Below are 66,186 nucleotides of genomic sequence, written 5' to 3'. Positions count from 1 at the left end.
AAGAAAAAAAATGATATATGGCCAAGAAATCGGTTGAAAGGGATCTGAAAATAAAGCTACCCGAAACCTGAAATTTTTTTCTCAGAATTACATTCCAGCAACGAAATTTTTTTTTTGTCATATTTAAGATTTGTGTTAAATATTCTAAACAAAATTCGAAAAATTTCATAAAGAATTATTAATAAAAATTTTTTTTTTAAACTAAATATCTTAACTAAACTCAGTGACTCGACTGCCCATAGAGGGCCAAGGCCTATTGCACCCATCTCAGTTTTCTTGACCTTGGACTCTAGGGTGCAGGAGCAGATGTTCCAGTTCGGTGGTTAACCAAACGCATTCCCCCCTATGTTTAGTCCCCAAGCATGCTTAGTACTCATTTTATCGACCCACTGAAGGGAGGAAAAGTTGTGTCAACCTTGCACGGCCAGAGGGTCGAACCCAGGACCCGTGGCACGAGAGCGCTACTTCTGAGCCACCGGGCGTCTAAATATCCCTCACGGTTCCCAGCAGATCACCGAAGTCGAGCATCACTGTCTGCGGTCAGTATGCGGGGGGGGGGGGTGACCTCTTGGATCAGTCTGCGTAGCGACCGAGGGTGTGCGGTATTGGTCCTCGTTAAACTGTTCTACCGTAAAGTGCTCGACTTCGCGTGCAGGTCGTCGGGTTACCGAAGCGGGGGTGCCATCCCCTCTGCAGAGGATCAAAATTGTGATGGCATGTCTTCGGATCATCCTCAAGGATATTTCCCAGACAGTCGCCAAAAGCCCATTGTGCAGCTCTAGTGCGACGTAAATGAACTACAACTACAACTAAATATGCCTATCCGCAAATTGATATCATGTTTAGTAAATTATAAGTATGAAGTTTAGGTATGGCAACCTTTTTTTAACCATTTAAGAAAAAAGAGTGAAAAAATTATAAGATTTATTTTAAATTAAAGAAGGATATTAAGGAAAGATATATAAGCAGCTATTTCGAATGCTATATGTTTGGTTGATAAGGCAGAAGCTTTTTGAGGTTAAGTGCTTTTCAATGCCATCTCTGTAACAATAATTAGAATTGAACTTTCTGATTTTTTTTTAATTTAAAATGTCACGTCCTTTATAACAACTGATAACATTAATTGCAAACTTGATAATAAACACGTTATTTACAGGTTTTTTGTAAAAAAAATTCAAAATTATACACTTACTGTACATAATATTAAATTTTATTCTTTTCCTTGATTAACGAAGAAATAATTGGGTAACAGGCATGACAAATTTTTTCTTGTCTGGAGAAAAAATATTAAAGGAAAGAACTGTATTAAAAGGATTTAAATGCTGTAGAAAAAGTACGTGGGCATTTTAGAAACCAAATATTTTCTTTTTTATCAATATCTTAATGACACCTGATTTTGAAACGACATTTAAACTAATTTAGTCTAGACTTTTAAGCAATAATGTGCCCACAGTGCGCAATAAATTTTAATAAAAAGTTTTATTGTTATTTATATTACTGTTACTTTTATTCGAAAAATTTAAAGAATATATAACATATATCATAATCCATACAAATAAATAAAAATAATGCATTAAATGTAAAATAAAAGAATAAAATTTTTACTGTTCTACCTTTTTTTATTTTAAGTGTCAGGCTTAAAATTTATTTAATAATCTAATAAAATATTTTCAAACAAATTTAATTCAAATATTTGAAATTGTATCGTCATCAGTAATAAAAATGCGTAATTTGTTTCAAATGAAAAATTACTGGTTAGAAATAAAATATTCTGGGTATAAATTTTCTGTAACAATTTATACTTTCCTAAAAATTTGCAAATAAATTTCAAATTCAAAACTTCCGTAAATAGTTTGAAAACTCTGAAATAAAAAACAAGTTAAATACTAAAGAGTGTTTGGCAGAAAGTTATGTTGAAAAAAGAAATTATAGCAATAAGTGTTTTGTAATCTACATTAAATAACTCCTCACTACAATTATATAACAGTAACAGTGATTAAGTTTTGCTTTACTGAAATACGTTCGAATGGAAACAATTTTTATTTTTAAAATCTTTGAATGGTTTTATGAGATATAACTGACATGAAAATTTTTTTGACAGTTTTTTTTTTTATATTATTACTTATTAACAACTTATGAACAATCTTACTTTTATTTGCTTAAAAACAACATTAAGGGGAAATGTAATTTTTGGAAAAATTTTATTTTTGAAAGTTATTGGAGGAGGGAAAACTAATACTGATGATCAATTTATTTGTTCTCATTTTTTTTAAGAAATGAAATTACAATCTTTTACAAAGAAGTTTTCAAAGAAAAAAAATTATTATTATTACTATCATTAAAATGTATATTTTCTTATACCCGTAAAAATTTCTGTTTCATTTGGTTTTACTACTTTTAACACTAAGAGCAAGAATTACCACAAAAAAGCAAATATTACCTCAATATAACCTTATTCACACTGTTAAAATTTGAATGAACCTAGTAATATGAAAAAGAAAGTCAACAAAATGTTTTTCACGATACACAAATTGAATTTCTCATTTATTAATAATCTTAAAAATTTAAATTAAGGTTTAAAAATATGTGTTTTTATTCATTAAGTAATCAATTATTTTTAAAAATATAGGGCATTAGTGGTCGTCTGTAATCGCAAAAAAATGAATAAGTTTATTTAGTTTACAAGGAGAGAAAAACTGGAGAAGCTTTATTTTTGTGAAGTGAATTCTTCATAAATTCTTAAATTTTCTCACTGAAATGCGTTAATTAAGATTCCCCTTTCTAAAAACATTCTTTAAAAAAATCTCTCTCCTGATCACTCCAAACGTCGTACAAACTTTTATTCATTTTCTGTTACTGTGGGAAATTTGTACATAAAGAAATAGCAGTGTAGAAACAGTAAAAAAAGAAAGAGTTCTTGGAAATGAATTTCTAAGAAAGTAGAATAATATTGTTTGCGAGTCACAGTTTATGACCAAAAAAAGTTAAATATATTTCTGAATTTTAGAAATATTTCTGAATTCTTGATGGAATAAAAAAAAGTAAAAAACAAATCTGTTTCTTATTTAACAATAAATTTTTCACGTTCATTCACTACTATAAAAGTTCGATATAACGAATACTGCTTATTACAAATATCCTCGATTACAAACAGTTTCCAATTCACAGTCAAAAGGCAAATATTATAGATACAAAAATTATGCGTATATAGCGAGATTTAAATTACTAACCTACTGCTATTGCGACATTTTTTTGAGAGAAATGCATTTTTCTGTTGCTTGAGTGAGCAATATTATACGATAAAAGGCACAAAGTAGAACATCTTTTTTTTGTAAAACTAATCTCTTTTTCCTATGTTTCCTCCTTATAATCCTAACCCTTTATGTTTCTAAAGTTGTTGTGAACAAGTACTGGTCAAACGCTTCCTCCTTACGAAAAAAAAAAAATCTTTAGCTTGTTTTCATGAAATATATTACTTACTTAAAAAGGATGCTCTTTTCGTTGATCATATCTCAACATGGGGTAAAATATTCTGGCAAGATCACCATACTTGCATGGTAAAGACATTTCGAGTGAAAGATACCACAATTCTTAGAATTGAACTAAAATACACCGTATTTAAATCATTCATTTGACAATATTACCGTTCGCTGTTGCTATGGTTTACCGGAAATTCTGCTTTTCAAAATTGCAGTTTTTATTACTATACATTTAGTAACAAATACAAATCTCAAAAGTGAATGCAACCAAACAAATGATTTTCAAGCAATGCTCAAAAGTATCACAATAAAACTACCAAAATGATCTTCAAAACTATCAATCATTTTACCATTTATTTGGTATTTTTAATCTATTGATGTATTTGCCTCTTACCAAATGGAAGGGTATAATCAGTTTACACTTCTATGGTTTATTTAAAATGGTAGTTTATTTAAGTAGTTGATAAGAGCTAGATGACTGTTAATTATTTTTTATTCTAATATAGTTTCTAAATTATAACAAGGAGAAAAGGAGGAAGAATGATATTTTCAAATGTTTAATTAAGAAAAGGAGGAAGAATGATAGTTTCAGAAGTTTACTTAAGGTGTTTTAACGATACTAAACTCAGATATATTATACTATGGTGACTGTTTTAACCATGTTTAATGAGGAAGTGGGACTTATTTATTTCTGTAAATAGGTTTCTTTGTAAGCAGCTCAAAATATCTTTCCAGTTTGAAAAACAGACAGCACAATTTTACGAAAGACAGCAATATTCATTAAAGAAATCAATATTTATTTTTAACAATGACATCAAAAAGCTATTGCGCACTATGACAATCGAGTGTTTTTTATTGCTATTTTATCATTAAATATGTCTATTTGCTTATAAGGACAAGCTCGCTATAACGTCAATTCCAGTTGCCATTACGAATTGTCATTGTAAAGGAATTTTGAGTGTATTTTTTATGAGTTTTAAAATGCAAAATTTGAAATTAATAAGTTGAAGAGTGTAGTGAAAAAATAGCTCGTTGTAGCCTAAGTAAGGAAACTGGCCAAAGCATAACAGCTGACCAACACCCTGTTAGTCAGAGAAAAACATATCTAATAGGGTGTCTAATAGCGCCTTTAACAGCTACACAATTCTCGTATCGGCGTTTCATATTGTGTACCAGGGTCTTTATCAATCCTTTTGGCAACCGCACCCACTCTTCGTGCTGCAATTGAGCTTCCAAAGGCGTCGCTTTCCAGACTAAATCACGACTCATCACAGGAAAGAACTCATCCCAGTCATCCTCCGTCTTTGGACAGGTGTTCTCGGCACCATGCTAGACGGTCCTTTTTGTGGTTCACAATCAAAGGGATGCAGGCTACAGGCAACACCTCCTAGAAGTAGAAAGGCCTCAGCACGGATCAATTTAGTAGTCCGATGTGACGAAGTTAACTGCGCAGTAGACGAAAAATAAGAAAGACGATGTTAGGGGTACTAAGCTGCGCAGTGGTTGAAAATACAAAATATGACACTACGTTTGAACTACTAAGGGATATTTATGGTAACCCGTGCTGAGGCCTGTTCTTTCCAGGAGGTGTTGCTACAGAGCGCCTGGCATACAGGCTACCTACATTAATTCTCTAGGCGACTATTTTTCGTGAAATGATTGTTATTGTTGCATAATACAAGTTGTGAGGCAGTTTTGTCACTGTCGTGGACCTATCCCTTTCACCTAGATGTCTCAAATAACGATCTTCAGTCGATGTCTTGCTCTTTTGCGGCCTTGACCAGGTCGACAGACCACTTTTCCTGTTTCTTGTGTACATCGGACACCACATTTCTCTAAACCTTGAGGTGTCTACAACAGATAGCCTGTTATTGGCTTGCTTCGAGTCTTACAACTATCCGCCATCTTGTAGCATCGTCTAGACGATGACGACTAGCGATACTAACGATGGACAAACAAAGAAATTTAAAAAACAAGTATTGGGCTATACTACTGTTCAACTCCGTAGCCTTGTAATTTTGAACCAATCCAGAAGACAGAGAAACTCTTGAATCAATACCCTCAGAGGTATGATTTGTTATGGGAACGTGGAGGACTTCGTGACTAGACAGATTAAACGTGCGACAGTCGATATTGACTACACGGGGAGTCTTCAGCCGGCGGGGATTGAACCCACGACCCCTACCAACCCTATCCCGGCCCTCGGTTTTCCATAGCAATCAGAGATTTTGATATTTTCAGTTACGTTTTCCTCAGTGGATTCATTAGATTTCGATAGCATTTTTATTTTACGTTCGCTTAGTTATTAATTTCCAGTAACTCATGCGCACACTATTTTGATATCATTTTTGGTTAGGATTCCAAAATGGGGTGTTAATTGAGGGATTTCGCAACAAAGTGCCTTGTATACATTGCGCATACTAAATTTTTAACGATTTTTCTCTTTTGTTTTCGTACTTCACATAAAAAGATGGAAGATTTTTCCTCACATTTTTATATACTCCATTTTCTAAGTTTCTGAAATCGAATATTAAAGTTCGAATTTTAAAGTTTTAGTTTGTAATCGCCGTTGAAAAGCTGGTCTATATCAGATTTCCTACTACCGATATTTCACTCGGCAACCTAGAAAGTTTTATCCCAACCCAAAAGACCAGAAAATTCAGGGGTTCACTGAAGAAAGCTAGTTTCCGTCGTGGCAGACATTTTGAGTTTAACTTACCGTCCTTTGTGTTAAGAAAAAGAAGCAAAAGTTGAACAAAAATAAAAGGGAAAATTTACAAAGAGAAAATATCAACTTTTTAAGTTTCATTCTCAACTAACTTAATTTCGAGATTTCAAACCATTTATTGATCTAATTAGTTATTACTCAGAATACGAAATTATATTTGTTCTTTTCACTTATTGGTCTTTCTTTTCCAGTAACATTGCGTCATAATGATTTTTGGTTTAAGAACGATTTTTTTTTTTAAATAAATAATTTTTTTAAAAATAAATTTACCACCTAAAATTAATTTGATTTGACGTTTTTTTTCCTAGTAAGAAGGTGGAGGTAGTGGTGGAGAAGGTGGAGGTTTACCTACTGTAAATTATTAACCCTAAACTTGAACTTCTATGATTATGAATAACCGCATTTTAATTAAAAATACGGTTATTATTAATACTAACCGGTCAAAATTAATAACGAAAGCTTCTTTTGGTCATAGTGAGAAATAAAAAGGGGAGATTTCCGTATCACGATCTGTGACAGAATAATCGCCAAGTCTTGGCAACTTTCGGGCAGCGGCAGGCAAGGAACTAAAAGAAACATCACAAAAAGGGACCAACTCGAAGGGTATAACTCGTAGCCACCACCCGGGCAAACATCGAAATATTTTTTTTTTAAAATTTTTCCATTTTAAACTAAATTTGGCACTTTGGAGATTGTAGTTGGCGTAGCAGATCCGATACAGAAATAACCCCAATAAAAACGCGGAAGAATGACAGTGACCAAAATTTATAGGTTATTATAAATAATAACCGGTTGTTATAAATTCGCTTAAATTATTCACTTTCACTGGTTTATTATTAATAATAACTAACTATTCACATTGACTGTAACACATTTGCAATTTACTGTTGTTGTTGTTACTTTACGTCGCACTAGAGCTGCACAATGGGCTATAGACGACGGTCTGGGAAACATCCCGGAGGATGATCCGAAGACATGCCATCACAATTTCGATCCTCTGCGGAAGGGATGGCACCCCGCTTCGGTAGCCCGACGACCTGCGCGCGAAGTCGAGCACTTTACGGTAGCACAGTTTAACAAGGACTAATACCGCACACCCTCGGTCCCTACTCAGACTGATCCAAGTGGTCACCCACCTGCACACTGACCGTAGCGAGTGATGCTTGACTTCGGTGATCTGCTGGGAACCGTGTCTTAACGATCAGTCCACTGCGGGACTGCAATTTACTGAAAAATAAAGGCAATCATTTTTTAAATCTATTTTATTAATGCATCGATTTTTTTCTACATTCCCGTATTTTTTCCTGAAAGTATATAATATTTTTTGAAACTATATTTTTAAAAAAAGTAGTCATTTTTACAACATAAGATTTTTTTTTTAATGGCGGGCACTTGGAACTATTGTCCATTGGCCACAGAAAGTGCCAAAACTGCTAATTCTCTTTTCGTTACCACGTAGCCACGGCGGTGGAGCAGCGTCGCCCACGCCACACTACCACAACCCGTATATACGGCGGGTCTCATTCACACACAAAGGAGAAAGGCCATAGAACACAGATAGAGAGAAAGAAACATCCATGCCCAGAGCGGGATTCGAACCCGCAGCCACTGGCTCCGCACTCAGGCACGCTAGCCGCTCGGCCACCTGGCCGGCACAACACAAGATTTAATTTTTATAATTTTGAGAAATTTAGCACTTTACTAATATCCATGAATATTTTAATGAAATATGAAATAAATAAATGTAGAAAACTATATATAAACGATAAAATTTAAGAAAGTATTTTGAGTGCAAGGGACTGTTCATAATCCACAAGTAAAAGCCAAAGATTTAAGTCTATTTTTTTAAGGACAAATTTTGTTAACACTGAAGATTTTTAAAGATATAACCATCTTGGAAGATATTTTCTCAGCAATTCTACATGATTCACACTGGTGTTAAAAAAGTAAAATTTTTTAATTAGAATAATTAAAAAAGCATAAATTTCAAAACCATTCTTTAAAAATCAAGCAATTCAGTTAAGAGAAAATTTAAGAAAACTTTCTTTTCTTTGGAAAAAATTTAACATAACATGCTGAAAAGTATAAATAAGTAGGACACATATTCAAAATACTTAAATCTTTATTTCTATTATAATACTGTAAAAAGAGGCAGATCTTTAAAACAAACGCTGCATACAAGTAAAGTTATATGATTGCATTCTTAGACTGTCATGAAACAAAGATACAGTGTAGATATCGCACTAATATATTATTCACTAAAGCTATTATTTTTAAAGACAATGTAGAACATTTTAAAAAACATTTAATGGTTTTATAGTTTACAAAACCAATTTCTAAGCTAGTGACAACCATGTTCATTACTACAATTATGATAAATGTTTTGGAAGACAATTGTTTTAGAAAGTTTAAAAAAAAACAAAAAATAAATTAATTAATATTTGCTCAAAATCTGTCAATTACTTGTTTTGAATTTGAATTGAAAGAAAATTAACATTTATTATTAACACAAATTTAAATAGGATAAACTAAATTTTCAAAATATATAATGTTTAGTGGCATATGCATAACTGAAAAAAAATGTCAAATAAAATGTCGAAATATAAAAATTAATAAGTCAATTCAAAAAAATTAAAATGTATATTCACTAAAAAAATAATAAAAATATGAATGTTACATACCGAAGTACTCAAAATAGACCTTTAAAAGTTGTACATAAAATTACCCATTTAAAAAAAAAGCATATTTTTAAAAGGAATTTATGTAATAAGACAAAGTGGCGTAGTTGCTACTAGGTTTTGCAATTTTTTGTTGATCTAAAAATTGTGGTATTACTCCAATAAAAGAATAATTCATTATTTATTAAACTGTTTTTGGACTTGCATTAAGAAATGAAATTGATAATACTGCAAAAATTATTATTCACAAATTATGAAAGAGTTGGTTATCTTTATACAACAACATCAAATAATGATATATTTAATTAACCCCTTCTCTGTTTACATTGCATCTTAAACGTTCAACATTATGTGCCCATATGGTTGGCGTCACATGCAATACGATGAAGAAAAATTTGCATCATTGAAATTGAATCTGTCTTTACTTGCACATCTTTAAATCCTGTGATTATTTTTGTATTTCTAAATATTGCGAAGAGATGGTGCAAGTATTCCCATTTTCTTGACAATTTTCGCAGTGAGATTTCTCACTATGAATTGAAATCAGAATCATTTTGTGCTTTCTGTAATTTTTTTTTTTTAATGATAAATGTGAGCTTTTACGCTTTAATGCCCAAGAATGATTGTAAAGCTGTTTTAACAATAAGGTTGGCAAATTATTTTCCAAAATATTTTTTACCAAATTTTAATGATTATTTAATGCAGATACTTATCCTAAACACCTTAAAGCAATAGTTATTAAATATGTTATCATAGTGTATTTTTATAAGATAAAACTTGCGTGCATTACAGGGAAAACTGGAAATCAGTGGGCAGGACATCACATAAGTCACCACCAATAGGTCAAGCAAACAACTGTTGCTGACAAAAATATATTTTACATTTTCAATTTTAGGATAGAACATATATTAATTTTCAGCAATTAAAAAAATCCAACAGAGAAGGGGTTAATGATGTGGTCATCTTAGGAGTTTCATCAAATCAAGATATCTTATATATCCGAGCAAGAAAGCAATAAACGTAACATATATAAGTTATTTTCAAAGACATTAATCTTATTATTATTCAACATCTTATAATGAAGTTATATAGCATATACAAATGCATCTTGAAAGACAACATTGAACAAATATACAGTCACAAAACTTTCAAAACAGAGAAATGCAAAATATGTATATTCAGCTAAATTCTTTTTCATCACATAACATAAATAAATACAATAAGATCATCCCAAGTATCAATTACATTAGAGATTTAAAATCAAAATCTTTAAATTTTAAAGTAATATTATATTGTTAATATTACAGAAAATTCATATTTGCACACATTAAGTAAGGAATAAGTAAAATCCAAAGCACCATTAGAAAACTAATGTAATAAAAATAAATTCAACAATGTTACACCAATTAACAACTAAAAAGTTTTTTTTTATTAAAATATTTTACTTAAATTTAGTCTTAAAAACTCATTTGTGTACCTTTTAATTACTTTATTTTTCACATCTCAGCAATATTTTTCATTAACATTACATAGAGTCAGAGCAAGAAATTGGAATAAAAAACGTGAACTAATAGATAAAATAGGTAAAAATGAATTAAAAAACTGTTACATATTTAAGTTTAAAACACAAAAATTTGAAATTTGTATGAATTTTTTAAACCACAACATTTTGAACTAAATTTGCTTGGTCCGATTAGAGAATAACTCTGCAACAAATGCAATATGCTTCCTGGACTGTTTGATTACACACAATATAGTTTATAACAATAAAAATCATGGAGGCAAGTTAAAAATGATCTAAGAAATTGAAATATCCTTCATACGAACACATGCAATAAAAAAAATTATAACATTATCTTAAACATAAATTCTTAAGACCCAAAAAAATGATTATGCTAAAGCCCATTATAAAAAATTCTGCACAGGAATATAGATAATTGGTAGAGCCTTGTAAGACTTTTTTAAAAATTTACTATGTTTCTAAGTAATTCAATCAGGAAAAATAATATTCAAGATTTGAGAAAAATGTGTTTTATAAAATATGTATATAGATAAAATAAACTTAATGTAATTTTAAGTGGCATATATTATGAGTAACAAATCAAGATACAGTCAAACCTCGTTAACATGAACTAATTTCTTGTTTCCTGTTAAATTGTATACAGATATAAAACTAGAACAGATATAACAGATATATAAAACAGATATAATACTTTCCACACATCTTAAGTTACAATTTTAAGCTGTTTTTTGCTTTAATAGATAAGAGAAAGTGCCTTGTACGATTTTTATTAAAACTGTTCTGAACCGATAATGTAAAAAATTTTTAACGTGCAGTTTTTGCCACTTTCATTGAAGGTCAACAAGGTTTGACAGTATAAGTTGTAAGGTATTATTTTTATATAATAAGAATTCGAACAACCGCAGATGTTTACCAAATAAAGACCAACAAAAAAAAAAATTGCTATTTTTTTTTAAAAAATCACAAATTGAGATTTATCATAACTTAAAACAATTTAAATCAAATAGAACTCTATATTGTAATAAAAAACTTCCTTCTTTTGTTTAATCTCAAATATTTTCAATAGAAAAAAATTCATCTAATGGTTGGAATGCTTGCATCAATAACAAAAACAGACAGAAGTATTTTCGCAAGAGTTAATGACTATTAATATCACACAGAATATATTTTGAAAAAAAAAAATCTGATATTATTAGTAAAGTAGATAGCAAATATTTTAAAGGACATAGTCTTGAAGCAAACAAGTGCAAAATAACAGGTTCAGAAATTTTTAATAACCGACTATAATAACATCTATTTACAAGACTGTGTAAAGTTTATTTGTGGATTACACATCTATAAAAACATGTAGCTGCATATTATGATACTGTGCATATATAGCAATACAAATAAACTTGATGAAGTTCTTGTTCATGGAAGCATATGCAAGTGTCTAAGAGTGAAACAAAATATAGTGAAATATATGTAAGAATTCAAAGAAATAACAAGAATGGTAAGTTATTTTGAATAGATATTAACTTCAATATTTTTGGTACATAATATCTCTGATAAAGTAATGCAATTAAGATTTATATCAGTGAGCGTCATTCAGATAAAGTAGCACAACAATTCAATAAACTTTCATATTTTGTTTTAACAACATGACTAGCAACTGCAAGACATCCTCCTTGAACAAATCTAACAAAATTATCACCAACAAGAGGACCAACAGCAAATATTCCAGGATAGAAGACACTTTCGTGATTATATAAATTTATATCAACAGGATTCTTTTTACAATCAACAGATTTGTCTGGATTTATACCAAGCTTTAATGCTTTATGCGGTAAATATGACAAATCAGGCTGCCTACCAATGAGAACAAGAACGTGTGAAACATTTACTACTGATATTTCCTTACCATGTTTGCATGAATTAATCATTACTCTGCCATTGGGTTTAATACATTCAATTTTTGAACTAGAATATGCTTTGTAACCTTCATAATGGTCAGAATCTTGCATCATTTGATATACTTTGTAATATTCAGGGTACAAGTCTTGTGGAATTTTATTGAAAATGAGATCTGGATCACAGACTGAACGTCGAAATACATGAATAGTTGGAATGCCATAAAAACGAGCTGTGATTACAGCATCTGCAGCACTGAGCCCTGCTCCCACAATGAGTAACTTACTAACTTTATTAGGTGATTTTTGGTTCCTTATTAATGTTTCTAAATTTGATGATGAATGTGATACAAATGGTAAATTTTCCCCTTCAACATTTAACATATTAGGTTTATCGGAATTCCCAGTAGCTAAAACAACATGTGGAGTTATGTACTTAAAATTTTTACATGTAGATGAAGAATCAGAGACAAAGGTGTAGCCATAAACTCTCCACAGCTTATCAAATCCTAATGCTTGAGCAATGTCTTGTTCCACAGGCAAAACTGAAGTAACAACAGATCTATTCAGAAAATATGGGCTTAGCCCTTGTGATTGGACATATGAATGGTAATAATTGGCAACAGTTCTTACATTAGCTCTTTTCTGCTTTAAACCAGATTGTAACCTAAAGAGAACAAAACATATAGTAGATAATATTTTAATAACCCAAAACTAAACACAATATAGAAATATATAACATCAGAGCATATTTTCAGTTTTTTATACAAAGTTAAAATAAAAATATTTAGAAGCTTTCTGGATGTGAATCTGGATATGATAGGAAAAAATTCAAACAGTTAAGCTTAAATACTTCAATCTTATATATTACAAAAAATATTAATTTAATAAACATTCAAATATTCATTTGATCCCTGAGGCAGAATTTTTTCGAGCTACCTGTGACAAAACTCTCTAGCACTAATATCTTTCTGCAAGATAGTTTTAATAATAACAAACATATTTGTTACTAATTTAAAATAAAACAAACAAAAAAACTTTTTTTAATAGAACATGTAATAATTCTTTATTCTCATATTATGGGGGATATTCTTGCATTTTGTTGGGAGGGAGGGGGGGAGGACAAATTATTTCCTTTGTCTCATTTTGTAAATAATTATCACAATTAAAAAATACTTAAATCATGAAATCTGTAGTAGTAATTGCCGAAAAAAAAAACATCTCACGATTAAGGATGACAAGATCACATGAATAGGGCTCCTAAAATGAGTGTTTAGTTTCGAGATTAGGTTGTTGTAATAAATAATAACGTATTAAAAATATCGGATTTAACGATTATGGAGAAATCACTATCAAACTGAGATTGTCAAAAAGTGATTATCTACATGCATGATTCAATATTATTTATGAGATTCTGTAGAAGAGAAAAATAAAATTTTTTTAATTTTTCAAAAAAAAATTTCTGCACGAACTCTGTAACGTTCTGCGACAATGTCATTTTTTCGACCATTTTTTAAAGCATGCAAATTTTTTGCCTTATCCGTAACTAAAAATATTGTTAAATTATTTCATTATTAACGAATTACAGTGGAAAGTCGCGTATCCGGAATCGGCGGGACTTTCTGAAGTCCGTATATTTGATTTTTGCGTATAATTGACTTCCAAGGTAAACAAAGCTTAAAATGATCTGAATCTGAGAAGCAGAAAATAAATAAACATTATTTTTCGGGCAATAATGTTTTAGTATTAGAATGATATCTAATCAATCATAAACAAAATATTAGAAAAAAAATAATTATTGCTATTTTAAAAATAAATATAGAAAACGAAAAAAATTCCCAGTTATGAAAATATTAATTGCTCTCTCCACCATTTTGAACTAGAACGATTCAAGCAAGAAGGGGAAATTCCCGTCATTCAATAAGGTGGGTAGGTGGAGAAGAAAAATTCATTTCCTCCTTACTTGTCATTCAAGTTGAGGGCGGGGTAGAGACAAATTCTTATTTTCTCTCCCATCATTGGCTATCAATCAAGCTTAAAGGCGTGGCATGCTAATTGGGTTCTCTTTATTTTTTCTTGTGTGTCTAAAGGGGATTCCCCCTCCAGTTTAACGTTCAAAAAGGTTCCAGGAAATGCCTCTTTTACTAGCCAGCTGCATAGAAAGAAGGGGGAGGGAGGGGACTCAGTTGTGCTCTTTTGAAAACACCCCCCCCCCCGTTTCCTGCATTCCAGAGGAGGAGCGTCATGGTCTTAGTAGATCTTCTGTTGATTTATGGGTTCAATGCATAGATCTCTAGAAGCTGAGAAGGGGAAAAACCTGTCAAAAGACTTCGTTTTTTTTTTTTTTTTTTTTAAGGAGAGGGAAAGATGAAGAAATGTTTGTTTATTTTGATTGTTAAAAAGTGTCCGGGAAATCGACCCTTCCGGAAAAGGGACGTCCGGATATGGGACGTTACACTGTAATAGTTCTTCTGTCATCTTCTTTTATCTTAGCAAAGAAAGGAGATAAAATGATGCTGCTTATGTGAAATATTTTAGACAACAGCATCTTTTGAACTTTTCCTCTGAACAACACAGGTTAAAAGTCCCCACAAGTTGAAAAGACAAATTAAAAACTCAAAATTCCCTTTCCCCATGGAAAATTCTTTTCTTTTTTTAATCAATTTGACCCTTGCACCAGGGTTTGCAGGTTAAAATCAAATGTTTTTTTTTCCCTAAAAAAAAACAAAGTCTCGTTTTTCTTAAAAAGTAATCTCTTTAAAAGCTTACTTTTTTATTATTTATAAAAATAGTTTAGTTTGAACAGTACCAAATGAATAAATACTATATTTTCTCATAAAAATTTTTCACTTTTAAGTTTAAATAGTTACTGCATTCCTTTAAATAAACATCAATATGTTATTTTTAAAAGTTTAGATATCATAACTTTCATGCAAAAATATCCATAAATTGATGTGATCATAATGTTCTAAAAATGCTTAAAATGAAATATAGCATCAAATTCATTTTCTGAACACATTTAAAATTAGTTAAATAATGTAATTATTGAACAAGTTAAAATAAAATGTTAGAGGAACTTATTTTTTTTTTTCCATCATGTTCAACACATTTTATGCTTGTTATAATGAAAAGCATATATTAAAATGAAGTGCTTGTTTAAGTTTTAAAGACTAAATTTTAGTTACTGTTATCAAAGTACTATTTTCAATTTGTATTGAATTATGATTTTACTCATTTTTGTAACATTTTCAAAAGACATTTTATGCATTAAAAAATACAAAAAATTCTAACAAAAAATATTCAGAATTAACTTACAATATTTTTGTTGTATTTTATTTTATTTAAAACTTATGTAGGTATATTGGAAATTTCAGGTACATTTTCATTTTTAGTGAAAGGGATTACTGCACAGAAAGTTTCAATAAAACTTGTTGATTTACAGTGGAAAATTTGTAAAGTTAACAAAACAAAATATGGCCATACTTATAATAAAATAAAATAAAGCAACCTCTCTTTACTAGGCGAAGACACTACTATATTTTCATGACAAATTTTCAATATTTTTTAATGGTCAGAGACTGAGGGGTCATTCGGTGTCCAAACAATCCCAGTCCTAATGCCAAGAATTTTAAATTACCAGTGAATGAATATTTCCAAATCAGTATTTACACTGCAATGCAGAAAACTCACATATTTGTTCCTTTTCTCACATTATAAAATTGTTAACATGAGAAATTCAAGCACTCTCTAAATAAATTTCAAAATGAGCAAATATCCCGTATTTTTGGAAAAATTTTCAAATTCCACTATTTTTCATTCTTTTTAATGTTTATTTCACTTATTTAGCTTCCCTTGTCACTCGCCTTGTTCAGACATGATTTGAGCGGAAGAACAGCCCTTCTAAACCAAGAAACCCCTTTCAAAACACATGAGATTGAGATCCCAATACGTTTAAATTCATTATTTTTACATGAATGTAAGATGGAAAAATATCTAAGAAAACACCTTCCACATAGAGAAAAACAAATAAAAATTAAACAAATGCCGATAGAGATGAACAAAACAAATATAGACATAATTCAGCCAAATGGAGAAAAAAAATTAAGATCGAAATTTAGAGAAATGGGTGAAAATGGAAAATCAAATAGCATTATTTACATGCTCTGCAAACTTTGCCTTAAAGTGAAATAAGAAGAATCCTTTTAGAAGCGGTAAGTAAGCCGAATCAGAGTAGGTGGAACCCAAAAAATCGCCAGCAGCTGATTATATATCAGGTGGAATCGACCATAACAGTCACATTTTTTATGTTTTTAAAAAATTCCAAATATATTTATCATTTCTAGAATATATTTACAATTTGTATTTAATAAGTTTAATTCACCGTACATTAAAATTTTGTAACTCGAAGTAATTAAGTTCTTTCTCTCATGAATTTTCATTATCTGTATTAAATGAACTGAGATATGACAGATGCTTATAAAAATTTGCCTAAAACGGTCATTACTACAACTGCATTTCAAAAACTACATTTATTTATGAGGAAACTCCTTACATCAGCAAAATAAAAAAAATAACCATGAAATCCATAAAATAGTCTATAATCTCTATTCACCTTTCTTTTGCGTTGAGGTAAAAAAAAAAGGGTTTGGTTGACTTCATTCTTTTCAGTTGGTACTTTCTAAAATGCAGTTGAAGATCAAATGATCGCCGCTGTGTTTTTATTTAGCTTCATGGTATATATAACATTTTATCCAAATTATTAATTAATTTCCAAACATGTCTCTCTTCTTCTTTTCCTCTGTTATTGTATTTCAAAGATTTTTGTGCATTTTGCTTTTCAACTGAATCATTAGTTAAGAAATATTTTATTTCAGCAGTTTGGATGAATTTTGCACTGAATTTGAAGAGAATAACCCCCTACTCTCATTTGTACTTAAACGATTTCAATAGGAAAAATTTTCCATTTTAACCAAATTTTTTACATTGCATTTTATTTTCTTCGTACATTTGCTGTTTGGATATATTTTGCATTTCAATTGAAGAAAGCTTGCATTAGAACTGTTTCCTTCATTAGTATTTTTTTCACATTTCATGATTAGGACGTATTTTCCATTTTAACTGAATTATTCTATTAAAATGTGTGTTTTTCACCATCTTAGAATTGGATATATTTCAACTGAAGTAATTGCTTAAAAATACTTTTTTTCCTTTCCTTACCTCTAGCAATGTAGATAAATTTCGCATTTTAACTGAAATAAATTATTTTATTTTTGTATTTTGTGATTTTAATACATTTTGCACACTGATTAAATTAATCGTTTAGAGCAACGTTTTTTCCCCCCTGCGACTTGAATGTATTTTGCAAATAATTAGTTAAGACCTACTTTTTCCTTTTTCGCGTTCAGATCTTGCAGTTTCGCAATTTAGTAATATATTTTGCACGTTAACTAGATTAATAATTTACAACTTGTTTTTTTTTCCCACTTTCTTTTAAAAACCTCAGTAATTTGGATATATTTTCTCACTGAAGGTCCTGATATAATAAGGTTTAATAGTATAAGTGAAAACTACTATTCAGAAGCAAGAATAGTCATTAAAAAATGTATACTGATTACACATTTCCAAAAAGGAATATCTGAGTGGGTAAGTTTAGGTGCAATTAATGTAGCATGCTTTCACTTTAACTTATCTTTATTAGTTCATAGTATGCTGAAATTTCTATTTTATATTAGAAAAATAAGTATTTCCTTGAGATAATGAGGCAAAAATATTTAATGCATCAAAAAAAAAAAAAAAAAAAAACTATTGAAAATTTTTGTAATCGCATAATTAAAGAAATAATTTTCTTTGCGCCTATTTGTGTTCTCTTATAATTTTTCAATCTCAATTTTAAGAAATCTCATTCTGTTTTTGGAAAAGGGTGAGAAATTCTCCCCCACATTTTTTTTCTGTGATGAAAATCCTGCTAATGGACACTTAGAAGAGTAGGATGAGATTTAGAGTTGGCAAATTAGCAGCAAATAACAGACAAAAACAAAGCCAGCATTGTGTTAACATTAAGCTTTAAATAATCTGACTACAGTTTAATCACTAAAATGACCGTGAGAATTTAATATAACCTTGTAACAAAACATTTCTGGGGTTAGAGAAATAAAGCAGCTTAACCCACTGGCGGTTATGGAAATGGGCAAAATTGGGAGAATGTTTCTCCCCTACACACAGTTCCCCTATCTATTAACATGGGAAAACCGGTTTTGCTATGCAGAGAAGACTGCAGGTTAAAATGCGACTTTTTACGTGCAGAACCGTCAGTGGGTTAAAGTTAAAAATAGTTTTTTGATATTCAAATAGTCCCAACACTGAATTAATGACTTATACACTTGTATTGAATTAAAAAGTTAACCATTAAATTGATTGCTAAGAACATAAGTATTTATATTTGCTTTTCATAAATTGCGATAAAAATTAAATAATTGATTTAACTTAATTATATTAGAATTAAGAACGATAAAAAAATTAAATTTAGGAAATCAAAAAAATTTTACAAGTTAGGAAATATATAATGCCTACAATGGTATCACAATGCTCCGTTATGTTAAAAAGCAAATTGCAGACCTTGTAGTTGGTAAAAACAAGGACATTATTTGTAAAATATACATACATTAGACTATTTTTAAAAAGGGTAAAGAACTAAAGAAATGTACAATTTTCTCTGGCAAACGAATATACAACTGAGCATTTAAATTTGAAATGATAAACTTTATTTTAAACAAATTTTCCCACAAACTTTCAATGTATGGTAAAATGTGGTTCAAATAGCCATAATTACTTCCCATTTACAATTGAGCTTGTAACTTATAAAAATTATTAGAAGTTTTATAGTGTTAACACATAAAGCAGTAGATAGTCAAGCGGATGAACATAAGTCATTTTGTTTTAACCAGAAGTTTATATGCATAAATTGAAAAAAAAAAAAAAACATCTTTTTTAATATTTAAGCCTTTTATTAGGTATTATGTCAATGCAAAATTAGAATATTTTAATAGTAAGGAATATTAATATCTCACAAAGACACCGGAGACTACCTAATTTAACTATTTTATAACAATTTACGACTATGTTCTTGGGTTTAATTTTAATATCTTATGAGAAATGAATAAAATATTGCAATTCTTAAAATAATTTTGTAACATCATATAAATAATAACAATATCATTAACATACATATAAGTAATCAAATAGTAATTTTACGCAGGAAGCAAGAGAAATTCTATCTACATACTTGATTCGATTTCTGTCCCAGTCTTGTATATTGAGACTGGGAAGTTCCATCCAAGAACTGTGACTAAGAGTTAAAGCAGATTTATCCATTTTCTAAAAAATAAAAATTTTTATAAACAGCAACCAATTTGTAACGAATATACAAAAATTTTTTTTAAAAATATTTTAATTAAACTCTCATTAAAAACTCAAACAGTTTAACAAAAAATAAAATTGCTACTGCAAAAAAAAAATTACTGTTACCATGTGCTGTAACTTCTACAACATAATTTTAAGAAATTGCTCATTTGAGGTTAGGTCTGCCTTTAATACTACATGTGCAGTAGCACAAAAAAAATATAAAATATTTAAACAGTTTAGATAGCTATGAAACACACGTTTAAAAATCCTCGACAAAAACAGCAAAATAGACTTTTTAAATTGTATTTAAGAGGTCCATTTAGATAAACATTAACAGATACAAGTGTAGAATAATGACTTTTTATTACTAACAAAAATATTTAGAAAGTAAAGATTATAGTGAAAATTTAAAAATAAGCTACTTCAGATTCTTCTTTACTTCTAATACTTATTCAAAATGTGACAGAATCAAAATGAAGTACAATGAAACCTGTCAAGTTGACCACCCTTGTATGTTGACTACAAGTCGACATAAATTACCAAGAACCATATTTATTCCTCAAAAAAAAAAAAAAGAAAGAAAGAAAAAAACAAATGCCAAACTTTCTGATTTTAACCAAGGTTTTTCTAAAATGTTGACCATTGAAATAAAAGTTTTATAGGAATTGTTGGATGGGCTTCCAAAATAATAAGTTAGTAGGAACATATTTTATTGTTAAACATAATGAAGATCATAACAGGAATATAGGTAAACAATACAAGGAGTTATTGCTGTAATGAGGGCTGGAACATGAATACATATAAAAGAGAAAAGCATACATCAGAAGAGCAGCCACGCTTGAGCATGCGCAATTGGGGGGAAGGGGGATTTTTTTTTCTTTAAATATCAATCACAATTTGCCTTGTGATACCAATAGATAGCATATAAATTTTTATGAGATTATATTAAATTCTTTCAGTTTCTACGAACATGAGAGTTTTACATTTACACTAAGACATTTGAAATTTTTAAATAATAAATTAAAAATTTATTTATTTATTTAAATTTTTTTTTTCTTGATCTAGTAAAATTTTAATGCTAAATTGAATGTCATAAGTTATTTAAAATCAGATGTTTCTTTTAAGTTATTCACTAAATAACGATACCATAAAAATCATTTGATTTTCATTCCTATTTATTTCATTTTGAAAACATTCTGTGATCAAAGATTCTGTGTTTTGGGCAAGAAAATTCGTTCGAAAAGTGTCTCCTTTCTTTTACTTAAAATTAAATATTTTTTTAACTTAAAACTAAATAATGAGTTTGAGCAAAGTTAAAGTAGCTAGAACTTTAACATTTTGGCCTCTTTTTGACTCACTATTAGAATTCTGCAATTCTATACTACCAACTTATGATTAAGTGTTCAATATGACCTAGAATAGTATTTATATATTCAATATGACCTCAAGGTCTTGGCCACTAGCTTCCAAGCTTTTAGTTAAAAAGATTCATATTTCTCCTCTTTAACTTTCTTCCTAACTAAATTATTATGCCTAGCAAGTGTTTCATTAACACTTTGGTTTGTTTTTCAAACATCAGAAATAAACAAATTATTTTAGTTTTCTATTTTTTGTTTGTTAAGTTTCCAGGTCTTTCCCATACGTAAAAATCTTGTCCTGCCAAAAACAGGTTGTGTTATTGGGCTAGACTTTATGTTCAACGGTGGAGGAGTTAGGCTTTCGTTTCCAGAGCTCTAGGTTAATATCACATCTTCCTTAGTTGAAAGAGGTTCATTTTTTGCATAAGGAGGAGTTAAACTAGTGACTGGATTGACGTTAGTTTGTTGTTGCTTCATGAAGTCAAAGTTTGAAATAGGCTTGTAATTATAAAACTCCTCTATGAATCTGATGTCACAGTTCACAATTAATTTTGTTTCTTTTTATTCTACAGCATATAAGCTTTTGTTACTGTTAAATAACAAACAAAAATATATTTACTTGATCGGGGATCAAACTTTGCTTTTTGTTGTTTGTTTGAAATATTAGCTTACTATTCGAAAATTTTGAAATTGGATACACTAGGCCCGAGTCAGAAATTAAAACAGTTTATAAGGAATTAAGTTTTTAATAACACCTCCTGTAGGAGATTTATTTCTTATGTAAAAAGCACAGTTCACACCTCTAGCTCAAAGACTAGGGAAAAGTTCAAATTGTAAAAGGAGAAATTTGGCCATTTCAAACAATGTACTGCCTTTTGACAATTCGAATCTGTTTTGGGCTTCAAATAGCTGATTTTTCTCACCAGATAACATGCTCTTGAGGGTGTTTAAAATACTGCACCACAATATTCTAATCCGTTACCCACACAGTGTTTTGATTTTCATTCTGATTTGTTTTCCTACTTGAGCTTTAGAAATTATCAAGCTTCTTTGACTTTATCTTTCATTTGAAGGAAATTGATCACTGTACAGGGTGATTTGTCGACGTCATTACATACGATGATTTGATAGACCACAGACGTCAGAATGAACATGATTTGGTTGTTGCTTACTTTTGAATTTGGATTCTTTGGAAAATGATGCTGCAGTCTGTTTTAATTGAATATGAATTTTGAAGTTCTTTATGGAATCTTTACAGTTGAAATTTAATCATTTCAGTGTTTAATTTCATTAGATCACTTTCATTTAAATGTCAAAATTTTTCTGAATATACATTGCGATGCCAAAATCTTAACCTCGCCCAGTCCTAGTGCTAGTAAATGATTAAAAATAGAGCTTAAAATAATGAAAAGTCGAATAGAATTAAATTGTTAAGGTTTCAAGTTTTTGACCTAGAAATCTTTATAAATCAGCATTAGTTTTGATGGAAAACTAACAGGTTTCACCGCATGAGATAAAAGTTATACAATTTTAACAAGATACTCAAAGCTTGAAGGGTACCTCAGCAGTCGGTGAAAGAACAAGTCTAGTATGATTTAAAACAAAATACAAAAACTAAATAACTTACTTGCCAGGAACCTCCAGGGTCATCTCTGCCAATTACTACATGGTTAACAGCCTTTAGGGGATCAAATTTCCATGAGATAACAGATGGAGTGTCAATACCAAGATCTGCTTGTGGATGCACTAATGTGTCATATAATACGGATACTGGATTTAATGATCTTCCATCTAAGCCTTCGGCAAGATAATCCAAATCCTAAATTAAAAAAGGTGCATAAAATTTAGTTTTCTCAGACACATAGGTGGCATTTTAAAAATATTTATTTACAATCACACATCTTGAGCAAAACCAGTTTAGATAATTTAAAAACCTCTATTTAACTTTCACTTGCTTGTATGCATTGCAAGTTCAAAAGTTATGTACAATAATGAGAAATAAAAACATAAATAAAAGGTTACTTTGCTCCAATAAAAACATAATACAAAGCAATATTATCTTAAAAATCAAATCTACCATGATTTTTTGTGATAGATATACATCTCTATTCCTATTAACATGATTTAAGATCGTGCACCGTGTTTCGTATTTTCATGATTTTATATCAAATATCAGGCTTAGTATTCACGTGATTTAAAAGCCACTATTATGATTCGAGTTCAAGTGACTTAAAAATTATACATCGGAATTCGTATTCTCACGAATTTAAAATGAAACAGAGAGATTCATACTCGTGTGACTTAAAAATCATTTATTGAGATTTGTATTCATGTGATTTTAAAATCTAATGTTGATATTCGTACTCACGCGATTTCAAAACCAATAATCGAGATTCGTCTTAACTCACTGAATAATAAAATCAACCACTGCAATTCAAATTAACATTATTTTAAAATTAAATATCGAGACTCATATTCACATGATTTAAAAATGGCGCATTAATATTTTTAGTCCAATGTTTATGAGATTTTATGGATAAAAGCATCCTACATACACATTTCTCTTGTGCAATTTCTGTTTTTTTTTTTCAATAATTTAAAAAGTGTTTTTGCACAAAAAATTTTTGGATTCCTATTTCAGCTTTTTTGGTTTTTTAACAAACTTATCCCTGTGGTATGGATCAATATGGAGTTCTATAATAATGAAACATTTAAAAAAAAATCCTAGATTTTCAAACAATTTTCCCCCTTATGTAGGTGGCGACGACAGAGTTAACACTAGTTAGAAGAGTTAATCAATGTGCAGAAAGTTTTTAAATTGAGATTTTGCGTTTGTAGATAGTTTTTCATTTTATCTAAGTCTGATCTAGGCATAATTTTTAACCACTTTATTTACAATGATCAAGTTATAAATCTCGTGTTCCAATCACTTTTGCTTTGTTTTTCTTTCTTTTTTTTTACCATTTTATTATTAATACAATATTACTATGACAAGCAAAGTTTGAATCTGAGTTATCACTTTCTGAAGTGCTTGAAAAGAACATAATTTCCTGGCTTCATTAACTAAATCGGAACTTTTGTGATCCTCCTTCAATTCAGAGACACTTTTGTGACAATTACCATTTTCTTGATTGGCAGGCACCCTAGTGCATTTATTTAAAGCTGTTGGAATTAACTTCAGGCATCTGAATGTGTGCATTTAATCATAGCAAACATTTTACGCAACTGGTAACATAAAAACTTTGATAATTCTGTCGTTTAAGTAATATACCTATAATCCAGAAATTTCGGAAACCCGAACCTTCCCATCCCGAGAAGTCCAGATTTCCGAGGCTATATTGTATATTACAATTTGTTACTTATGTGGCAGATACATTATAATTAGTTAAAAAACTTTTTAAATTGCAAGAAACATAAGCTGAATTACCAGAAAAATCTAACTTCAATGAGTGGATAAAAAAAATTTATATGTCAAAATATTTTAATAAAACAGTTGTAAAATACTAAGGAGAAAAACTAACACTTATCAAATTGTTAAAAGTTATTTTAAACAAAATCCATCATGGAAAAAAAAGTTTCCAAAATGTATGCACAGTTGTATTGCAAAAATATGCAAAGAAAACCTTAGGTAGTGCAATAAAGGAAAAATGACAAAAAAATTTTACCAGTCTGGATTTTTATGTATTTTATTGAATAAGTTATAACACTCAGGACAATTTTTAACTTAAAATTTATAATCTGAACATCAGGAGAGATTGTGAGCCCAACTCAAAAATCCTGAAAATTTCTTGAGTAAAATAATTAATGATTCATTTCAAGAAATTAATGTCCTTATAAATTTAAATTATTGATATTTTCAAAACATGAAATACAAAATAAATTTATGCAGCATAATTTAAATGAATAATTATGCATAAGTTTACTTTTATCTCTAATCACATTTATTATTCTACCAGAAAAAATATTTACAAGGGAAAGAGATGCCAAGTATAAATTCTAGTTCTAATATTTTTAAATAAAATATACAAGAATTTTTATACATAAATGTGATCAATGATGAAAATAATGATATAATGAAAACATTTCTTTTCTCTTTTAACTCATGAAATCAAAAATTCTACTTCAAATAACAGATTTATTTTCGGACAATTTTGTAGCATAAAGATGTCTTTTCAGGAGGGGGTAATTTATTCATTTATGTTTCTATTCTGACTTGATTTGTTGAAATTGAAAATTAAATTATCTGCATGTAACTAATTAAAGAGAGTGCAAAAGAATGTATTCCAAGCATCTTGCTTTTGAAGCAAATTTCAAACAATAACTGTTAAGCTACAAGAGCAAAATGTACAGCAAACATTTTCTGCCAAGCAATGTTCCTACTTTATAGAAAATTTAGTTAATCCCAACATATCACTCCAAACACAGTAAGTAAATTAATATCATAAAAGCAATAAACAGATATGTAAATAAAACACCAAAATAAACATATTTTCCAATACAATGACTATTTTTTACTCTTTATAACTTTATTATAATAAGCATACGTACTAAAGAAATTTGAAAGCACCAAATTATTAAAATTTAATTAAGGTACTAAAATAAAAGAATTTTAAGGAAAAATTACCATTTTAGAATTGAAGTATATCACTACCTTACTACATATGCACATGGCAATAAAGCATTTAGCTGTATTAGTAATGAATATTATACCTGTTCAAGTATAGACTTTTCCTTATTTTCTTGCAATCTGTGGTTCAGAAAATCTATTGGATGTGTTGAACCATTGTAATATGGCCAGTTACCAGCAAGCATGTATGACAATGTTATTCCTGATGGTCCATTACCTACAAGATGAACATAATCAATAATTATATATTTTTAAGCACAAAAATTATGTTTAATGAGATTTTTATAACAATCAATGGAAAATCTGCAATCATTTGTAAAAGTTTGAAAAAATTTAATAAAAGTTTTGCATGTTTTCTGGTAAAAAAAATCTTTCATATATCTTGTTCAGATTGCTGATGCCATTTTTCAAAAGTAATCACTACGCCACTAGCTCACATTGCAACATAATCAATATCATTTTAATTTATTCCAAATTTTATTTATTAGTTGTTCTAATTTTCTACTCTGAAAAACTGATTTTTTTAAAAATTTAATTTATATTGTTTAGTAATAATTATAGATATGCTATAAATAACATTATTACTCTAAAGTTTGGTTACTGCTGAGACATAGGAAAGCAATAATTATGTATTAGCACCGAGAAATATCTTAAGTTTCAAATAAAGTAGATATTAACTTGGCATTTTATTTATAAAATATCCTTGTTTCTGAAACTAAACTTAAATTTTCCTCTTCATGCATAAAGCACAGAAGTCAACATTCCTAGGCTTTATTCAAAACAAAACAAGTCTAAAACTAAAAATGATAGTCTGGTGCACCCAAATGATGTATTAAGATTCTGGGCATTGTTTTAACATTAATTTATCAAGGCAGAGTAGATAGACTGAAATATACATAAGTGCAATTCTTTAACCTTAAATAAATATCAGTATATTGGATTCGGAGCAAATCGCACTTCACTTAAAATAAACCCTCAAATGAAAATTTTGCGCATGCACATCACTTCAAAGTTAATATAAAAATATTGCTTTTCCACTTTCCCGCTAAATTCCATCATACTTATTTGTACAAACAAGTACAATCAGAACCCCTCAATGACAATTGTTGCTGATGCTGTCGAGAAAAAACAATTTCAAAACTGGTACAGATGCTTAATAAATCAGAGCCTAATTTAATATATTTATAATAATTTATTAACTTAAAATACACATTTTGAATAGGTGTGCCTTTAATTTGAAACAAAGTTTTAATTTGTAACTATATAACTATCTTGATGAAAAAAATTGACTGACTCAGAAACTTATAAATTTTATTAAATTTTTTTATTTGGTTAAGATTGTTTAATCTAGCTGAAATCCTTAAAATAATAATATTCAATTTTTTATATTTTAATGAGCCTACACAATGCAGTGGTATAGTAAGATGCTTTCATATACAAAATTATGGCATTTTTTAAATATTGACTGTTTACACCATTTTCCTTTTTTCATAATCAGATTATGGGGCACTATCAGGCAATAGACAAAATTTAATAGTTATGAATAGATTTTACATACAACGGTTGTAAAAACAACATAATATTCATTAAAAGATTTTTCTTTGAATTTCAAAAAAAAATTATTACACATATATTACCTATTCAGATATATATAATTTTATGTACAAGTAAATGAACAGATGAAAATAAGCAAAGTAATTAAGTTACATAATTTACAAAGAGTATAAAACAGAAAATAGTAATTATATTTAAATACAAATCCTTTTAAAATAAGAATAAAAATTAAAAAACTACTAGCCTTTAATATTGAACCAAAAACTTTCTGAAAAACTGCATAATGGTGTAACGTTGCTGATAAATAAAACAAAATATTTATGTAACATGAAAACACTGTTTATTACAGTTATACAATAACACTATTCCAAACATAAATTAAGAATTTAAAGAAAGAAAAAAGCAAAAATTACATGCCTAGTTTCGTCAAAAATTTTAATTTCTTTAAAAAATTTTATAAGATTTCAGAAATTTTCTACAAAACAGGATTTTATCTCTATGTTACACTGGTCTATTAAAAACTAGATTCTTTGTTGTTTATCATTGTAAAGGCAGAAATCACAACAGAGGTTTAAGAGACTTAAAAATCACTTGGATCTAGAGCACAAAAAATGCTAATTTATTTAATGTTTATAAGAGAAACTAGGGTCATGCAGACTTGTCGGAATTTCAAAATATTGTCATAATAATTTAAAGTTTAACATTGTTTTAAAGTTGTTTATACTAAAAATTTTGGAAATTTATATATAATTATTTATTAAACTTAGCAAGAATAATTGTCTACAGAATCCAAGAAAATATTGCAAAAGAGCATAAAAAATATTATTCATAATATAAATAATACTACTGCTTCCTGAAAAAAAAAAAAAAAGACAAATAATACAATAGAGCCGTGGTGGCTCAGGGGATAAAATGCTCTCCACCCAATGAGGTGAACTGGGTTCGAATTACAGAGATGGCTTATGATACAAACTCCACACCCAGCTAATGCTGATGTGAAATATCCTAAGTGGTAGACAGATTAGACTCTCTTAGCCGTCAGGCTAATATTGGAAGATTTTTGTGGCTATTCCACTCCCTATAACGTGAATAGCAATTTGTTCCATCAAAAAGTCCTCCACAAAGACAATGCAAATTTCGCCCAATACTTGATCAAGGAATCTTCTTAATTTATTGTTCTTTTGGTAGGAATAACTACCAAAAGAACAATAAAAGAATCCCTTCAATTTGTGATGAATTGGCACACAAAAGTACACATTTTAATGTGTAATTCAAGTGTCGTAATAATACATATTAAAAATATTGGGATTTTCAAAACCATGTGGAATTGGAAAGCAATAACTGTCAAGAACAAGATTGAAAAATAGTTTTGATTTATGATGAAATCAGCATAAACAAAAATCAAAAGTGGATTATTTAAATGTGATTCAAAACTTATGAGTCAGAATAATATGGCATTAAAAAAAAAGATTTTAAAAACTAAGTGAAAATCCGACAATAACTGCTGAAAACATAAAAAGAAAGTCTCTTACATTAATGATGTGATGGGCACAAATAAAGTTCATAAAAAAATAAAATGACAACGATATCTTTAAATTTGTATATTAGAATAACGCCATATTAAAAAAAAGATTTTTAAGACTGAGGAAATCCGTGGCAATAATTACCTAAAAAGTGATAGACAGCTACAGATTTGCCACAGACTTAAAATTGATGACTCAAATGCACAGATAAAATTTTCCAGCTTTCTTTTATATTTCCAAAAAAGAAAAACAAAAATTTCATTATATTCAGAGGTACTCTGGTGGACGGCACTTAAGCACCTGGCTGTGCACCCCTAGTGCTGACACAGCTTTCACGTCATTTTCAGACTACGGATTATTAACAAGAGGTATGCTCACAAGTTTAAAATAATATGCAATCGAAAAAGATGTTTGGGTGAGCGAAAATTTGGTTCAGGCATGCATTTTAAAGTCAAACATGCCCAATATGCCATGTAAAAATTTTATGATTATTTAAGCCCTCATACATTAAAATTAAAACACCATAATTTGAACACTCAGCATCAATAGAATTCTACTTAAAAAGTATAATATGTAGCTTCTAAATATAAAAACTTCCACTCACCAATGATAACCACATCTTTAAATATTTCTTCTTCCATAGGTAGATTATTACGCTGATAAATACAGCTAAATATCTTACTAAAAAGCCAGTCTAAGTTACCTGCAAAACAATAAAGTTGATTCAACAAAATAGCTATAAATAATTACAATTTAATTAACAATAACACAATATATGAAAATATAAATCAGTTAAAGTCAAGTGGAAGCAATAATGTAATATTTCTGTATTGGTACCTACACCAAAATTATCGCCATGTTATGGGCTTCAAGGCAATGGGTCTGAGGAACTAAAAAAAAAACATCATATAATGGGTCCACCTCGGAACGTAGCCACTCCCCAGGTAAACCTCAAGGTTACATATTATTTTTAGAATTTCAAAACCTTTTGGCACTTAGACAATCTTAATTAGCCAATATATCCATATAATCTCTAACAAATGAAAGGATATTAATAGAAAATAGTTTACAATCAAACTCATCTAAAAGTTGGGGAGAAATACAATCTGCTTCTTAAACAAGTGTCAATCGAAAATTTTAAAAATAAAATCTATATTCAAAACTTAACAAATTGCTAAAAACGGCTTATTTATAAAAATTTTTCATTTACACCGGTCAATAGTTTTTTTTTTCTTCAACTGATTCTAAACAAGTGAAGATTTCTGCAATCTGCGGCAGAATAATCTGCAGGTTTCGCCTACTTCCCAGCAGCTGCCAACAAACAACTTAAAATAAATAAAAAAAACATCACAGAAGGATACCAACTCGCAAAGTATAACTTGTAGCCACTCCAGGTAAGCCTTTACTAATTTTTTTCTTTCAAATTTGCAAGTTTAAGATCTAGTTGGCAATACTAGTTGATGCCGCAGATCATGATACGAAAATATTCCCCGCAACAATTATCTAACATAATACACAAAATACATCACTAACTCCTAATGATTTCAGAAGTTTGCAATTTCTTGTTAAATTCCAACTGATTCTTCCTCATCACTGTCAAATTCTACATTTTATAAATATTTGGTGACTAAAAGGCTCAGAGACACATACGTCATAAACAACAGATTTAGAACAAGAGTTTGCATAACAATATTTTCCTGTTAGTTATTGAAATTGTGTGATTCATGATAAGACATATCAGAAACTTCATACATTCGTTTCTCTATATTGTTTATCGATATACGATTTCAGAACAAACTGAACTAAAAGTATTTTAAACCCCTTTTTAAAGAATGTAAAGTTTTATTCCACAGTAGAATACACTTTTAAAAACTTTAATAAAATAGCATTTATGATGTTAAATAAAAATTAAGACGTTAAAATAAGAGTCGAAAAGAAGAGTACAAATTTCAACATTATTACATAACAAACCTCAAAATTAAATGGTTAATCCCAAGGAGTCAGTTTTTATAAGTCTTCCCTCTTCATACTTAAGGAATATAGCTAAAATGTATATTTAAAAGGCTAAAATACACATGACAGATCTAATTATAAACACGAAATATGAATGTGTAAGATCATTAAAACACTGATGCAACTTACAGTAGGCGTATTAAACACTTTGATCGGATTAACCGGCAGCAGAATATACTGCATTTTGTTATAAGATGTTAAATAAAACAGTCTGGGTCTACGATTGATATGACCCTTATTATTAAAGCAATCTCGGAGACAAAAGATTAAAGAATTCATCTCAAAATTAAAATACGTAAAACTTAAATATCATACAGTAGCCTCAATCTTACATAACCAAATCATCGAATAGCAACTGTTAAGCCGGCGATGCCAATTTTGGAAGTGAAATTTTGAGCTCTTAATGAAAACAAAACTGAAACTATTATCACGGACTTCCTTGTTTGCCGTTATTACTTCTTTTATCTATTTCTTTGGAATGAGATACCGATATAACGTCACTTAAAACGTTATGCAGCAGCAATGAATAATTAAATTAATTTTTTATGTATCAACAGAAACAATGTTATTTTTTTTTATTAGAAATCATATTTTCCAAAGATGATGCAACATATTGCGTACCTTAAATATGGTAATTTTTTTTTTAATGAAATTAAAAATTCTACTTTTTGGTATCTTAATGAAAATATTTTTATTTTATAACCGTCGTTGAACTGCCGAGCCATGTTTTGGGTTAACGACTGTTAATGTTCAACTCCATAGCCTTGTAATTTTGAGTCCAATCCAGAAGACAGGGAACTCCGGGATCTAGAATTGGGAGAAATTCACCTGGATGGCTTTTTGATCGAACTACCCCGCATTTGCGTTACATGGAGAGAAAAACCAAGAAAACCTCCCCCGGTTAGCCTGATGGTAAAGGGACTCCCATGAGCCCACTGAGGATATTTTACGTCAGCACTGTGACGGTGTGAGCCGGATGCGGAATTCGTATCGACCAGCCATGGCTGTGACTCGAACCCGGTTCACCTCATTGAAAGTCGGACGCTTTATCCCTGAGCTACCACTTCTCTTAATATGAAAATATTAATTTTGTCTACCTTCAATTAGAAAAACGTTTAATACTTAAATTCATGTCCAGTGGCGTACGTAGACTTAGGTGCGCCCCCCTGAAAAATTTATTAGTGTGCTCTATCTTAGACTTACCACAATTTGCACTATCTGAAAATCGCGAGTTATTATAATATCATATTTAAAAGATCGGAAATTTAAGAAACATAAGGAATTTCTACAATAACCTTTGAAAACACAGTTGTAAAAGTCACTTGTATTAACTATGAAATGGACTTAAGGAGCTTTGAAAGTAATTACTAAAATTTTAAATTATTACATTACAGTTTTGCCGTATTAAAAATATTGAGGCTTTAAGACTTTGGAAATTCGTAACGATGACTACAGAAAGAAAAAAAAAAAGAAAGAAAAAAAAAACTAGTTTTAACGTGTCAAAAACTAAAATGTGTAATTCAAAATTTACTTTTTTTTATTTTCCAAAGAAATTTATATATATATATATATATATATATAAATTTTCTGCGGATATAATCGTGTGGGCTGATGAAAAGATTATATCTTTTATTTTTCGGACTTTTCAATAAAATGTTATCCCCTTTTCTTTTCTTTTTCCCCAGTTGTTTTATTTCTTTATTATTATTTTTCTCCCCCCCCCCCTTTTTTTTCATATGTCTGTAATTTACCTTTGTTTTTTCTTCATTTTAAACTTATATATATATATATATATATATATATATATATATATATATATATATATATATATATATTATTTTTATTATATTCAGTTGCAACCGCGGGCCACACATCAATGGCTGGAGGGCAACAGTTTGTACACCCCTATAACATATATTGTTTAATCGTGCTTCCCCTCGAGCTACGGGCATGCGGGCTTGCCATTTATGCCACTGCATAAGTCATAAAAACATTATAAATTGTATTAAATTTATGCATTTTACTTCCAATTATAAAAACGTTTTGAAATCAACAGCTTTTATCCTAAGATTTTTATTCATTTATTTTCCATTGCCAGTTCAAACTTTATCCTTTTTCCTTTCTTTGTTTTTTTTCTCTCCCTCAAGACGTACTAACGAGTGTTGTTATTTATATTTCTGGCCTAATAATGAAAAAACAAATATGTAGGATCGAAATTGGTTTTATTGTTTTTCAAAATATTCTCAATGATGATCAATATACTTTTGCATGCGTTTGAGCCAATTTTCAAAGCACTTTTTCCAGTCCGATTGAGGCAACTCCAAAACATGCGTTTTGGAGTTATATATCAACCGCTTCTTCGGGGGTCGAAAATCGTTGTCCACGTAATTTATTTTTGATGTGTGGGAATAAGAACAAGTCATTGGTTGCCAAATCTGGGCTGTACGGCGGATGACCCATCAGTTCGATCTTTCGCTCCGTCAGAAATGCCTTTGTTTGAGTCGATGTGTGAGAGCTCGAATTGTCATGGTGAAGAATGATTCGCCTGTTCTTCTGCCTTTTTCGAATTTCTCCGATGACTTCTGGCAAACAAATGGTCGTGTACCATTCAGAATTGACCGTCCTGCGTTGCTCTAACGCCACTGTTGCTACATGACCGTTAATGCCGAAGAAACAGGCAATCATTTGTTTCGATGTGCTTCTTCCTCGAACAACTTTTGTTGGTTTTGCCTCGTCTTAGAAGACCCATACAGTTGATTACTGTTTTATTTCCGGCTCATATGCATAGATCCATGATTCGTCACCTGTGTAGATGTTATACACAGCCTTTGATGTACCTTGAACGTATTTTTCCAACATTTCCTTGCACCAATCGACACGAGCCTTTTTTTGAGCGTTTGTCAGATTATGCGGGATACAACGCGAACAATTTTTTTTACGCTCAAATGTTCATGCAATGTTTTATTGATGCTAGTCATACTATTGTCCAAAGACGCTTCTATCTCACGGTATGTCACATGACGATCTTGCTTTATCAGTTCACGCACAGCATCGATCTTTTCTGGCACAACAACGGATTTTGGACGACCTGCACGGGATTCGTCCTGGATCGAACATCGACCACGATTAAATTCGTTATACCAATTTTTTACAGTGCTGTAGGATGGCGCTTTATCGCTGAATAAAGAATTAAGTTCATCGAAGCACTCTTGTCTTGACAATCCACGTCGAAAGTTATGAAAAATAATGGCACGAAAATGTTCACGATTCAATTCCATTTTTTGAAAGAGAAGAACTTTTCAATTTACTGTCAACAACACAAAGAAGCTATAATGGTAAATCGTCTGCTGAATTTATGTTTAAAAATATCAAACTTTCGATTAAAATCGTCTGCGGTCGCCTAGCAACACTTACTGTTGCCAAGGCCAGAAATATAAATAGCAACCCTCGTATGACATCTAAGAATCAATTGCATTTATTAGATAAAATTTATAAAAAAATTAAGCACAGATATTTATTTCAACTTTTAGCAAGAATCGCGAAAAAATTATTTAATACACAATATTTTTAAATTTTTTTACTGTAAGTAAAAAGTATAATTTTAATTTGAGAAGTAACCTGTTTATATCGAAAGTTCTTTTCTCCCACGACTGAATTATTTTGTTTTCTTTCTTCATTAACTTTATGAAGCGTCTTAGTTCAAGATGAAAAAGATTCAACTCCTTTAATATTTTTTTTTCTTCTTTTATTGCATGCGCAGCATGTTGTTTAGCTTCTTTACTTATTATAAGTTTTGTGTTTTAATCAGATATATTAATATCTGCAGTTAAATGAATTTTTGTTTTTTCATTCTTTAGCTTTTAAAATTTATTTTCCCACCCTCTTTTATTTACAACTTTTTATTGTTTCATTTATTTATTTGCTTTGAAAACTTAATATGATCAAATATATTAATTTTTATTGTTATAGATATTTTTAAATATCGGTAAAAATTGTGAGTCTCATTCTTTTGCTTTTAAATGTAATTCCTTCTTTTTTATAGTTATTTTTATGTATCGATCGGTATTTAAATATATTTCTGTTGTTCAACAAATAAATAATTAAGGAATCTTTTATCATTTTCCTCCATTTTGTGTAATATTATTTTAAAATATAAATCAAGATCTTATTTTTTGGTTAAAATTTCCTTGACTTTTTTCTCTTTCCCTGACTTATATCTCTGCTCAAATTCTGCCTAAGTTTAAGGTATGCGCAAAGCGATGTGAGATGCATAGCCATTTATACTTCACGTATCGATTCCATGGCTTCACAGCATTGATGCCCTCAGGCAGGGGTTCCCAAACGGTGTTCCGGGGAACCCTAGACTTCCGCGAAAGAGTTAAAATTCTTCCACAAGTTAGTACTTTTTATCATTAGCAATGGTTTCTTAAGCTGCATGTATTTAGATCCATTCTGATATTCATAATTTATTTAATCTTTCGGTTGCGTTTATGAAATTATTATTTGCGTTAAGTAAAATGCCAATGTAATACTTCTAATAAAAATACAATAAACAAATTATGAAAACAACAAGCATTTATAAAACAATGCCTCAGTATTTGCTATTGCTCTTTTCAAATTAAAATAAAATAACTAAATTCCATAATAAAGAAATATGTTTTTCTAATTCTCATTTTCAACGTTTATGGCAGTTCTATTTAATTTTCATTTCGAAGTAAACTATAATTTAGCTTATTTTATTGATTTTCAGTTTACGTATATACACCAAAAACAAATTCATAACTAGACTAGATACAGCATATGGACTTCAAATTTGACTGTCTAACATAAATCTTAATTTATGATTATTAATGATACAACGATGAAAAATCTTCAATCCTCTAATTAAAGATTTTAAAAATAGTCTCTTATAGGGTAATGAGTTCGCAATTACCTTAATAAACTTTAGTTGGGGTTCTACCGAAAGAAGGTTGATTATTTAGTGTTTTGTAGCCAAAAAAAAAAAAAAAAAAAAAAAAAAAAGGAAATATTGGGGGCAATTGGCGATGTGTTGAGTTCGTGAATGTGCAAGTAAAAAGGGGCATTATTATGCTCAGTGGAAGATCTAAATCATTCCGATTTGATTTGGATTTAGTCTGTATAATATTTGTAGAAGCTGAATTTTTATCCTTCCGATTAGCATTAGCACTTAAAATACAACGACATGGGTTCAGAAGAAGTCAGCGGAACCAGTTCGAATCAATGAGTTCGTGCAAGGAGCTGCGAAGCTGTATATTAGTATGTTTATGAATGTAGTAGTTAAACTGCCAGCTGACATAAGTACTAACACGTTGTCAGTACAATACTTTAAGGATCACCCTAAGAGCAATTTCTACCTGTCTAATTGGAGCTAAAAATACTAATGTTATGTACTTAGAGCAGCAATGTTATCGGATCGTGTAGGTGGACCAATATTAGAAAAATTTAAATATGCATATGATGGTTGAATCAGTATCGTCATTCTTCTTCTTCTTTTTTTTCGAATTTTATTAAAAATTTAATTTTATTTCTCCTTTTTTTATTAGAAGATTTATTTATTTTTTTGCTCGTAGAAAAAAATTTCTAGAGAAATTATTTTATCCAAAAAATAATTTTATTAAGAATTCGATGTAAATTAATTAACTCAATATTACATTACTACTATTACAATCATATAAATTTAATTTCATTTTTTATCAATTAAATCGAAATAATTTATTTTCTTCAGGTTGACCGAACTTCCGACGATAGCATTAAATGGAACTTTTTAATTTTATTATCTTATAATATACATTTGTTATGATCTGACTAAAAAGTCCGTGCTTCTCCTGTTTACATGTAATGCCATGAATACTGGGCATTGCTTCCAAAGGTAGTATGGTCAATGTGTGTGGGGTGATTCCATGTAGGCAAATTGTTATACTTAATAAAATTTTTTTTAATCCACTGTGTGAGAGTATTTTCCATTATTTTCTCTGCATACTAACTGGCATGAAAGAAAACAAAATCGCCAAAATGAGTTTTTTTTAAAAGGAATTGAAAAGTTTGCAAAACTGAAAGAAAGTTCGTAAAAATGCAAAATTGACGAATAAATACTTTTTTTTAGAAAAAAGTGTAATATTTCATAAGCTCTCAAATTAGTACGGACGCCTGCAATCACTTTTACTTACATACACTTATATATTCTTGCATTGATTCGATCTTTGAGATAAAACTTTTCCCTGCCCCGCTACTAACTCTAGAAAGCAAATAGCTCTTAACTGATATGACAAAAAAGAAAATTATTTTTTTTAGAAATATGAAATTAGAATATTTTTATAGTACAAACACGGTATAGAATAAATTACTATAGAAATACGAACTGAAAAATATTTCATAATTCTTGAATGAAGTGAGAAAGTTGTGTAGCAAAGCATTTAGTGCGAAGGAACCTAAAAGCATAAGTACCACATGAGAGAAATTGAAGTTCTTGTGTGATCTTTCTGGCACAATTTAAAGGAGGTCAAGTTGTCTTGGGTGTAACCGAGTTTTTTTTTTTTTTAGATGAGCAGCAGAACAAACAATTAAAGAATGTAAGAATAGGATTAATTTTTGCTTTTATTTAGCTATTTTTAGATTTTTAATTTAATTTTTTTAATTCACATTTTTTAAAATTACTGCTAAGAGTTGAACGAAAACTTTGAGTACCCAATATTTCGATACACTTTAAAGTAACAAGTTTTAAAAGTGATGCAAGAATATTCTAAAATACAGATATGAGGGTGTAAATAGATTGAAAGTATTAAAGGAACTCAAGAATAAAAAATTATTTGTTATTATCTGCACACTGAAAAAAAAAATTCATCGAAATGATGAAAAAAATGTATCGAAATTTCTGTAAAAACAAATATAGGGCACGGGATATCTGCCTTATATTTTATAACTGGCATTGAACAGCCGACTCACCCGGGATTTATGGTGATAAATATTAAAACTAAGATCTTTTGAATTTAAACCAAACCCAAAAGACGAGGTAACTTAATCATTAGGACAAACATGTTTTTGTGGAAGAATTTGTGAGTGAAACTAATCGTGATATGCCCCCTAACATGGAAAGAAAAACCACTAATATCTACTACCACCAGTTCGCTAATACCACTAGTACCACTAATATCTAGTACCTTCTAGCTAATAACCACTAGTTCGAAGACGAGTGACTCTAGTCTATGATAACTTAATTAAAGAAGAATTTAATTTTATTCTTTACTGTTCAAGATAGCATCGATGGTTGTTTCAATAAAAAAATAAGTTTCATATTACATCAAAAATAAAAATATACATAAAACATGAATTAATCAAAATAAATTTATTTTCCCATTTTCTTTTAATGTGGAGCTTATGACAAACTAAAGAGGAGTCAAAAAATAATATTTAAAAAAAAAAAAATAAATAAAAAAAAATCGAATTTAGAATATTGGAAGGAAACTGCTACTAAGGGGATGGACTCCCACAACTTACATCATTTTTGTTTCAATTCGACTAGTAAAATGTAAATTAATTTTTTGTCAAAAAAGTTAAGGAATCCATGCATTGGCTATAATTCATTAAAAAAAATCATTGCCAAGATTTTTGTCAACAGGTTTTTCTCCCTATTTTGGCTTTCGAATTTCAAATGTGTTAGCATTAAGATTCCACAATGAAAATCTTATAAAATCAAATCATTAAAATAACTTTATAATGACTTTCAAATTCTATGCAAATGCTAAAAGCTGTCGTAGAAGGAATATTTAAAAATAGATTCATTTCTACTCGAATAAAAAATATTAATTATTTGTATTTATTGAGGTAAATATAAATTTAATTTTTAAACTATATGATATACGGTCTACTTTGATATACGTTCTACTTTGAAACTATATGATATACGTTCTAATTAACCAATTATCAATTCGAAATTGGGCTGTTTCATTTGGAGCGAGGGCTCGATCCCTTGAGCCATACTGACTTACAATATCCGGCTCGCAACTCAACCGTCTAAAGTTTTATTCCCTTGCTAAATTGTATGTGAGTCTGCTTACACGACATACAGGGTGCTTTGTAACAAAACCTCTGCAAACAAAACAAAACCTGCAACCTGTAACAAAACCTCTTAGAATATCTATTTAAAATGATACAAACAAAATAGAATTATTAGTGAGCTATTATTATCGCAAATTATTATTTTAGTGAGGTAAAATAAAAACGTTATCAAAATCCAACAAATTGTTGTCAAGGTCAATCCTTGTGTAAGTTAAAATAATATCTTCAAAACTTATTTAATTGAGTGATAAAGTTTTAAAACGGTAAAAGATGAGTATTTAAGTGTTGAAATAATGTTTTTTTTTAACAGTTTTGCAAAGTGTTGCCAAGAAAAATACGAGACTGCAATTGAAAATCAGGATATAATAATAAAAGGAAGAGTTTGTGTGTCTGTTCTTCTTATAACTCTTGAACCGTATATTCTATCGTCTTGAAATTTCGACAGCTGATAAGGGGCACAATTTTAGCCCCGACCCTAAAATACGTTCAAAAATTCCACTTAGATCATTCAGGAAAAATGTTCGAAAAATGGATTTTTTTCCTATTGCTTCCATGTCAACTAGGCATTCATAAAAATTAACCTGCAGACGATTCGGTTTATACTTTACAGATAACATCTAGCTTACAGCTCTTATAAAAAAAGAAGTTTATTAGACTCCTAAATTTTTAATAATTTTTTACTCTTTATGTCAGATAAACTCAGTTATCAACGCGAAAGTGGTAGCAAGGGAGAACTACGTCAGAAAATTAGTATTCCTGAAGTTATCTGAAACAACGAGTTGATTTTGTTTATAGTTATGATTTAAAAAGGTGTTTCTATAAAATTAGAAATAATTTAAAGTCAACGGTATTTGAAATAATAAAAAAAATTCTGTACTGAAAAGCAAAATAAATGGAGAAATTATACTAATTCGTGTAGGAGAAATTCAAAACAATCGTTATATTACTATTTATGAAAATAATGCTTGATTTGTTTCGGTAATAGGTACTAATTTAAGGAAAGAAATAAGTTATGCACTGTAAAGTAAAATTAATGGAGAAATGTAAACAAAGTTATTTAGGAGAGGCGTAAAAAATCGCTATACTATTATTGACACCAGTGCTTAATTAATTTTGGTAATAGCTTCTAATTAAAGTAAAAAAGTAAGCTATGTAATAAAAAACAAAATTAACGGAGAAATGATACTAATTCGTTTAGGTGGAAGGTTGAAAAATTGGCATGCACCATTTTTGATACCAATGATGCTTAATTAATTTTGGTAATAAGTACAACAAAATTGAAACAAAAATAGGTACTTTTCGATTAGTGGTGCGAAAGCGAAAAGTCGCAAAAAATGTAGATCTCCACCAACTTTTTTTTATTATTTTTTTATTTATTATTTTACTTTATTTGTTTTTTAAGCACAAAACAAAATGAACGTTCGCAGAAATAAATAAATAAAATAATAAAAAAATGTTAAAAAAAAATTTTTGAATGCATCCGGTTAAACGAAAAAGTACCCTAAAATAAGATAACCTAAGTACAATAAAGCAAAATTAATGGTACTAATTCGCTTAGGAGATAAGTAAAAATTAGCCATACAATTTTTGCCCTCATTGATGCTTACTTAAAAATCACTAGTTGAAATAAAAAAATCTGCACTCTATAAACCAAAATTAATGAACAATATTGTCTTAATTTGTTTAGGTGAAAAGTAAAAAATCGTCATGATAGTATTGATGCTTTATTAATTTTGGTAATAGGTACTACTGCTGTTGCGGTCATTGGTGCAGTTTCACTAGGTACCGAAGATACTACTGTAGATAGATCATATTATATTAGTACAATTGGTACCGATTGAAACTGTTTCACTACAGGGCAGTTTTAATATAGATACTGTGTAAAGAGTTTTTTACGGCCCCTCAAAAGAAATAGTACTGGAGAAAAATGCTTGGTTGCGGTAAAGTTTGACTTTCAGGAGTTGAACTCGATCAACAGTATCGTGCCAAATTATACTGAATACAGTTAATCTTTATTTTAATGGGATGAACTATACTAATGTAAAGCATGTAAGGTTAAAATATAATAATAAATCAAAAATATTGGTAAATGCCTTTCAGTTTTGTGCATGATTTTATAATGTTGTACAGTACTGATTTATGGGTAATAATTTTTTTTTTGTTCACCCGTGAGAAGAACAGAACCAGAGATGCCAACTGCTCCGGACACGCCAATATAATTAAAAATACGGTAATTAACTACAAAGTAAATTTTGCAAAAAGTTGACTATTTATGTTTGCTTTTTAACTGGTATAGCATAACGCAAGTACTGTAAAGTGGTGAATTATATAACCCTTCGAATTATTTAGAAATAGTGGTGGATAAAAATCTACTAAATTGAATTTATTAAATCAAGAATCACAATTGATAAACTACCACTTTAAAATATATATTTGCTGTCCGGAGCAAGTTGGCATCTCTAATTCAAATAAAGTAAGACATGCTTTGAGCAACTAGTCAATTGATTTTATTCTTATTTTGATTCGCACGCGATAATGAGAAAACAGTTATTTTCCAAACAATTTTGAAAGTTTCATGAATGGTTTTTTTTTAAACGAAATGTTTGAATTACGTTTGTTAGTTTCGATAGCAACCAACCATAGTAATATTTGTTTTTGTAAATACATTTGAGATCGAAATTGGGTCATTTGACAGAAAAGTAAATTGAAATAGTAAAAAAAAAGAAAAGAATCAATAGTATTGAGCTGGTATGATTGAATTAATACACCAAGCGGATGAAAGATTAGAAAAATATTTCATTCAAAAGAAACGAAACTGACAAATTTTCGTTTATTCCAAAGTCTGAGAAAATCATTAACAATCAGACATCATTCATTTAACTCATAAAATCATTAACAAAGCATTCATTAAGATGATAATTAATGATCAGTACAAATCGAAATCTGAATTATTTACAGCAAAAACTGAAACGTAATGTCACTACGTAATGGTGAAATTTTAAGAAGAAAACTTCTGTTTTTAGAAATAGGAAAAAATGTCACTTTATCTAAAATAAAGTTCACCAAAACTTATCTGAAATTTAATCACTAAATTTAGAACTTAAATAGCATTACTGAGTGATTTTCATGCACTGAAGATTTTAAAAATAATATTTTATTTTCGCTCTTTGAATGAAATGAAGTTTTAGTCTTTAAGTTTCTTTGTTTCAATATAGTATTCAGTTTTGACTCAAAAAATATATGCATTTCTGAGTATTTTTTTTAATTTCGTTTGCTCTCGTAAAATAGTAATGTTTTTATTTTCTTGTTATATAATCTGTAATTCTATTTTTTATTTTTTTCTCCTAAAAAAAGCTTTTTACTACTATGCTTACTTGTTCAATAACTCATTTTTAGTTTTGTTCTTAAGAAAAGTATTATTAAAATGTTTAGAAAAGTTAGGATAGCATAATTTTCGACAGCTTTCCTGATTAAACTATTTTACAGATAGTGGTCAGTTTACATATATTGAGGGTTCTCAATTCGATTTCATCCTAAAAATATGTTTAAATAAATTATAGTTTCGTGACTTATTTTATTTCACTATTATAAGTTAGATACGCTAATTATTTTCCTCTAACCCTGAAGCCATGCATTTTGCACCTTAGTATGCGAGAATATTATTATTAGATCAAAAGTCATTGGTGTTAATTTTCTTTCTTACATTCTGCAATGACGCCAAACATTCTGAATTAAATACATTACGTTTTGCCTTTTTTATACTCTGCATTAAATGAAATAATCGAGGAAATGAAAAATTTAATTATGTGACTTTAAAGATATAAAACTTTTTTTGCAATGAAACATATTTTTAAATGGAGGACAATAGTGTTGTAATGTAGTTAAGTGCATAGCTTAAATCATTTATTTTTAGAGCTTCTTCAAAATTAAAATTTTGCAACAATCAATTTTTTCTCCTGAAAATTATGTTTTTGTCACTTAACTCTTTTTTTTTAAGGCACACTCTGTTATCTCCAGAAGATATAGAAGGAAAACAAAGGATCCAAGTAAAATGTTATTGTGAATGACATAAATCAGATAAAAAAACTACATCATATCGGAGTAAATAATTTTTTAACGTTTGTAATTATTCTTTGATGTGTTCACGATGAAGATATAAGATTTCACAACTGATACTTAGATACAACAATTGTTGGTTAGATGTATTTCTTGAGCGAGGAATTTTACTTTTTAGTACGTGCGGAGATATTTAATATTGGGGAGACCAGAAAGTAACGTCGTTTTGCGCATTAAATATTTGTTAGTTTTAAAAACCAATACATTTTCTTTCGATCCATTTCGATTCCTTTTTGATACGGTTTTGAAAGGTAGTTACTAACGAAGAAGAATACATTACTGATTAAAAATAAAATCTTGATAACAACTATCAAATGCACAGAAACAACATTACTTTCCGGTCCCCCTAATATTACTAAATCAAAAGTCATTCCAAGTGTTTTAAATAAATATTGCTATCATGTTTGTCATTGATATTACTACATCATTCGAAAAATTATTGACAAAGTCAACAGAATTGAAATAAAATCAGAAATATTTAAATAAACAGTAAATATTATAGAGGAGATAAAAAACAGTTTCCAGGGAATGATTTTAAACGCGGCTTAAATACTTATGAAACACCTGTTAAAAATGAAATAATTTTTTAAATAATAATCAAAAGGAAGTCATTAAAAACAAGGAAAGACAAAAAACTTAATGTAAAAATAGATGATAAATAAAAAAATAAAATGCAAAACAGATGCAAGATCATAATAAAGTTCAATAAAGAAGAAAAAGATGTTATCAATGACGTCTTTTCTTACTGATAAATTATCGCTGATAAAAGTATCAAAGTTTGTTCTTTTATTGGTAAGATTAAATTCAGTAATACAGATACGAAATTGTTACGTCCTGATTAAAGATTTCATTCATATCTTTTCTTTGAATAAAAAACTAAATAAAATTGGGGGTGACTATTAATATCATTTTCCTAACTTCATTCAACTATCATTTTTCTAATATGATTTATAAATTACATAAAACTATTGTTGAATATATGACGAAAAACTATTCTTTTTAGTTTACTAGAACTAAATTTATATACTGTTAAAACTTCTAAGGCTTATTGAACGAGAGCCTAATTCAAATTTGCTGCAACTGTATTATACTGAACTATAAAAACATTAAACTGAAAAATATAGCTTAAATGTGATAACTATGGTTTAGCTTGATCGAAAACTATGGGTTCATTTAAAACCATGTTAAGGTTGCTACAAATACATAACTTATTATGATTTAAGGTACCGGCATTATCTTACAACTTTGAACCAATCTTCATGAAAACCTACAAAGTTTTGTTAAATGTGTCCAAATCAGGTATCGAATTATTATAATTATTTTACATCATAAAACCAGGGAAAATGACCAAAAGTATTGCTTATTTTAAATATTCTTAAGTGTCTCTCTTGGTATATAGCATAAACTTTTGTTTATTTTTCTTTATTCTATTTTGATCTAGAAGAAAATAAACAGCAAAAATGATTATTTGTTATAAATAATTCAACAAAAATTCGACATAATTATTTATTTTTTACGACGACGACGTATTTTTATTTGAATTTTTAGACAAAGAAAAAAATGTAACTTTATATAAAAGTGGAAAAGTCAGATACATATAATATGATTTTAATATAGTTTTTAAAGTTTTTTTTTAAAAATTTGATTAAAAGTTCATCAAACAGAAATATAATTCTTAGCTTGCTGAGCTCAACAAATTATTATAAAATTCAAATTGGATTAAAATTTATTACCGGAATTGTTTTTAAATAAATATGCAACAAAAAATTAGAAAAGTTATTTTCAAACAACATTCATTTTCAAAAGAACGGCCCGGCAATTAGTTTTTTGTGTACCATAGCATTCTTTCATTCGAATAAGCTTTCTTTTCAAATGCTAAAGTCGTTTTTAGAAAATAATGCACATTATATGTTTTAGGTTACTTGGAGAAAAACGTACTTTTATAAATAAATGATTTTAAAAAATATCGCAAACATTTTTCCTAAAAATTAAAAGGAATCTTCGAAAAGAGAAATATTTGAGATTTTTATTTTTTTAAATGCATGCATTTTTGTGCTGTTGTTCCACTCAACAAGTATACAAAATTTATTCACAAATTTCAGACAAGTTCAGACTTTATACCTTAACAAATATATGTTTTTAATTCTTGATATAATTGTAAATATTACGACTTAGTGCTAACACTTTTTGATTTAAACTAACCAAGTTTTTAATCATTTTATTACAGCTATCTAAGTTTTTATTTGTCTCTAGCATTCTTTGCTTTTCAGCACCTTAAGAAGAGATTAAAAAAATATTATTTGCAAGTGGTAAATTAAAAGTGTTACATTATTAGGAAAAAAAAATCAGAATTAAAAAAGAAGAGTCGCAAGATTTATCTAAAAATTAAGTAAATTCTCGATGTTCACAAATTTACGGTCGTTTTCTTACGTTTTATAATAGGATCTTCGGAAGAAAAGGAAGGAAATTTTAATGTCTAAATTCTAATTTTTAATGTTAAAAACGCAATTATTTCGCTAGTTTTATTTAAAAGACGAAAAGCTTGAAGTATTGCATTGTTAAATACTTATTATAAAAATATTCAAGTAATATTTTTTATGAAATTAAGAAAAGTAACTTTTCAATTAAAAAATAAAATAACTTTTCCAAGAAAAGTAAAATTTCAAATAAATACTCAACTGCAACTACAAAAAAGTAATAGTTTCAATAGTACCTATAACGATATCAAGAAATATCTGTAACTATTTTTCTATGTAATTGTCCTTTTCAAATCAAGCCAGTGGAGAAAAAAAATTAGCGTAATATGAAAAACTTTTAATCATTATTTAAGGAGAACAACTTTTTAGCAACTTTTTAATTCAACTTATCTAAAAGTATAAAAAGAAACTCATTTTTCAAGTTTGTAAAGGCAAGTCGGTATTAGCTGAAAATATCTAGCAGGAAACTATTATCTTTATTGACCTTGATGTTATCTTGGACACCTCATGGGCTTTAGAAATGATTACAAACTGACCAAGAGGAGTAAATGATCTCTCAGTATGTCATTAGATTTAGTTGTAAAGAACCAATTTCTTCGTATGATTAATTTGATAATAACTATAAACAGTTACTATGCTTAATTATTATGCCTAATTTTATAATAACTATTAACTCTTTAAAAAGGAACTTCTGAACTTGAAGTAGAATTCAATGATTGATGAAGTTGAAATTTAATGCACTATTAAAAAAAAAAATGTGAAGAATTCGTGATTTATTTTAAAATAGTAATTTCAAGATATTACTTAATTAGTTTCGAACCAATGAATCATAAAACAATTTCTGAGATAAATTAAGATCAATTTTTAAATTTTAGTTAAGAAAATATAAAATGAAATCTAATCAAAACAACTCTTAAAATGTTAGGTTCAATTTAAAAATTAAACTCTTTTCATACAAAATCATTATTTGGGTCCATTAGTATTAATAAAACAACAAAATTAAACTCCATTTATATTATAAATTAAGCAGATTCATCATATTTTTGGATCAAAAATAATGTATTGGTTTAGATGCAGAACCTTGGTAGTAAACCCAAAATGCAAAACCCAAATATTCTCACTTAGATAGAAAATACAGAAAATTATTTAAAAATATTTCATGCTTGGCCAAAATTTTGCATCTCATAATTACACATTATATTGCATTTAAGTAAAGTTTTTTTTTAACTAATCACTATTGTAAACTAATTTCTTGTTAAACTATATTTATGTATGCTGTAAGGTACATTATTTATTAAAAAAATAGTCTTAATTGGTTATTATTTGAGGAATAAGTTTAAAAATCCAAAAGTTTATGAATCTCATACGTTTTTAGATTCCCAAAGAAAAAAAATTTTTCTTAATGAAGGGAAAATGTTCGAAATTTATTTTTAAATGTCTTTTTTTGTTAATCGTAATATTTGGCTTACTTTCAGCTAATTTTTCAGAATTGTATAAAAAACATCAAAACTTTTATCAGTAGTCATAAGAGAACGCGGCTGCAAAAAATTATAATTTAACTGCTAATAACTTTTCCACTGTTAGTTTTTCCTTAACAAAGTAAAATTCCAAAAACTTTCAATATAAACGATTTAATTACTTTGAAAGGCCGGGATTGCCTGGTTGGCAGGGTGCTGGACTCATGCTTGTGGGAACAGGAGTTCGAATCCTGCCAACCAAAGACTCCCCATGTAGTAAATGGTGACTGGTGCTCTTTAAATCTGTCGAGTCACAAAGTGCTCTATGTTCCCATAACAAATAAATACCTCTGGGGGTACTGAATTGGAGATTGATCATTCTCTGATTCAGATAAAAATTTACGATCTATGGACGAATGAATGGATGTATGAATAAGTCCGCCCTATAAACGGGTGTGAGGTATGGATGTGGCAGAAGTCAAATTCTTGGCCATAGATGGCACCACAGGAAAACAAGAACAATCACACCCCCTCTGCCTTAATGGCAGACGACAACAACAACAATTACTTTAAAACGAATTCAAAATTTAAACAAATTGAGACACGTTGCACGTTTTCGAAACTATGAGTAAGTGGCTGTATAAAATCACAATTTTGCTGCTAGCAGTTTTCGCTTAACTTCATAACGCCGCGCAAGCTAAATAAAGCTTTAAATTTTGACATGAAATAACACAGAAACTACTGACCGCATTAATAACATTTTGATATTAGAATGTTCTTTAAACGTTTCTCTAGACTTAAGATCTATAAGACGGAGGGGGTAAGATCGAGTAGCTAATATTCGAAGCCCTTTTGGAGCTAAACTGTTCGACCCAGAAAGTAGAAACTATCAGATTTAATCATGATGTTCATAGTTTAGTTGTCCAGAATATATCATTTATGAAAAGTTATTCATGTACTACTTTTTTTTACAAATAATTGTTTTTCAGAAAAATTAAAAATTAAAAAAAAATTTTTTTTTTTAGATAAAGTGTACCCGGGGTAACAGAAATTACATCGACACAATTGAGACACTATTCGGTCTTACCCAACTCTCCCCTATATCAAAACTTGACAGTAAAAAGGACAGAGCATTTTTTTAATAACCGTCGTTAAGCAGCCGACGCAATTTTTGGGTTTACGACTACTAATGACCAACTCCATAGCCTAGTAATTTTGAACCCAATCCAAAAGACAAGGGAACTCCTGGATGTATTGGAAAAAATTTACCTTCGTGGAGGAATTTTTGATGGAACTCACCCGCATTTGCGTTTCATGGAAAGGAAGATCACGAGAACCTTCCACCGTTGAACTGACTGCAAGGGGACTCTAACCCATGATGGGTCTACCACTAAAGATATTTCACGTCAGCACTGTGGTCGTTGCTAGCCGGATACGGAATTCGAATCATCCAGCCGTCGTCGGGATTCGAACCCGGTTCACTTCATTGGGAGGCGAGCGCTCTGTCCCCTGGGTCATTGCGGCTCTAAGAACTGAACATTGAAAAGTATTGACATTTTTCGAATTTAAAAAAAACCTATAAAAAATTTATAAAAAACTTTTTCATAAAATTTCCGGATGTTTCGGCATGTAAAAAATAATTAACTTTCACGTAGCTTTTTTATTTTTGAAATGATTCTCAAAAACACTTTTTTTTTTCTTTAAGATTTGCTTCTCTTGTCATGATGAGTATTTTAACACTTGTTCCTATTAAAATTTGCCATATAAATTTTTTTTTTTAAAAATTGACAAGAAAAGTTTACATTGATCTAGTTTTATTTCCAAAACTACTGAATCAGTCTTGAAAAACATTTTATTCCTCTAGTTATGTTTCACTTACTCAAATTATATTTTTTATTCTTTAAATTTTAGTCGTTATTTATTTATTTTGTTTGAGTTTAAAGTCATTTTTTGAACAAAAAAATAGAAAAAAAAACAAAAACAATAAAAATCATAAAATTTCTCTTAAATATTTGTTTATATTTGTTTTGTTTTATAAATATTATTTTTGTTGTTGATAAAATATTTGTTTTGATTAATAAATACTTGAATACTTCATTACTTTGGTAATTCAATTTAATAATTTGCAATTAGGCAGCAATTAGGAGATGCAATTACACAGCTTTTTTTTATTTTTATTTCACCTTTTTAACAAATATTATCTAAAGGAAATCCATATGTTTCTCTGGTATTCAGATATTTTATATATTAATTAGGATTTTTTTACCTAATTACTTTTATAGTAAACTGACAGTGTGACAGTGCATTTAATTCAAAATTATTTGCTATACTTCTTCTTATTCACAACGGCAGGTTACTGGCCAAGATCGTCTCAGTCAGTTTACTCTATCTGGATCTATTCGATGCTATATATCTGTTAACTCCCAAGTCCTTTAGCCATTTCTTTACTCTATTTAACCATCTTGTTCCAGGTCTTCCTCTTTTTCTTTTTCCCTCTGATGTTTGGAAGGTTATTTTTTTAACAGGCTTTTCATAATTATATCGGAATATATGTCCCACTACCTAATTTGAGAAATCTTGATCATTTTTATTTTGTTAGGTTTTTTGAATTTTGATTGCAATTTATGGTTGTAATGAATTCTCCAAGTTCCGTTATCTCTTGCTGTACCAAAAGTTTTTATCAATATTTTTCTCTCGAAAGTTATCGGCTTCTCTTCATCTGCTTTGTTAATTGCTAATCATTCGTTTCAATATAAAACTATTGGTCTCACTAGTGTTTAGCGTCTCACTAGTGTTTAGTGCCTATAACTGTCTAAAACTTAAAATTAAAATTGAAAATAAAATTGATAGTAATCTGAAAATAAATATGGTTTTGAACTAAAGAAAGACAGCACACATCCGAATGCAAATTCACACGAAACTTTTTGTCTTATTCAGTTGAAAACACTACTTAAAATATAATTTTTCGTTATTGGTAATTTATTCATAAACTGAGTAAATTTACCAATGAGCAATATTTAAGAGGTAAACACAAACAGGTGGTCATCTTTGTGTTATCTTTAGAATCATTAAATGAAAGATGTAGTAAAAAAGTTCTAAATAATTATTTTTAAACCTTAGTATTAATAATAAATGTAATTTAGTTTAGACAATTTTGCTATATTTATTACAATTGTAATACAAACTCCATCCATGCAAATAAGTCTTATTTAAATTTAGTTCTGAAAAAAATAATTTTGAAAAAAAAAAAAGAAAAAAAAAACTTTCAAAGTGAAATAAAAAAAATCATCGTGATTTGTTTCATGTCAGCTATTAAGTTTTCAAAAAAAAAAAAACATTTTTTTTTGATTTAAATAAATTCTTTGAAAATTCAAGCACGTTCCTATAAAACATTTTTTTTTATCTTGCTTAATAGGTTATAGCTCTAAAGACTGTAATAATTTACAGAATTAAATACAAAATAAGATTTATTTTTTTATTATTTTACTGAAAGTGCATTTCGGTAAGATACTTTTTCTACTTAGACACGGCATATAAAGCATGTCATATTTCATCACAAGAACTAATCATATTAAACATTTATAAAAAAAATACAAGGAAATAAATAATTAAATGAAGAATGTGACATACCTTATAAACCTCTTTGCGTTTGTTTGAATTCTTTTTACAGGAGCCGTGCTTCTTGATGGAGCACTACCGGCGAAATGAAAGATTTTTTAAAAACGGAACTTCTTCCAAGTGCGTCTGTGTTACGCAATCCAGTTAACTGTTTCGCTATCCAATGAAATCCCACTCAAATTCGAAACTTTTTCTACGTGATTTTTACGCTACACGTGTCAATCACGAGCGACACGCCTTTTTCTCCTTTTTAATTTTTATCCACATTCATGTTTGTTTTATTATCATAAAGAGAGTACTCTTCGTAATTAGTTTCCCAAAACAATGAAAAAATGGTAAAGGATTAAAGACAGCGAAATAAAATGTTCACTTGAAGAAAAACTTTCTGTTCGTTTGTTTTTCTTTTTTTTCTTTTTGCGATTATTAAAATGAACATAGACAGTTTGAAAAATAATGCCAATGGCAGTAGCATGTTATAATTATACCCCATAAATTATTTAAATAAAATAAATTATTTTATATTTTTATTTCTTTTTTATTACCGTTGTTGAACAGGCGACCCAATTTTTTGGTTTACGTCTACCAATGTTCAACTCCGTAGCCTTGTAACTTTGAACCCAATCCAGAAGACAGGAGAACTCCTGGATCAAGTGATGGGAGAAATGTTAAATTCGTGGAGAACTTTTTGATGGAACTAACCAGCATTTGCTTTATATGGAGAGGAAAACCACGAAAACCTCCCACGGTTATCCTGACGACAAGAGGACTCTAACCCATGATCAGTCTACCATTAAATATATTTCATGTCAGCACTGTGGTCGGTACGAGCCGGATAATAAATTATTTAAAATAAAAGCGTGACAATTGCTTATTTCTTTTTCTGGCAATGGCGTTCACAGACTAGGTAAGCCCAACAAGATTTAAAAGGACGCCCTATCTTAGACTACGTAAGACAGCGAAATAAAATTTTCATATGAAGAAAAACTTTCTGTTCATTTAGTTTTTATTATTTTCTTTCTGCGATTATTAAAATGAATATAGACAGTTTGAAAAATAATGCCAATGGCGGTAGCATGGTATAACTATACCCCATAAATTATTAAAATTAAATAAATTATTTAAAATAAAAACGTGACAATTGCTCATTTCTTTTTCTGGCAATGACGTACACAGACTAGGTGCGCCCCCACAACATTTATAAGTGCGCCCTATCTTAGACTTAACACAAATATGAAACGAAACACCATGGTGAAGAGATATTTGAGTGTTTATAATCAATGATATAATTTTAATTTAAGATAATGAGAATTTCATTTCAATTGGGATGAAAAGGCGGAGTTAAGAAAAGGTATATATATATATATATACAGTAGGGAACAGATTGTCCGGAACGATCGGGACCATCCATCGCTATTCCGGATAACTGATTTTTCCGGTTTTCTGTATCGCTACAAAAAGCCGTTTTTTTTTTATCGTCAAACCAATCTTAAAAAGAAGAAAAAACGATGAAGTAATACAGTAATGATTATTTTTAAAATGATGGTATGGTAAACATCTTTCAAAAAAGAAAGAAAAATCCTAAAATCTTATGAGGAAAAAAAATTTTTTTTTTAAAAATCGCGGGAAAATTTATCGAACGTCGTTCCGTTTTTTTTGGTTTTTCGGTTTTCTGATTTCCGGATAACGGGTTCTGTACTGTATATATATATATATATATATATATATATATATATATTGTAACTCATAGTTTTATCTTTTCCGTAGCGTGTGTCCCTGCCCCCACCGCAAATGTTGCGGGGAGATATTTACGTTACTGTTTTTCGTGTACTGTAAATCAAAATATTTTGGAAAAATAACTAAAAATTTTATTTCTAAAGCACATTTACAATAAACTGATTTGTTACGCATCAATTAAAAAAATCGTCATTTTACAAATACCAAAAACTGCGAAATATAATTTTTTTAAGATGCAAGAAATTTTTGTTCCGTTAATTCGTTTGTATCAATTAAGCACAGCCCTAATCAAGCATTACCTCGAATTTAGGTTTAGGTAAAATTTCACTTTTTGTCAACACTTTTGTTTCACTCAACACTGTGGTCGATGCGAGTTGAGTGCAGTGATCGGCCATCCCTGGGATTCTAATATGGATCACCGCTTTGGGAGGGGAGCAGTCTATTCCCTGAGCCACCGTGGCTCAAACAGGTATTTCTTGATAAATTAAAAAAAAAATTCTTTATAAAAAATTCTTTTAATAATGCTGAAAAAATTTCTTATCAAATGAACTATTTCCATGTCATAATTTGAAAGTAATTTAGATTGTTTGAAAAGTAGAAAGCTGCCCTACCATGTATTGAATTGCACTTGCATTAACTTTGAGAAATTCATTGAATAAATGTACTTTAAAAACGTGTACTATTAATAGAGACGATCAGTAAAATCATTGTCAAAGAAAGGAAAGCCAGATATTTTGCATCATTCATAAATAAAGAAATTGTTTTTCATATCTAAAACACACATTTTTAAATTGTAATGGTTCCTTTCTGTTATAATCAAAGCGTGTTCTATATTTTTAAATTGTGCTGGATTATTATGCAAATATTTTCTTCTTTTCTAATTGTCCTTATAATTCTGTAATAAGGAAGATCTATTTTTAACATATCATAAAAAATATGGACAGCGAATTCTAATTAATGCGCGGAGTTTCGCCGCGAATTTCCTTGAAATATATTCGGAATGCAATATTTTGAATGAAACTGCTTAAAGTATTTGCTAAATTAAAATTTTATTTTGGATGAAAAATAGTTTGGACATAGCAACTGAAAGCTATTAAATAAATACCTTTATCTGCCTTTTCAATCAGCTGAAAAATGCTTTTTAACATCATTCTCGAGGAATTTTTAAAGAAAATTGACCCACATATATGTTACTCAATAGAAAATATCAGATAGCAAAAGCATTTGTTTCATATGTCTTGAATGTAGTTGAGAAATTCTGAAACAAGCATATTTCTCCTTTATCTTTCAACTATCACTATTTTAATTGATATCAGGATTAATCTTTAAATGTGAAATTGCCACAAAATTTAATTCATCTACTAATAAGATATTGAATGAAAGTAATTTCATGCAACATCACTAAATTAACATTTACTTTTTAGTTATCTTGACAAAGATAAATATTGATCTCAAATTATTGAAATATCTCCTTATCAGTCAATTAGTATTGAATGTTATTCATTCATGCAATTTAAAAGTAAAAGAAATCGAAATTAGACATTAACAAAAATTTTTCTAAAGGAATGGTTTTTGTACAATACTGAATAAATATTTAATGAAGTAATTATCAAAGAAATGTCTCTGTATCAGTTATTTCTATTGTATTTTATTCATAAAATTATAAAGTCAGATAAATGAACTCTAGAGATTAATAATATTTTTTGAATTAAATTCTTTTTGTACATTGCTAAATAAATATTCAAAAGACTAATCAATAAAGAACTATCTTCATTTTCATCAGTCATTTGTATTATATGCCGATTACTCATGCAATTTAAGAGTCGTATAAATTAATATTATTGATCAAAACCAATCTTTGCAATATTTTGTTTTGTCCATTGCTGAGGAAATAAGACTAGGGAACAAATTTTTTGTTATTTTCTGTTGTATAAGATTTTTAAAAAGATCTCAGATACTTCAGTATTCTTGACGCTGAATTGAAATCTGCAATCAGTTTCTATCTAGAAGCTATTTTTTTTGTAATGACATTTTTAGTCTATTTTGTCAAAATGTACAAGTTTAAAAACGCTATATATAACAGGAAGTCGCTTAAATGTTACGACAAACCTTTTAAGGAGTTGGTGCCGATCATCAGGATTAAAACTGCATAGGAACCTATGCTCAGAAATGTCGTCATACGCCGCTAGCGAAGATTCCCAATTATGAATTATTGCCACGTGCGCATCTAAACAGTTCATAATAGGGGAAGTGCTTATAATATATATATATATATATATATATATATATATATATTGAAAGTCCCAGTGTAATTAAACAATCATTTTTAAAACTGCTTTTAAAAAATTAAAATTAAAATTTCAAGATAGACATGACTAAGTAATTGAAATATTTCAAGTTTAGTTTTAATAAATTAGTTTCATTGCTATGCTGAACCGTTGTTAAATGGTTTCCTTATATGAAAGATCAAAATCTGGCAAGTGTGGACATTCTCCATCGAATGTCTATGCCGTTTTGAAATATGGCCGAAATATTATTTATTTCTTACGTACACTGGCAAATGTCGACATTATGAATGAGTTACTGGAAGGGTTGTAAGTTAAAAATAAAGATTATAAACTCGAAATCAGTGCCTACTGAAAGTTGAAAAACATGGGAGCAAACATATATTTAATAATTATTTACGAGATTCACATAAGTGATTATATGAATGTTAACATTTAATGGAGAATGTAGAAATTTACTAACTGAGGTCAGAAGTAGTATATTCAGGAATAAAAATGTTACTTGAAAAAAAACTTAAAACATCTCATTACTACTAGAGTTAAATTTGTTAAGGGGATGCAATAAAATACACATCATTCTTTGAGATTATTGGAATTATAGTTTCCCTTAAAAAAAGGGAAAAAAACCTAAATTATACAAAATGTTCTATGAATATCGAATGGAGAAAGTGTCACAGCAAAAATATATGCAACAAAAATATTTCTGTGCACTAAATATCGATCCCATGGAATTTTCGTAAATTTTGCATTATTTATTGGAAATGGAAATATGAATAAGAGCGATTTTATTTTCCTATTTATTTATTTGCCTTTATTTGCTTTAAGCATAATGTGACCACGATGCTAAAGGTTTATACATACTTTTACACAAGACTTAAAAGACGTTATTTTAATTTTTAAAAAAATCTCAATTCTAAAATTAAGAAAAAAGTAGTAAATTTTTATGATTCAGATTATTTTCTACTACACTACACTTTCAGATAATTCAATTCAAAAGTATACTTTCGTATTTTGAGTCAAAATATCCACTGCAACCAACAGATAGTTTAACTATTTTCGATCAAAATGAATCGCTATCGTGTAATCAAATACAGTAGGACCTGGATTTAACGAAGAACTCGGAAAGCAGAAAAATGTTCATTCAAAAAATTTAAACTTAAAAATCATTTTTAAGTGAATTGCTCCGAAATAATTCTTTTTGAGAAAATAAAGTACGTTAATCGAACATTTAAATGTTTAGCTGTAAAAACTTTTGCGTATTTAATTTTCGTTGAATTAAATGCTTCAGTATCTGCATTTTCGATTAATCTGTTTCGTTATAGTCATGTTTTAAAAGTTTTTTTTAAAAGATCTATAGTGTTAATTTGTTTTTCATTTTACCTCATGTTATTCTATGTTTCCAAAATTATTTTCTTCTAAAAAAAGGAGAAAAAAATATCTCTTAATGAGTACTTTCTAACACATTTATAACATTACGCCAAACAAAAGACTTCCTCGTTAAAAGCGAGATTGTTATAAGTGAGTCATAAATGTAACTTGCACTGCTCACTGATATGATTTTAATTTACAGCTAAGAAAGCAGCAAATTAATGGGATACCTTAATTCAACGGGTTTCAATATTTTTAAAAGCTGAATTATTACCTCTAATGTATAGCTATTATGCAGATTATCTTCCCGATGTATAGATTAACTAGAATGATCCATTAACTAGAATGATCTATTAAAGTACCAACAGTTTTCCTTTCACAAATTAACTTGGTAATCAGCACATTACCCGCACACTACTTAGATGATCTGCACATTACCAATAAAGCACTCATTAAAGGGAAAATAAGATTTTCGGAGGAAAAATAGCAACATTTCTGAGCGCTTAAATTAATTAAGAAAATTAATATAGTGTCATTTTTTTCGATATCAAAGGAATCAAGTCAAAACAGTCAACAAATTAGTTGATTTTAGAAACTGACTTTTGAACTTTAATGATATGGAAGCCGTTAATGTGTACATCACCTAGGTAAAATGCGGAAAACAGCTGATTTCCGCACTTTAACACGCAAATCAGTTAATCTGTGGTATGATTTAAATTTACAGCTAAGTAAGAAGCAAATTAATGGGATACCTTAATTTTGCGCGTTTCAATATTTTTAAAAGCGTAATTAACACCGCTAACGTGTAGCTATTACGCAGATTATCTTGCCAATGTATAGATTAGCTAGAATGATAAATTAAAGTACCAACAATTTTTCTTTCACAAATTGACTTGTAACCTGCACACTATTTAATAGATGATCTCCACATTACCTACAAAGCCTTCATTAGAGTGAAAATAAGATTTTCGCAGGAAAAATAGCAACATTTCTGAAAGCTTAAATTAATTATGAAAATTAACATAATGTCATTTTTTTTCTATATCAAAGGAATCAAGTCAAAACAGTCAGCAAATTGGTTGATTTTAGAAACAGACTTTTGAACTTTAATGATACGGAAGTCGTTAATGTGTACATCCCCTAGGTAAAATGCGGAAAACACTTGATTCTGCCCTTACTCACGCAAATTAGTAAATCTGCAGAGTGGAGGGTTTTCGAGAATTAGTGTTAAGAGTTCTAATTTTTTTTTTCATATCAGAGGTCTAAGTATTTTCTTGACATTTAAAATATTTAATGTTTTTATCAGTGAAAATAATTGGGGATCAGTTTCAGGAATTCATTCTTAAATGAAAACAAATTCTTCGCATTACAAAAATTTTTGTATGGTAAATTAGTAAATCTGTAGATTGGAAGGCCTTCGAGCATTAGTGTTAAGAGTTTCTAATTTGTTTCATATCAGAGGTCTAAGTATTTTCTTTACATTTAAAATACTTAATGTTTTTATCAGTGAAAATAATTGGGGATCAGTTTCAGGAATTCATTCTTAAATGAAAACAAATTCCTCGTATTACAAAAATTTTTGTATGGTAAATTAGTAAATCTGTAGATTGGAAGGCCTTCGAGCATTAGTGTTAAGAGTTTCTAATTTGTTTCATATCAGAGGTCTAAGTATTTTCTTGACATTTAAAATATTTAATGTTTTTATCAGTGAAAATAATTGGGGATCAGTTTCAGGAATTCATTCTTAAATGAAAACAAATTTTTTGCATTACAAAAATTTGTGTATGGCAAATTAGTAAATCTGTAGATTGGAAGGCTTTCGAGCATTAGTATTAAGAGTTTCTAATTTGTTTCATATCAGAGGTCTAAGTATTTTCTTTACATTTAAAATATTCAATGTTTTTATCAGTGAAAATAATTGGGGATCAGTTTCAGGAATTCATTCTTAAATGAAAACAAATTATTTGCATTACAAAAATTTTTGTATGGCAAATTAGTAAATCTGTAGATTGGAAGGCTTTCGAGAATTAGTGTTAAGAGTTTCTAATTTGTTTCATATCAGAGGTCTAAGTATTTTCTTTACATTTAAAATACTTAATGTTTTTATCAGTGAAAATAATTGAGGATCAGTTTCAGGAATTCATTTTTAAATGAAAACAAATTCTTTGCATTGCAAAAATTTTTGTCGTCAAAAACTATCGTAACGTTTTGAAATCAATCATTCATTACACTGTCCGGGGAAGCTCTAATTCATAGAGAATCCAAACGCGTCACTGTCAAGGCTGTTCACACAAATCCAACGCTGGATGTTACATTTCCTTTATCCTAATAACGGCGCGAAAAGCGTCCTCACCTTGACATTGCTATCAATGGATGTTTTTTACTCAAGAGATAAAACTGAATGAAATGTTTTTAGCTACTTTAAAAATAGAAAAACTGCGCAATGTAGGAAGATTATTTTGTGATCTATATCAAGCATGATTGGGCACTTTTTAGTGCACTCTAAGTATGTCCAGTAGATAATTTTGTCTACTTTTAAGACGCATTCTATTGCACTAAAAAATACGATAAGGCAATGAGATAGTTTATATTTATTTTGAAATGATAGAGTTAATCAAGTAGCTGTAATCAAGCGATAATCATACACGCGTAAATCATCATCACGCGTATGATGGTGATAGTGAAGAACTTCATAACAATTAAAGTTTCTAGAAAATCGAATTTTTGAGATACCGATAGCTTCTTAAGTAGGATGAGTCTTAAAGATATCAAGATTTTCTTTATAGAATGACTCTCTGTTTTTGATACTAAATTATCTAATGCTGATTTTAAATGAAATCGGCCAAATCATATTAAAACATTTGAATCCACCATTGGATGCGAATTAAGAACTTTCCCAACGAGAGGCCCAAAAGGACATGCTCGAACATCAGATGTTATGTTCCCTTTTATTTATTTATAGGAAAAGAAAAGATAATTACATTTTTTTGCAAGAGCTAGTGGGTAAATAATAGCCTGGGAGCTATATTCCAATCCTTGTAATTTTAAATGGTTAAATACAAAATGTAAACGAAATCGGTCAAATAGTTCATGAGCAATTGAATTTTAATAGAGTCATATTTTTAAAATTTGATTTCTCAGGAACTATTCAACCAATTTTGCTCAAATGTTGAATTTTGCCACTGATGTAAATATTTTTTGGACTATTTTTAAATAAAATATTAAAAATTTATAAATATTTGCTAAAGGTTATATTTTGTATAGTATTATCTTTGGATAAATGAATTTTATAATTGCGCTTAAAATTAATTCGCTTAAAAAATCTCAAGCTAGAGCGAAATATGCATAAATTAAAATTGATATTAAGGGGTTCGAACTTTGGACCTCTCTCCTGACTATTGGAGCCATATTTCCGAGACTGCGGCTACCCTTTATATTTTGGGAATTAGAAATCTGAATTCGTCGAAAAAAATGAATGTTTATTCAGAGAAAGTACGTTTTTGTGTCTGAATTCGTAGCTTAAAATATCGTTTGCATTAATTAATTAGCATATTTGAGATTACCCTCTTGAACCTCTAAGATTGAGTCTTAGAACATGAAGATCCGATAATTAGATCAGAAATTATTCAGGATGATTCCTTTTTTGTTTTACTCACTGTAGCCGATTCGGATAAAAAAAATTTTGCGCTTGGAAAGGAAATGTTTTTCCACAGTACGGAACTGTGTAAAAACTCATGGCGATCTGTGCAAAAACATAACTTCTCTGTGTAATAACTCATGGGGAGAGCTAATTTTTTACGTTATTGATTTTTCAAAACCTAACAATCTTCAAAATGGTGATCTGATCACAGTTTTTGTGACAAATGAACAAAAATCACTCTTCCCCTTTGGTCTTGAAGTATATATAACAAATGCAACCAAAATTTAAAAATGATCAAATTTTCAAAGACATTTAAAAATAGTTTCCTATTTTAAAACATGAATTATTTTCAGTAAAATCTTTGCTTCTAAGCACTTTTTAGGCAATTTTATTAAAGCACAAAGCAATTTGAATTTCGTTTAATTTTGGAAGAATATTTTCAGATTACTTTAAAGTATGAACAGAAGTGCCTGAGTTTTCAAAAGTTAAAAATACTACATAAAGCGAGTAGATTTAAGTGGAAACCTGTCTAAGAAAGTCCTTGAAGTGCTTGAAATATTTGTTAACCTTCACAAAACAAGCATCATGCCTAAACACAACGATTAAAAATGTCTTTAGTAAAATAATGCGATGACAGCATTTAAGACTAATATTACTGAAAGATTTTTGCAATTTAAAATATAAAAGATATCTTATTATTTTGATCTTAAAGTTATTTTTTTAGCATTATTTAATCCTGAATAAGAATCTAAAAAGTTTTCAAGAGTTTATTTATTTCAAATTTTAACGAATGAGGTAAATATGTCCATAGTTAATAGAAGTTTTCATTTTTTTAAGATAAAAAAAAAATATTTTTCAGAAAAAAAAATTGCTATTCATACCATAATTCTACAACGTAAAGATACGCAAAGATTAAAGTATGTCATGTGATTTTTTTTTCAGCATGAGTTATTCAGGTATGTTGTAATTGATGTTTTTCTCAAGATTAAAACATAATTTCCTTATGGACATAATTTTTAAAGTTCGCTTTCAACCTTAGAGCATCTTTGTCATAGTCAGTTTGATTTTTTTTCGAAAGATTCCCCATCAAGAATAATTGATAAGTTTGCAAGTCTAAGAAAAGCAACTTTTCTTTCTTTCTTTTGAGATGCCTTATTTTTTTAACTTTCCTTTTTTCCTGTAGTTACATTCAAACTTGTTCCAAGATGTGGAGTTTAACGCACTTTTACTAATAGTGGTGTAATGAGACACCTCAGTTAATTCCTTGGTCTAAAAGTGGAGCAATAGAATTGTTCATTTTCACTATGTTTGGTATAAGGAAGTTACACTATTTTTTGTGTTCTGTAACACTAAAATTTATTATAGTGATAGGACATGTTATACAGTGTGCAAAATAAAAAAGGAGTCACCCTAAATAACTTATAATTTAATAATCGGATATTTATGTACTAACACTCAATCCTAATGGTTCCTGATCTGAAATATGCCAATTAATTAGTTCAGGGTAAAGTTACGACAGAGACACAAAAACGTACTTTTTCCGAATAGAAATTCATTTTCGATGTATTCAAACTCTCGACCTTCAAAATTTGGAGAGACAGACAGCATAATCTGGAAAATATATCACTAATAGTTCGGTGAGGATAGCTGTTGAAAATTCGGACCCTTTGACTAAACTTTTATTATAATTGTTTTTTTATTTCACATAACTCAGGAAATTTTAAAGAAAATAGAAAAGTTTTCACACACAATTAAGAAATTTGTTCATCCAAAGAAAATTCGACGAAATTTTTTTCTATAATTATTTATTACTTGTTAACACATAATTTGATAATGATTGAAGAAACATTGAATAGTAAGGTATACAATTTTTAAAATCATTAAATAGAATATAATTTAAATGGCAAAATGCAAAATCTGAGCACAATCGGTCAAACAGTTTCTGAGAAATAAAATTTCTAAAAAAGTCGTATATTTAAAATTTGATTCCTCAGGAACAATTCGACCGATTTGTTCAAATATTATATTTGGTTTTATAAAATTATATTCTTTAAAATAATGTAAAAATTCGTATACCTTACAATTCAAATTTTTTCCGACTATTATTAAATAAAGTAATAAAAAAGCCCATTGGTCATTTATGAAATAAAAGCTTTCAATCACTGGGGTTCTAAACAGAAGTTGAGTCGAATACAATCCCTTTTATAGCCATTCACTCTCACTTATGACGATTTTGCAATCCTTGAGCAGTGTTTCGTTAATTCTGAAAATCGTTTCGTAACAAAATCACTTGATTTGTGACCCTCAACTTGAAAACTCATCGTTAACTAGACGAAACTAGAATTAAAACTACACAATCAAAAATGAAGTAACGAGTTAAGCAGACTGATACCAGGAAGGTTCGGGGTTCGAAAGGGTGTAATTTATCCCCCTGTTCCATTAGTCCATGTAGTGTTTCCCCCCTATATGGTGCCCATGATAAAGTGAATATTAGAAAAGGTGGATACATTTGGCATTACAAGTTTTCTTTCTTTTTTTTTGTTTTTTTTTCGGAAAAAATAGAATAACAATACATTTTGTTTTGACGAAATTCGTTTCCTCGAAGAAGTGACGATATTTGAATTTTGTCACTTTAACAAAATGTTCACTCAGACCCACATACCAGGAAACGACTTCGTTAGAAACGAAGAAAGTTTCGTAACACTTGAGTATCCATTTTTTACAGTTTTCTAAAATTTTTCCTTTATGCTGAACTACGATTAAAGCCGTTATAATAAGTTTTAAAAAATGCTACGCCAAAGTTTTATTTTTCAACTTTATGGTTAAGTAGAAAAACATCTGCTTAACTAAACACCATTTTGCTCATTGCATTAGAATTTAACTTTGAAACTACTTTTTTCTCTCAAACTATACATTGGAAGCATTTATTTCTGAACGAAGTTTTCTAACATAAATAAATTTTAAAAAGCAGTAAAAAAAAGAAAAATTTAGTAAAAAAATATTTTCAATGGTTTTCATAATAACTTTGGCATGTTCAATTAAAATGACCAAAACAGCTCAAAATTTGTTAAAAATTTTCTTCGGAAGCTTGTTATTTTTTTACAAACAAGTCTCTAATTTCTTTTTACTTTCGTAATTTTATTATTTGTGGTAATTCTTCATGTTATTTTGCGAAGTTCAATTCATTGCTGTCTTTCATTAAAAGGTTTCAAAATCCTGAAGTTTTTTCACATCTTATTGAGAAAGAAATTAAAAGCCAAGAAACAATGAGGTTTCTTAAACCAGTTGTACAAATGAAGATGCATTGTGCAAATTAGATCTATAGAATAGAAAAGGAAAACATAAATATTTCTAAATGCTTTGTCATTAGCGATTGTAATCAGAAAAAAATATTTTATATAATCTCTTACTCGCTTTCACCTCGCCGTAACATACATTGTTATGTCATTAATATCGCATCAAATTGTCTACGCACTTAAGAAATTTTTTATGCGTCACAATGCAATAATACAATTATGTTTATTTATTTATTTTATAAGACTCCCTCAAAACAAAAACTTTTGTCACAATTCGCGAATTTACGTTTTTTACAATTTAGTGAGAAAAAAATAGGTTGAATTTGAAGTTTTCTTTATATTTCTTTAAAATTGCAACGTAGAGTTCGAAGTATTTTAGAAAATGCATAACTACTTCTAAATGCACAAAATTACCTCTTTAAGCGAGGTGACTTTGTATTGCTTAATTTGTCGTCTCAAATCTTATTAGCCATCGTCTAAACCCATAATAAATCTTTTTATTATCAAAAGATACATAAAATGTTTTTTTTTTCTTCAAAATATCTTAAAAAGTTTTGGTTTTAATATTATTCATAAATGTTTTTTTTTTTGTTTACAATGGCAGGGAATACAAACAATGTTAAAAGTTATAAATAAAATCATAAGTTTAGATGAAATTCAGCGCAGACAAGAAATGAAACACAATCAAATGATAATTTTTATAGATCAGTAATTACAGAAATGACAGCTGTTTCACAATCTAATATGAGACTTGCAAAAAAAAAAACCTTAACAAATTACTTAATTATAGATGCCACCACCAAAACACTAGAAAATAAATAGGTCAATTCATCTGATCCAATTTTCGACCCGATATGTCATTCGATTTTGTAGCATTTTCAGGATTCAACAAAAATCTATCATGATTTTAAATACCCTTTTTATCACCGCAGTGAGAAAAAAAGTAAAATTATAACTACCTGAATGAGGTAAAATTTACCTTGTTTCTAGCTCTAGGGTAACACCAAAAAAGTTGATAATTTTTATCGAAGTGCTTAGGTGATGATTTTTGATAAAATTAACAATAAAATATGGTTTTATTACCATGCTGCTTGGTAGTGAATCTGGTAAAAATTGATGATTTCATCATGATCCTTTAGACCCTGGCATAAAAACCATTTATTCTGCAAAATTTTTTTTCCTGCTTTGCATTTTTACTAAATATCTGATAATAAGAACAATAATTTTTAAAATGAGAATTTCTGTTAACCGTTGCCATACGAACAGAGAAATTACCAAATGAATGGCCGCAAATTTTGATTTTATAACAGAATTATTATTATTTTTTTAAACAGATATATTATATCTATACAAGTATAGTAATTTTATCAGAATTTTTTTCTCCATGATTTTAGGCGAGAAACTTAATAAATAAATTACTAAAAAAAAGCTCATGCTTAGAAAAATTATAAATAAGTTTTGTGCTACTCGTTTGGTTTCGAAAAGTAACGCGTTCTGAATGGTTGCAGACGCTAACGTTTTGGCTGAACTCAAGATCGAACTTATTAATTTTTCCTTTTAAATAGATTAGTATCACATTCAATGCATTATTCAACTCATTTTTGAACAATCTCATACATCACGAACAAATTGAATAAAGAACAATCGTGAAATATCGAGCATGATAAATATAAACGATATGTAAACTTATTCAAAAATCGAAAAGATAAAGATTTATAATTAAAAATTAAAATTGGCACTAATCGAAAAATTATTATTTAAACACTTTCTTATGAAATATACATTTAGAAATATTTAAAGGAATAAAAGTATTTTTAAACTACCCTCTATCTAGTCGTTCAAACTATTATCTATCTAGGTTTGACTAGATATCTTATTGTAGTTAAAGAAGGTTTTATTTTATATTTCCTTACTGAAAATAATTTATTTCAGACATACTTTTCTTCAATAAATGAACAAAATAAAATAACTATATATCTAAATAAAATTTAATTTTTAGAAGAAAAAAAAAATGCCGACCAGCCTGTGTAGGGGTCAGAGAACTGCCCTTGTATCAGAAAGGTTCTGGGTTCGAATCCCGGGCAAGGCATGGATGTTTTTTCTTTCCCTGTACTATCTGTCCTTACTGTGGGAGCAACGTTGGCCACCTAATATGGTGCACCTGAAAGAGTGCCTAACATATCTGCCCCTCAGAGGCCTGTATGACCTAGGTCATTCTCCAGGTGGGCATTGGAAAAGAAAAAAGAGGAAAAAACTAACAGAATTTTCTGAATCTAACACGCTTTTAAAAATATAGGGGCGAAAATTGCATTCGCAATTTTTGTTTTTAGTTTCGTTTAATTTATCACTCACAGAAATATCGAACAAAAATTCTTGAAAAATATCGGGCTTGATAAATAAAATGTAAAAATAAGTATACTAGTGTGTAAAAGTCTTCTTATACAAACTCATTATTATAGATAGTTGATTCAAAATGTATTTAAAAAATGTTCCATTTCTGAACTTTCTTAGCATGCTTCTCAGCAAGAAAGCAAAATTGGCTCTTTGTAAGTCACTTTAAATTAAATATAATTTTCATATCAGTAGGAATTAAATTAATAGTATTTTTCGTATTTAACGGTTTACATACATCAAAGAAAGTAATGAATGAATTTCTTTGTTTATAATAATATTATAAGGTAAAATACAATTTTAACTAATAAGTATAGATTTTGCGTGTTTAGTGACTTATCGTAATTAAATTATTGTAAGAAAATTAAAAATTCCGAAATCAGGTGTAAGATCTATGTTGGTTCGATTAAGAAAAATAGGAACAAACTCTACACAAAATGACCAGGAAGGCACATCGTCTTTCACTTGTTGATCAAAAACTTCTGAATTGTATACAGACAAATAGGTAAATTATAATTAAAAAATTTTATGAGGATGAACTGAAAAAAAGTAAACATAGAAAAGTCCTAACAACGGAAGAAATAGTCAAGAATAGTAAATACTTACAGCAGGACATTTTCCAACAATATATCCGTCTCCCGTGAAAACTTTTATAAGACTTACTTCAAAATATTCAGCGAACCTATTTAAATACTACGTCGATTATGCAATGATATTTCAGAAAAATGATATCCGGGTAAAGAATGCTTTTTTATGTTTCCCACGTATACCAGTGTTATTTTTATTAACTAAAGAAAACATTTCATATTTATTCACTCTTTGTAAAAAAATTTTAAAAAAAAGAAAAAGGATCTAATAAAATTATTTATTCTGTATCTTTCATTTATTTTAGTCTAAAATCAGTAATGATTACATAATGTCCATCCTGCCATAATGCGCATGACCAAAGATTTCAT

The 66,186-nt window shown here is 29.0% G+C and overlaps 1 protein-coding gene across 6 annotated transcripts; it reads right to left on the bottom strand.

Annotated features, from left to right (window-relative positions):
* Nucleotides 1-11,444: 11,444 nt before the first annotated feature.
* On the bottom strand, nucleotides 11,445-50,681 carry LOC107443980 (oxidative stress-induced growth inhibitor 1). 6 transcript variants are annotated; one of them, XM_071187607.2, is made up of 7 exons: nucleotides 50,529-50,605; nucleotides 29,364-29,462; nucleotides 27,481-27,533; nucleotides 25,766-25,899; nucleotides 22,683-22,874; nucleotides 19,579-19,670; nucleotides 11,445-12,963 (listed from the first exon to the last, which is right to left on the bottom strand). In XM_071187607.2, the coding sequence occupies exons 4-7, from the start codon at nucleotides 25,865-25,867 to the stop codon at nucleotides 11,991-11,993; spliced, it is 1,359 nt and encodes a 452-aa protein (XP_071043708.1). In that variant the 5' UTR covers nucleotides 25,868-25,899; nucleotides 27,481-27,533; nucleotides 29,364-29,462; nucleotides 50,529-50,605; the 3' UTR covers nucleotides 11,445-11,990. The 6 variants fall into 6 exon arrangements, with proteins under 6 accessions (XP_071043708.1, XP_087011203.1, XP_015913501.1 ...); XM_087155077.1 differs by lacking the exons at nucleotides 27,481-27,533; nucleotides 50,529-50,605 and adding exons at nucleotides 30,731-30,823; nucleotides 30,902-31,137; XM_016058015.4 differs by lacking the exons at nucleotides 27,481-27,533; nucleotides 50,529-50,605 and adding exons at nucleotides 30,731-30,802; nucleotides 30,902-31,129.
* Nucleotides 50,682-66,186: the final 15,505 nt, after the last annotated feature.

Source organism: Parasteatoda tepidariorum, chromosome 11 (assembly GCF_982258835.1).
Source record: "Parasteatoda tepidariorum strain Cologne lab strain chromosome 11, Ptep-v5.0, whole genome shotgun sequence".
Lineage (NCBI taxonomy): Eukaryota > Metazoa > Arthropoda > Arachnida > Araneae > Theridiidae > Parasteatoda > Parasteatoda tepidariorum.
This window is presented reverse-complemented; position numbering and strand designations above follow the sequence as displayed.

Bases quoted from the DNA above. Each gene is read 5' to 3' on its own strand.
- LOC107443980 (XM_016058013.4), bottom strand. From the start codon at position 29,400: ATGGAAGAAGAAATATTTAAAGATGTGGTTATCATTG. The intron at 25,900-29,363 runs GTGAGTGGAAGT...TTCATCTTGTAG, and splicing joins TAAAGATGTGGTTATCATTG to GTAATGGACCATCAGGAATA. The intron at 19,671-22,682 runs GTAAGTTATTTA...TTTATTTTTTAG, and splicing joins ACCCTGGAGGTTCCTGGCAA to AAAATGGATAAATCTGCTTT.